Here is a 72,089-nt window from a genome sequence, read left to right as displayed (position 1 = left end):
ATTTAGGGAAGAGAAAAATAGAACTACTTTGTCTTTCTTCCAGATTACCACTCAGGTCTCAGTTGTCTATGAAATCAGTCCATTATTACTAAGGTCTTAGAACTCGATGGAAGCACTGGGAAAGTCTCTAAAGTTTATTAATGTGTTTATATTAATACTGAGGCAGCCTAAACATTCATTCTATGTGGTAGACTGTAAAATTTTACTTATTTATGATATGTACCCTGCCAGTTCTTTACAATAACATTGGATGAAGGAATCACCATGAATTGGAAATTTGACTCCTCAACCAAAGTATGTTTGAAAGACATAATGTTTCAGGTAAAAAATATACAACTTGTATTTGGATTACTATATTGCCTTGCTATTTGGGGATCAGTTTCTGAGATTAATGCCAAAATGAACAGATAAAGCCTCCAGGGTAAACCTACTAAGAGATTTCAACTCTGCCTCTTACAAATTTTGGGAGCATCATATGAAAGAGTATCTGTAAAGTATTTTTAAAAATTCTACCTCAAAGGGAAATATCCATAATTGGTGAAAAAGAAATAAACACCATGCTGGCATTCTTGAACCAGTTCATTAGGTGTATCTATTTTGGTATTGAGTCATTAATGTGGTGACTTGTGTTAGGCATTATAAATACTGCTGTTATCTTAAGTTTTCATTTATTTATCATTTATACCCTACAAAGAACAAAATATTACATGTGCACAATTTCATAGCAAATCCATGGGGTAGGTAGTATTATGACTGTTTACAGATAAGGAAATTGAGATTCCAAGAGCTGAATGAATTGCTCAAGATCACACTTATAAAAGGTGGACCTGAGATTTGAGCTCAGACTATCTGCTAAAGAAACTAGATGTCATGAATTCCACTAATAAAGTATATTGTTCTCACTTAAAAATAACCTAATCAAACTACTTGATTCATCAAGATGACCAAAAATATTAGATAATACCTGTTATATTTGCATTTTCAATCTATAGACTTAACAAAATAAAAAAGTAATACTTAGAATTTGAACTCTCAGATGCTGAGGACTTTAAACATGGTCTCAATATAAGGAAAGAAGACTCAGTGAAGCTAAAAGACACAGAAGGAACTCTTATCCAAACAATTTTAATTGAAAAGGAAAAAGGGCATTTGGGATAAAAAGTCTAAAATTATAAAATAAGATGTTCTTGGAGTAAAGTTGCTATTTTACCTCTAAATTAATATGAAGAGCCAAGGCCTGAGAGGCTCAGTGGATTGATAATCATCCCATGCACCAAGAGGTCACCAGTTTGATTCCCTGTCAGGGCACATGCCTGGGTTGCAGGCTCCATCTCCAATTGATATTTGTCTCTCCCTTTCTCTCTAAAATCAATTTTTAAAAGAACATACTTTAGCCCTAGTTGGTGTTCCTAAATGGCTAAAGCATTGGCCCTCAGACTGAAGGGTCTCAGGTTGGATTCCTAGTCAAGGGAACATACCTGGGTTGTGGGTTCACTCACATCTCTCCCCCCCCCCCCGCCCCCTCCAGTAAAGCACGTGCAGGAGTCAATAAGTAGATGTCCCTCTCTCATACTGGTGTTTCTCCTTTTCTCTTCTCCCTCCCTTCCTTCCATTCTCTGAAAAGCAATGGGGAAAAAAATATATCCTTAGGAGAGGATTAACAAAATAAATAAAATAAAATAAAATACTTAGCCTTATCCAGTTTGGCTCAGTGGATCGAACATCAGCCCATGGACTAAAGGGTCACAGATTCAATTGCAGTCAAGGATTCTCTCTGTGTGTCTCTCCCCCTCCCTTCCACTCTCTCTCTCTAAAAAAAAAAAAAAAAAAAAAAAAAAAAAAAAAAAAAAAAAAAAAATCAATGGAAAAATATCTTAGAGTGAGGATTAACAAAACAAAACAAAAAACATACTTAAAAAATAGTATGAAGAAAAGGACTGTTTTGAAATTCTTCTGATAAAAATAAAAATCGTTTCTTTAATAAAAAATTAGAAAACTTCATTTTTTCAAGACTTTTGATTCACTTTTTCAAGACTTTTGATTCTTTCTTCCAGCTCTTGCCATTGGAGCTACAAGGATCAGTTTTGGAGGTTAGTAAACTCTGGTTTGCTGCCTGTTTCTGTAACTAAAGTTATTGGAAGATAGCCACGGCCATCCCTTTAGGTATTGTCTATAGCTGCTTTTGCATTAAGAAAGCAATTGTGATAGAGACCATGTGACCCACAAAGCCCAAAATATTTACTATCTGAAAATTTACAGGGAGAAAAAATTGCCAACCCATAACCTGTGTAGTTTACAGAGAAATTCAGGAACTCTAGTTCTACTTCCATTTTTGTTTCTCCATTCTCCACTTCTTCTGACATTTCATTTCGGAGTGTGAATCAGCTTAACAGTAAGGGTGCAGACTTCAGGACCAGACTGCTGAGGTTCACATTCCATTTGCTCTAAAACCCTGGCACACCTGCTGAACTCCGATGTGCTTATATTGTGTCCTCTGTGGCCACTACTCCCATTGCCGCTCGATTATTGCTATTTTTTGGCCACTCTCCACCTTCATCTCTGTTGCACTAAAATGGGAATCTCAGGAACTAGCAGTTCAGGATGGAATTCCAGCTGTCCTGCCACACAAAACCAGAAGCTGTGACCTCACACTAAGCTTTCAAATTCTAGCCTCTTCTAGGGGAAGTGTTTCTTGGGAGCGAAAGTTACCAACACAGTTTCTGGGGGTCCCACATTGCACGCCCCGCTGGCTTCGCTCTCCCTGGAGACTTACTGTTGCCTAGGGGTCTGCTACTTGAATTGTCCATATACCATTTCCATTGTCCTCTCTAGCTGAGAGTACTGAGGCATCTGTGTGTGTCCATGGAAATGCCGTGCAATGGGATGGGGAGGTGCCTGGAGTTTAGTTCTGGCTCTACTCAAAATCGCTTCATGACTTTAAGCCATCTCTTTAACTTTTCTGTATCTTCCTCTCCTTGCCCCAAAATCAGGCACAATAAATAATTTCCAAGTACACTTATAGCTTTAGGAGTTATATGATGCTATATAAATTGAAATGACTATTGTAAGGCACACTTAAAACTTACTCAAATAGCCAAAACCGGTTTGACTCATTGGATAGTGCATTGGCCTGCTGACTGAAGAGTCCCGGGTTTGATTCCGGTCAAGGGCAAGTACCTTGGTTGCGGGCACATTCCAGTGGGGGGGCGGGGGGGGGGTGCAGGAGGCAGCTGATCAATGTTTCTCTCTCATCAATGTTTCTATCCCACTCCCTTTCTCTCTGTAAAAAAAAAAATCAATAAAATATATTAAAAGAAAACTTACCCAAATATAGTTGCTTTAGGCAGTTAAGACCCTCAGCTGACTGGGCTATTGACACAGTGATCATTGTCTTAGGGAAAGGGGTTACTGGACATCCCCTTTATGGCAAACAGGTTCAAAATGGTAGAGAAGAAAAAATAGTTTGCATAGTCATTTCAGACTCAGACCAACAGTTCCCTACAAAGAAAAAGAAATTACTTTTCTTAGCAATAATTTCTACACTCCAAGCCATATTTTAATATAAGCCTGTAGGCTCCTGGCAGAGAAAATATATTTGACAGTATATTGAAGGAGTTTAAATGTCAGATTTAGTCAATGCAATAACTTCAATAAAAGTGAAAAGAAAAGAAGACAGACTTCCAAAGACTAAATTTGGGGGCAAAGATTAAAGACTGTTCATTTGTATGAAGAAAGGAAAATATGACATGATTTAAAAAATGAAAATAATGTTTGAATTTTAATAATATAAAAATTATTTCTGATGCATTATGAGAAGTCTTTATTTAAGTCCATTTCAAGAGAACAGGATTAAAAGTATTAAATTTTGGTTTGGGAGAGACATTCCTCAAATTCCACTTTTGAATAAATAATGAATGTCTTAAGCACAAGTATTCAGCCCTAAATGTTATAAAGAATTCTTTAAGAACGTGTTTATGGACTATGCTGATGGGCTATATTGATTTGTGACATGTTAAAGACTATATTTCTCAGATGCTATTTCAAGAGTTTTATCACTCTTGTTTAATTCATTTATAATGAAGAAGAGAGAAATAAAATTTAAAACTTGTCTTTTGTTTTTGTAATTTATAAAATTCAGTAATTGAGTCTTTACAAGTGAATTTATAATGCCCCTTTCAAAAGAGGATATTGAGATTCTTTCATTTGGAATATGTTGGGGAGGGTGATTTTGCAAAGAATTGGTGATAAATACGGAAAAGTCTTCTTGTTCATATCTTTATCTGGGGAAAAGACCTCTGGTTAAGCAATGTACCTGCTATTCCAGAAGCCTCTAAATGGCATGGCAGTGCTCAAAATGAAGGGTGACCCACTCAATAGCCCAGGGGACATGCAGGTAAGCCTCATAGCCCAGCTTCTGCTGATCCCAGCTTATTGGTCTTTGTGGCACACTCTCAAAACTAGAATTTGTGAAAACTCATTAAAAAAAAAAATAGAAAAGCTTGAGACTTCATCAATAATGACAAAATGATTATAGTCCAACAATAACTCACATCATCTCTGAAAGAATCCACGAGTTACCCTATCACTCACATGGTGGGCCATTAGCACCACACTGAGTCAGTGCAAGTAGAACCGTTTCTTGCCTTGACCTCACTCTTACGTATTTAAGAGGCTGAGTTCTCTTCTCCGATGCTTCAATAAATTAGACCTCTAGATTTGGCCCTGGCTTATCCGAAAGCCAAACCTCTACTTGCAATCCCACCGCTGTGTACTCTCCTCTAGAGCTGAATACATAAACCTCTCAACCCCAGTCATCCCACAGCATCCCTGTGGCAGTGTGTATGCTCACTTGCAGCCAAAGTACATTTTTCACCTTGAACAAAATTAATTGTTGTACAGACGTCACAGTGAGCCAGAGTGCCTGGGAGCTCTGATAGGTGAGCACTGAGTGGTGAAAACAACCGAAACCCTGTTGATTCAATAGGCTTGAAGGTTGAATAGTTGAAGATTCTAGGCTGCCTGACTTTTATATCATGATTTTTAACTAAGGCACACAGAAATATGTTGGCTCATACTAACCCTTCCAGACTCATCAAGATTTGCCATATCTTCAAACATAGTCTTAAAATGTTTTACAATGCTTATGGTTCATGCCTATTTCTTTTAGCTGCTCTGTTGATGCAACAATCTTCATGATTATTTCCCTTGCAGAGTTTGCACGGTCATTTTATATTCAACTATTGAGATGTTGCATGGTGCTGTCTTTCAGCGTACTAAGTGGCTTGGACATCACAAAGGGAGACATTTGCCCTTTGTGGGTATGGGGGTCGTGGTGTCCCAGAGGCGGGGGATAGCATGGAAGGTTGCTCATGAATCGGATGGGTTGTCCGGTCTGGTGTTTTAGTGCTTGTTTGTATCCGCCCAGCAGAAGCTGGTATGTCACCAAAAGGAGCCTCTGTTAGTATGTCAACACCACGGCCCAATATCACAGTGATTGCAAGTTATTCCTAGAAGGGCATGTGCCTGCCAAGCACATAACAGGGCTTCACAGTTTTAACTTTCTTTCATGTCGTCCCTCCTGCAGCCAGAGCCTGGCACAGAAGGCAGTCCTTCCAGCTGGTGCTTTAGGTACCGTGGGCTACCCGAGGTAATGAACGCACTTGACATTTACGGTTTGGTCTAAACTCACCACTGTCGCAAATAACAGGAGTTGGATTAATGACTAGAATGCGCGACACACGCCATCTCAGTGGAGACCTCCCTGGAGTGCCGAGGCTTACAAAAAGGAATCAACACATTCGGAAGCCAAGAATGGTTTATGGATTATGTGTGCTAACCATGTGCAATCCTCAGCAGGAAAAACACAGCCAGGTATCTGAGGCGGAATTGGAGTGTGCCCATGCGTGTCAGGGGAAGGGATTTTATCTCTACGAGGCACGGCCAGCTTAATATGAAACTGGCATCTGCAGTTCGCCCCAGATCCAAAGACTTTCAGGACTATCTATGGAGCCAAATACTTCTTTATTTGACTAGCTGTGGAATAACCATGGCAGAATTGTGAGGAAAAGTATTTTCTGACTATGAAGGGAATCGAGCTTTCCTTATCAGCTTCAAAAAAAATAGAACAGAAAAATGTTTATTTTTTTATTATTATTATTATAAAAGAGACACAGTTATGTTAAAAAAATTTAAATGCATGCCTTGGTGGGGTGGCTCAGTTGGTTGTAGCAGCCTCCCACTCACCTAAGGTCACGGGTTCAATTCCCAATCAGGGCACATTGGAGGTTTGATCGCTGGTCAAGTTGCATATGGCAGCCAATTGATCGATGTTCCTCTCTCACATTGACCTCCCTTCTTCTTCTTCTTCTTCTTCTTCTTCTTCTTCTTCTTCTTCTTCTTCTCTCTCTCTCTCTCTCTCTCTCACCCTCTCTCTCTAAAAATCAATGAACATGTCCTCAGGAAAGGATTAAAGAAATTAAAAAGCAAAAATAAAAAAATGGGTATAAAAATCACTTGCCATCCTCCCCATCTCAGATAAACCCTGTCAAAGTTCAATTAATAAATATCCTGTGAGTCTCCTTTCAATGTATGTATATATGATTAATTTAAAATATACATAAGACAAAGTATCTATATAAAAAGATACAACCTGATTTTATTTTTCCTCACCCAAAACATTGTGATCATTTTCACATGATATTGCTTCTCTCTTGCTTCATTTGTAATGGCACATGATATTCTGGTATAATCCAATATAATTACAATCCTAAATTGTAATTTACTTGAACAGTCTCATTCTACTGGACATTTATGTTATGTCCACCTGCTTTGTTGCTACAAGCAATGCTGTAATGAACATTAAGAAGAGACATATATCTTGAAATTGATTTCACTTTTAATATTCCCAAGCAGCCTTCCTGCCATTTCCTCCAGAGTAAATTCACCAACCAGGCACCCACCTATTTGCCAAGCATCGTGTTTTTCTTTCTCTGCAGCTTTTACTGGAGGTGCTCTTTTATGGAAATGACAGAAAACATTCAAAGGGCTGTCACATGGAAGAGGATTTATAATGGTTCTATGTTTTCAAGGGCAGAGCCAATGGTGAGAAGTTACAGTTACGAGGGAGCAATATCCATTCAACAGGTGACTTTGAAGCAATGAAATAGGCTGACCTGTAGAGCGATGAGTTCAGGTCCCTGGGATCCAAGCAGGGGCTGGAAAGACATCTGTGAGTGATCTTTAGAAGGGTTCTTTCTCTGGTTAGGAAATAGATTAAATTAGACTTTTTCAAATGTTTTGTTTGTTTTAAAAGTGGAAACTTTTCTGCAAACTTAGGTGAATCCTATGTACTAGTAAATAAGAACAGCAATTTATTAGCCTAAATATCTGCACTTTTAACACTTACTTATTACGAAGTCACACAATGAGAAAATGTTAAAACTGATTGTCTCTAATATGTTTAAAACTTAGGTATCTGTAATAATAAAAGTGTAATATGCTAATTAGGCCGAACATCCTTCTGGACAACCTTCCGGATGAAGCTGGGGCAGCAAGGGAAGCCTGGGTCCCAGGTGCCAGAGGAAGCTGCTGCCAACAGCTGTGGGAAGGAAGGCCTACTCCTGCACAGATTTTGTGCATGGGTCCACTAGTATGACATATTTGGGGAGCTCTTTATCTTTAATAATTTACAAATACATAAAATATAGTTTGAAAATTTATTTTGAATCAATCAATTAGAGTACTTGAACAATCTCTGCAGTTATACGGTTTAGTGAAATGAAGACGGAAAGAGTACACAAGCTGCCCCTAAAGGACCTTGCTGGTTCTAAGATTTTACATTTTGGTGAAATTTTGGAAGAGTTATATCTGTATGAGCCAGTTTCTTTTCTCTTCTTCTTCTGGCATTAAGTCTTTTTTATTTAATTGTTTAAAGTATTACACATGTCTCTGTTTTTCCTGATTGACCCCCTTGCCACTTTTGTCCCCTCCCCACTAAGGGTGAGCCAATTTTTTGAATGATACTCAATCTTATGTAGTGATGCATCTATTGACAGAAATTGTAACAATTGCTGAGTGTGTGTGGAGTATTGTCAGTCAGATTGAGGCAGGTCGTGAACTTGGGATCAAGAGGAAGCTAGAGTGAGTTTGCATTCATTCTCAAATAAAGAGTTCAAATTAGCAAGTGTGGCATGGGGGCCTGAGCCAGGGAGCAGTAATCAAAAGCCAAAGATAATGACTTGAAATCCAGTTTGTGTGTATTGATGGCAGGGAAAGGTACCAACAAGAAAGAAAGTGGAGTGTTTTGACGCCAATTTTGTACAAAACAGAAAATCTTACTCTCCTTCCTGCCAAAGCTAGATCTTACTCCCAAAGGATGTGCTATGGAGCTCAAAATTATAGGTTAAAAGGTCCTGGTTTTGATGACATGAAGATGCAGAGACAGAGTAAAGCATCTCTGATACTAACACTTTGTGAATGGGCAGCTTTATAAGCAATTAAGTATGCATAGAAATTATTGTTGGTTGGTCTGGTTAAGTCTTTAAAATTTGCTTGGCTTATGAGCACATGGTGTCCTTTGGAGTAGGAGAGTCTAGTGTGCTGATATGAGGAGAAACTTGGAGATCAGCTTCTCTTCCATTATGAAGCTGGGAATGGGGGAAATCAAGCTCAAGCCACAGTGTTATTTCCAGGGCAGCACAGACACAGTCCTTGATGTTCTAACAAAAGCAAGACAATTAAGAAGGCACTTGCTTTTAGGATGTTGATGTTCCTAATCCATTGGCTTATTCATCTCCATCTATATAAATAATACCCTTAGAAGTCATTTAAAGACACAAAAGCTGCAATATATATATATATATATATATATATATATATATATATATATATATATATATATGTGTGTGTGTGTGTGTGTGTGTGTGTGTGTATGTATTTCATATATGACTACATAGTTAGATAACTATCTTTTTATTTTAAAGAGAATACATGTATTCATTAAGTAATCATTCATTAATTATCTATTAGTAGATCTCCACTGTGCTAAGTACTGCTTTACATGTAGTGAATGACTTCTGTATGTAAGGGAATTATAATGTTGCTGAGTAGCACACAATATATACTTTTATGCAGTAGCTTTATGCTATTTTTAAATTTTGTTTTTCAATTACTGTTTATATTCAACACTATTTTGTATGAGTTTCAAGTGTACAGCATAATGGCAAAATAATCGTCTACATATATAAAAGCCTAAATGACTGTCTGACCATTCGACCATCTGACCAGTAGCTATGACGCACACTGACCACCAGGGAGCAGGTGCTCAACACAGGAGCTGCAGAGTTGCAGTGACTTGGCAATTGACAGCTCAAGTCCTCGGGTGACACACCCAGAACCAGAGGAGGGTACCTGGTTCTGGGATGTGTCATCCAAAAACCACCCTCTCTCAATCCAGAACACTTCAGGGGATATAGGAGAGCTGGTTTTACGGCCTGATCCCTGCAGGCCAGGCCAAGGCACCCCACCAGTGCACGAATCTGTGCATCAGGCTTCTAGTATACTATAGTAAGTGTTCCACTGATATTTCCACTATCCACCTGGCACCATGCATAGGTATTATTGACCATATTCTCTATGCTGTACTTTATGTCCCTGTGACTGTTTTGTAACTACTAATCTGTACTTCTTAATTCACTCACCTTTTTCATCCCCATACTCCTTCCATCTAGCAATCATCAGATAATTCTCTGTATCTTTGAGTCTGTTTCTGTTTTGTTTGCTCACTTATATTGTTCTTAGATTCCATATATTTGTGAAATTGTATGGTATTTGTCTTTCTCTGGCTGATTTATATTCCTTACTGTAATACCCTTTAGGCATGCTGTTGCAAATGGTATGTTTTCATTCTTTTTTTTTTTTTTTTTTTTTTTGAGAGAGAGAGAGAGAGAGAGAGAGAGAGAGAGAGAGAGAGAGAGAGAGAGAGAGAGAGAGAGAAATAGAAACATCATTGATTGGCTGCCTCCTGTACACACCCCCATTGGGGATCAAGCCCACACAGCCTGGGCATGTGCCCTGAATGGGAATCAAACTAGCAACCTCCTGGTTCCTGGGTCGATGCTCAACTGCTGAATCACATAAGCCAGGCAGATTTCATTCTTTCTTATAGTCAAGTAATATTCCATTGCAGGAATGTACCACAATTTTTTTTTATTCCACTCATCTATTGATAAGCATTTGGGTTGTATATGTTATCTCAGTTGTTTCACAGTATTTCAGAAATTTCCAGCTGAAAGAGATTCAGAGATCACCTCCTTCACCAGAGACACTGTGACTTGCTTAGGTAATTAATATCAGAACCAAAAGGTTATGACTCAAGATCAATGAGTAGATCACATTAATTCTGCCCATGCAAATAGACTTGCCATGCCTCTCTTTCTTTGTAATACATATTTAATTTCGAGTTTGTCCAGTTCAGTTCTAACTTTGTCAAATAGCTTGAACTACTTTTCAAATATCTGAGGTTTGCTTTGATATAAATCATAGTTATGAAAAACATTTTATTTTAATTTGCAATGTTGTTATATATATTTTAAGGGAGAATTAAAACATATGTTTCTGATTCATTTACAATTAATTCAACCTTTTTATATTACAATAGTCATTTGATGCTTAGATACTTTATTGTGCCTTCAATATAGTTTCTCTTAAAAGTAGAAATCATAGTTCATTAAGATTAAATTAATTCACCCCTAAAACATTATGTATGCCTCAAAACTAGTTTTCATGATATTTTATTAGATTCCAAACTTAACAGAAATTGCTCACTTTTATTAAAGCAAACTTAGGCTCCATTTAAAATTTTTCCAACTCCTTATGTGCTATTTAGATAAAGTGATTTTATTTTATATTTTTCAGAATCCTTTAGAATACGTATATCAGAGCTATTAAAAGTGGCTTTTGTTGTCAAAATGGAAAAAAAAAAAGAAGGGGAAAAATCACTGGTTTTTTGTGTGTGTTTTTTTTAAAAAGGTACTAATAGGACTTTTAAATGAATACCTCTTTTCACCATTCAGACATGAATGTACTTGGCATTAAACCCATTCTTAATTTAGTCCATCTGTTCAGTGCCCACTGCTTTATTTTTAGTGCCACCATGTAAAACCGCCTGAAATATTTAATAGTGAAAATTATCAAAGAACACAAATTCCCAACATAATAAACATGTGTATGTTCACCAATGAACCATATTTTCTGGTGTGATAATATTTATCTCATGTCTCTCTAATGCCAACTATACCTTATGAAAAAGATTCTAGCATTTTTATGTCAGGGAAGTTTAACCACTAATTATGTGGTCTATTCAGTGTGGTGTTTGAGTGTAAATCACTAATTTACTGTAGTGTCAAGTATATATTCTGCACTTTGAAAATTTCTGGTAACAAAATAGAAGATGGAGCATACGTTGACAACGTATAAAATTGAAAGAGGCAACGAAAGCAAACAAACTCAGTATATTTACTAAAATTCTGCAGACAGGGTTGTCTGTAGCAGCCAGTGCTTTGTTGAAACTCAGGCTTTGCCATTGTTTTCAGACCCACTCGCATCCTACTAACTACTGGAGCGAGAAGCCACACAGCCACCACAGAGCAAATGGGGGGAACTGCGGTCAGCCTGGGACAGCAACCAGCCAGCCCAGCTGGTTCCAGCCCAAGCTTCTCCTTCGGATCCTCCTCTTTCCAAAACAGCCCTGGGAGTTTCTCAAAAAGACCTGATTGTACTGCTTGGGAATACAGTTTCAGTCTCTGTAATACTTCAGAACCAGAGTCTCCTATTTCAGCAAGAATTCTTGGTATTTATTCTCAAAGCCAAAAAATCAGAAGTTTCCCATACCCTAAAACTTTTTATTTTGCACAAGCTGCACATCAAAGGCACATGACTTGGTAGTTTTCATTTTATAAGAGCCTGCAGTTTTAGCTTCTGAGATAATATGTTTTGTGCACATTTTTAAAACAGTCTTTTCATTTCTAATAAGAATTTGAAAGTCTTGGTGGGGGTGGAGAGAGTAAAAATGTGTGAGGTAAGTGCATATTATATTGCATATAGTGAAATGACAGGAGTTAGTTTTAAGCATAGTTTTAAAACAAATCATTGCAATTATAAGAGGCAGTGTAGTCCAGTAGAGAGATGACATAAAGTCTTCCAGGCTGCAAGTGGCCTCAGTCAGCATGAAGATATATCCCTTCATGCACAGGGGCAGCCCTGCAAGGTTGGACAATTTCCCTAAGCACCAGCAAATGGGGACAACTGGGCCCCAGGTTCTGAATCTATACCTGTTGACCTTTCCATTCCACTACCTGGATAGGGAGGCAGAAAGTGTGATTAGTATTCCAACAACAGCATGACCTTTCTAGGGTTTAGTGGTTTCTAGCATTGTGCTATAGTGTGCTTTCTGCTCTTTAGCACTGATTTCCCCTCATTATCAAACACCTTTCTACACTCTATAAAATGAGGGGAGTTAGACAGGATGACTTTTTAAAAAAAATAATATTATATACTAGAGGCCTGGTGCATGAATTCATGCATGGATGGGATCCCTTAGCCTGGCTGGCCATCGGGCTAATAAAGTCTGTCTTACCTAGTCCCCATAGGGGCCAGGAGATTGGCTGGCCAGTTGGGGGAGGGACCATGTGGAGGTTGCCTGTGGGAATGCACTGATCACCAGAGGGCGGCTCCTGCATTGAGCATTTGCCCCCTGATGGTCAGTGCATGGTATAGGGACCAGCCTACTGGTCATTCGGTCAACTGGTTGTAACAGTTTCTTAGGCATACACACACACACACACACACACACACACACACACACATGAGGGGCCTGGTGTACAAACTTCATGCATGGTGGGGTGTCCCTCAGCCCACCCTGCACCCTCTCTAATCTGGGACCCCTCGAGGGATGTCCAATCCCACCGGGATTGGGCCTATACAGGCAGTCAGACATCCCTCTCACAATTCAGGACTGCTAGCTCCCAACTGCTCACCTGCTTGCCTTCCTGATTGCCCCTAACTGCTTCTGCCTGCCAGCCTGATCACACCCTAAACACTCCCCTGCCAGCCTAATTGATGTCTAACTGCTCCCCTGCCAGCCTGTTAGCCCTTAACTGCCCTCCACTGAAGGCCTGGTCACCCCTAACTGCCTTCCCCTGAAGGCCTGCCCCCCACCCCCAAATGTCCTCCACTGCAGGCCAGTGTCCCTCCCAACTGCCCTCACTGCAGGCCCTGGTTGCCCCAAACTTCTCTGCAGGCCTAGTCACAGCTAACTGCTCTCTCCTGCAGGCTTGATCACCCACAACTGCTCCCCTTGCAGGCCTTATCTCTCCCAACTGTCCTCCCCTGCTGGCCATCTGTGGCGGCCATCTGGTGTCCACATGGGGGCAGCCATCTTGCGTGTTGGAGTGATGGTCAATCTGCATATTACTCTTTTATTAGATAGGATAGAGGCCTGGTGCATGGGAGGAGGCCAGCTGGTTTACCCTAAAGGGTGTTCTGGATCAGGGTGGGGATTCCCTTAGGGTGGGGGGAGTCCTGGGTGAGGGGCCTGTGGTGGTTTGCAGGCCGGCCACACCCCCTGGTAAACCAAGCAAAGGCCCTGGTATCTGGGGTTTATTTATCTTCTACAATTGAAACTTTGTAGCCTTAAGCGGAGGCCTGGACCAGCCAAGGTGTGTGGAAAGCTTGGCTTCCTCCATTGCCAGAGGCAACCTTAGGCTCCTTCTCTTTCCAGCTCTGTGGCTGCTGCCATTTCTGTTTGGATTTATGTATCTTCTATCATGAAACTTTGTAGCCTTCAGTGAAGACCTAGGCCAGCAAAGGCAGGCAGAATGCTTGGCTTCCTCCATTGCTAGGGAAACCCAATCCTCCCTCCTATTCTCTGTGGCTGTAGCCATTTGCATATTTTCTCCTGATTGGGTGGAGGGTGTGGCTTGTGGGTGTGGCTTGTGGGTGTAACAGAGTGATAGTTAATTTGCATATTACTCTTTTATTAGATAGGATGTGTATATACATGATAGATATATAGATTTTTATTTATTTCAGAGAGGACTGGAGAGAGAAATAGAAGCATCAATGATGAGAGAAAATAATTGATCGCCTGTCTCCTGCATGCACCCCACTGGGAATAAGGCCTGCAACATGGGCATGTGCCCAGGAATCAAATTGTGAACTCAGTGCTCAGCCACAGAGCCACACCAGCCAGGCTTAGAATGGATGACTTTAAAGTCTTTTCTAGTAGTGAAAGTCTTTGTGTTCTAGGCAGAAAGTTGCATATTTTTGATTTATAGAAGACATTTTTGTTTTTAAAAGTGCAACATGCTATGTTTTGTCTTCTAATCCTTTTGTGATGATTGATGTAATTATTAAATGAGAATGTGTATGAAAACCTAAAAATGCCTTATGCTCAGTTCATCGTAGCTCCTTAATACCCTCATTTACTCCAGGGAAGCAGGAATATTTTTATCCTTTGCCAAAATGTCTCCCAGGCTAGTTCCCTCAGGACTTGGACTCACCTTGCAGCCTAGTTGGGCCCTAGCATTTTCCTCTCTCTGAACTGGAAGTGCAAAGCAGAGGCAGGAGAGGCTTGAATAAGGGAAGCTGGGGAGCTCTGAAGGCATGGGGCGGGGAGATTCTAAGGTGTCCCTAACGAGAGAAATCTCGTGATAAAAAAAAATAAGAAAATAAAGAGAAATATTTTAATATTTCGCTACTCAAATTAATTAAAGAGGTCAAATGAGTTTCTGGGGATTTCCTGAAAGCTTCTAGTCACCTAAGGGACAGAAAATGTGAAGTATTCAGTTAGCTGTGCCCGAGGACACCAAGAGAAGTGCCTGCTACAACTCCCTGGGTTCAATTCTCTATGCTTAATGAGACCATGCTCCCAGGCCTAAAGCAGCGAGCATCAGCTGCTATCCCAGGTTGCCTATCACACGTCTACAATAAATGCATCCTGCTGGAAGTCGTCATTTGGGACTGCCTTTTTAACTCCTGGTTGTTTTCCAGACACCTGGAGGCTGTAGCTGTACGTGTGATAGATACTAATTTACCCAACTAGTCTCTCTGAGCTTTCCAGTACATTGAGCCTCGCGTGAGCCTTTCTTCCAAAGCCCACTCTGAAATAAACACTGCCACAGCATGCAGCAACAGGTGACATAAAAGGGAAGAATGGCAGCTTCTAATTTCTACTATTCAGCAGTCCCTCCTGGGTTAGAGAAATGATCCCTGGGGCAAGATCCTGTCAAAGGCCAAGTTCCAAACCACAAGGTACCATTTAGAACTCAGAAACAGAACCTGATAAATTGTACGCTGGTATCCTCAAGAAATGAAGGCACACCTGCAAAAAAAAAATAAAAAAAAAAAATGTTTATTGACACTTGGGGAACAGGTTACTCATGCATGGGAGCCAGCCCCAAGGTTAACATATTGTCTGGAGGATCTGTAAAATTGTTTCTGTGCTCGAGGTTTGGAAAAGGAGAAACCAGGGAACAATATGGGCTACAATATATGCTTTCCCTTATGGTAGTGCAGAGCTTTTTCTCTTTCAGGAATCCAGGAATAGTTTTCATCTTGAGGTAATTTGGACTAATGGACTGTGAAATGGCCCCCTGGGAGTTGATCCTGAGTTTGCTGTGGACTGGCAGACCAATCTGCAGCCAGCTACCCTTTTGCATTTTTAATTTCCTTACCCGGGAAATGGGGATAACTATATTTGTTTCTCCACCTCACAATGGTCTTTCTAATTAAGTAATTAATGTGTGTAAAGTTCATTGCAACCAGAAAGAACCATATAAATGCTGAGAAGTATTATTGTAACAAATCCTAATGGTTTGTCTGGTTAATTTCCTGCCAGGCCAGACAAAAGGAAAAATTGAACCGGGTTTGTAGGATGGATGTGAAACTGTTTTGAGTTGGGCACACCATGTTTACTTTATATTATTTACAGCAACTTTGAAGTGTGACTCCCCACCTCAAGACAGGAGGGTTTAAATTAAATGGCATTCTTTCCTCCCGTGATTATGGGGAAGATCTGTTACTATTTCCTATTCCTAAATTTTATTTAGCACCATCCTCCATTTTATAGTCAGTGAGAATTTATTCAGTACCCACATACTGAATATGTGTAATGAGAAAGACCAAAAAGCCTTCACTTTTTATTTTTTTATTTTATAATATTTTTTTCTCTTTCTTATGATTTTTTCTTTTTTTCTTCTTCATTGATTAAGATATTACATATGTGTCTTATTGTCCCATTGCCCGCCCCCCCCCCCTTACTCATGCCCTCACCCCCCTGGTGTCTGAGTCAATTGGTTGGGCTTATACGCATGCATATAAGTCCTTTGGTTGATCTCTCCCCTTTACCCACAACCACCCCTACCTTCCTTCTGAGGTTTGATGCTTCTCTATCTCTGTATCTGTTTTTGTTCATCAAATTATGTTGTTCATTATATTCCATAAATGAGTGAAATCATGTGATATTTATCTTTCTCTGTCTGGCTTATTTCACTTAGCATAATGCTGTCCAGTTCCATCCATGCTGTTGCAAATGGTAAGAGTTCCTTTTTTTTTCTTCTTTTTTTTTTTTTTTTTTTTTTTTTTTTTTTTTTTACCATAGCATAGTATTCCATTGTATAGATGTACCACAGGTTTTTAATCCACTCATCTGCTGATGGGCACTTAGGCTGTTTCCAAATCTTTGCTATGGTAAATTGTGATTCTATGAACATAGGGATGCATATATCCTTTCTGATTGGTGTTTCTAGTTTCTTAGGATATATTTCTAGAAGTGGGATCACTGGGTCAAATGGGAGTTCCATTTTCAGTTTTTTGAAGAAACTCCATACTGTTCTCCACAGTGGCTACACCAGTCTGCATTTCCACCAGCAGTACACGAGGGATCCTTTTTCTCCGCATCCTCGCCAGCACTTGTCATTTGTTGATGATAACAATTCTGACAGGTGTGACATGGTACCTTATTGTTGTTTTGATTTGCAACCCTTGGATGATTGGTGATTTTGAGCATGTTTTCATATGTCTCTCGGCCTTTCTTATGTCTTCTTTAGAAAAGTATCTATTTATGTCCATTGCCCATTTTTTTATTGGGTTGTTTATCTTCCTTTTGTAAGTTGTATGAGTTCTCTGCAAATGTTGGAAATTAAATCCTTAACAGTGGAAATATTGGCAAAAGCCATGCAATGGGCTTTCTTGTTGTTTTGTTGATGGTTTATTATGCAGTACAGAAGCTTTTTATTTTGATGTGAGACCCCAAATAGCTGTAGCAATCCTGAGAAAGAAGAACAAAATAGGTGGAATCTCAATACCAGATTTCAAGCTGTATTACAAAGCCACTGTTCTCAAAACAGCCTGGTACTGGCACAAAAACAGACATAGAGACCAATGGAATAGAATAGAGAACCCAAAATTGACCCAAACCACTATGCTCAATTAATATTTGACAAAGGAGGCAAGAGCATACAATGGAGTCAAGACAGTCTCTTCAATAAATGGTGTTGGGAAAATTGGACAGATACCTAAAAAAAAAAAAAAAAAGAAAGAAAGAAAGAAAGAAACTAGACCACCAACTTCCACCATACACAAAAATAAACTCAGTAGATAAAAAAAAAACTTAAACATAAGATGGGAAACCATAAAAAATATTAGAGGAATCCATAGGCAGCAAAATCTCAGACATATGTCGAAGCCATATGTCGAAGCCATATCTTCACCTAGTCTACTCTTAGGGCAATGGAAACTAAAGAGAAAATAAACAAATGGGACTACATCAAAATGAAAAACCTTCATTTTCAAACAGGCGTGTTTGTTCAATTTGTTACTGGTATGTGCCATGCCCTAGAGAGCGAAGTCTGGTTAAGGAGGCTTAACTGACATCATGTAGGAATTGATTTTAAAAATCGACATAGTTATGTAGCAGGTACAAATCTCTCTCCACAAACTTTGGAGAATATGAAATATATTTTTTCTTTACTCCAGGTATGATCTGAGAACCACTAACAGCACCAGCATCAGCCAGAAGCTTGTTAAAATGCAGCCACCCATGCATGTTCCTGGAACCACTAAATCCGAATCTGCTTTATCAAGGTCCCCATCAGTATGCATGTTACAGTTTTTGCAGCATTGCTCTGGTAGAATATTTTCCAAAGGAGTTCACAGATTTCCTGCATTGGATCACCTGGGGGCACTAGTTAAGACACAGATGCAGCCAAGACCTATGAAATCATAATTTCTGAACATTCAACCTGGAAATTGCAGTTATATACTAGTAAAGCCCCAGGTGGGACATAAACTATATGACATTTGAAAACCTTTTTCACAACCCCTAGAAATAAGGTAAGTTTAAGTAATTATGGAATTGCTAATCTATAATAATAATAAATGCATAATATGCAAAACAACCAAAAGGCTAAACAGCAGAATAACTGTCCTGACAACCTTCTGGATGACCACACTATGACACGCACTAGTGCCAGGCCAGCCTGGGGGGGATGCAATGCAATTGGTTGGGGGAGGGGGGGCGGAGGCATTGCCCCACTATCACCCTGGAGAGGGAGGCCCAGCCACCAACCAGTGACGCTGTGGCAGGTGTGCGGGGCTGGCCAGCGATCACCCTGCAGAGGGATGCTCAGGCCAGCCAAGCAATTGCACTTTATGCCTTTAGTCTAGCTCATAGAGGGAGGCGACTGGTGGCAGGGGGAGTGGGGGGAGGGAAGGGGAAGGGGAGCGGTGGGGGCGGGGGGGTAGTGCCTCACAGATGGCAAGTAGAGGCAGTGACGGGAATGGGGCCAGCTGCTGACAGCCAGGGAAAGGAAAGCCCCGCTAGGCCCTGATCACTGGCCAGGCCTAGGGATCTGAGGGGTCCCGGATTGCAATAGGGCGAAGGCAGGGCTGAGGGACATCTGCCCCCTGTGCACAGATTTCATGCACCAGGTCTTTATTTTAAAATAAATAACATACAAATATGTATAAACATTAAATGATGTATTTATAAATTTTGATGGAGGAGGGAAGAATAATCTAATATGTGTTGGATTGATCACAAAGGTACAAAATGCTTAAATTTTACAAATATTTTAGAATTCAATGTTTATGTAACACCTGTTCTGGGTAAAGTTTTATATTGTTGCTATAGTGATTAATTTACTGAGCGTACATTTAAAAAAATTTTATTATGTATCAGAAGCTGTGTGGGGAAAATAGCAATACAATCTGATGTGGACTCATTCAACAAGGAAAACTGGTGAAGAAATGTTTTACAGTTTTCTTAGAGATGTGCTTATAACTATCTCATCTCAAAAAAGGAAAGATGAGCAGAAAGTGTTTTCTCATGGGAATCTCCTGAAGTTGATGATTCATGACTTTCTTACCTTATTAGAAGAAGTAAATATCACATTGAATATATTTTTATGTTTCAAATGGATTGCTATGAGTGTATGATTTAAATGTAATTCTACACTAATCATGCGGACTAGAACATAAATTCTTCAGCTTTTATTATTTCTAATTTTTGCTGCATAATTGCATCAAGCAGAATAGGCTGAGTTAACCGTAGTAACAAACAACCTGAAAACCTCAGTGGTTTAAAAACAACGAAGTCTATTTTTGCTCATAGGCGCTTCATCTTTGACAAAGGATACTTCCTGATAATCACTCAGGAATTGAGGCTGATGAAGGCTTCATCTTGACATAGGATTCCACAACTGGAAATCAGGGAAAAAAGAATAAAATGGACGAACATGCTGGCTCATAAAGGTCTACCTGGAAGTGACACAGGTCACGCTGCTCAAAGGTCATTGGCCAAAACAGGTCACATGGCTGCTCAAACTCCACAGAAAGGCGATGTATTATATAATCCTTTTGCCTGGAAGGGCACCAGATATGTATAAAGTCTATCACAGCAACCAGATCAAGCAATTGATTAAATAATAATTAAGACAATAAGACTTAAGTTCCAGGTCCTAGTGTAATAGTGAGGGTTATAGCTTAGTGAGAAACGGGGTTGGGGAGGAAATAAATAACAGTGCGAATCTCCAGACAAGGAGTGAAACTGCAGTGGTATGCATTTGGCTGGATGACCAGAGGTAAGAGATACCTGCTTGTTAGGAGGTTTATTTTCTTCTCCTTTCCTCACATTTATCCTCTTCTCTTTACTCAAGTGCCTGGTATTAAGAATGCTTTATTCCACTGCTTTATGCAGGTTAAGGAGGAGTGGGATAATCCATTTCCCACAGCTCTAATTCCTTCACCAAGTAAAAGGAGGTTTTCTAAATATTATAAACAAAAGTAATCACGCATTTGTTAAGGACTGCTGTTAGAGATACAAAAGAAATGCTCAAAAATGGGTAAAGCATACTTCTTTCTTTCAAGTATCTCAGTCTCATATTATACGAGGATTTGCAAAGGTAAAAATTATATATCATTTTTCAGAGCATAGTGTCTAAATACTAAAGTTAAAGCCAAGGTCAGGGGGGAAGGAGGGAGAATAAAACAAGCCCACCCAGCATGGCTCAGTGGTTAAACCAGAAGATCACAGTTTGATTCCTGGTCAGGGCACAAGTTCGAATTGCGGGCTCAATCACCAGTATGGAGTGTGCAGGAGACAGCCAATCAATGATTCTCTCTCATCATTGATGTTTCTCTCTCCCCCTTTCCCTTCCTCTCTGGAGCGACTATGTGAGGGTCCTGTGATGTCAGACAGTGAATGTGTATGGAGTTGGGAGGTTTGGAGATGAAGATACCTACTTGAGGGTGACGTTTGTTTCCCCTTAACCACCTCCATTCAGGGACAGTGGAAAGAGCTTAAAAAGAGGGTAGAGGGGTTAGTTTATGGAAAGTGTATATGCTGTTTTAAAGAAGGTGAAAGCTGATGTCTTATTATTCCTCCTGAATGCTGATTTAAGTGGTATTTTATCATTTTACAGCCCTACCAGAGGTCCCCACTCTCCTTAGGTATACAGGTCCCCTGAGACGAAAAGGACTGAGAGGTAGACACAGCCATCGTAAAACTACTTTAGAAAACCCAAGACAGGGATAATAATTGCTAAAACATTTTTTTTTTTCATCTTCAGTTCTGGAATCTGTTTATCTTTCAAGGGAAAAGTAATCCTACAACTTATGATGCATTTATGACTCACTTGCACTTACTTTATCAAACCCACATTTTTCAGATAATTCTCAGATAGCAGGCAAACTACAGGCCTCTTTGTTAACCCACTTTAAAAGGTAATTCTTTGAGTGCGAAGAAACCAGGCTTTACCCAAACTGACTAGAATTTGTTCTAGAGTTTGATTCAACTCAAAGCTTGTAGGATTTCAAACATGAAACAACCTGCTCTCCAATCTAATGATCAAACTAAGCTTTAGCTGATGAGTTGTATTTCATTTATCAGACACTCATGTCATCAAAGGTTTTAACCAACTCTATATTGGGCAAGACCTGGCCACCTTCCAATTTATAATGTGCCATCTGATCACTCCAGAGCCACAGGGCCAGCAATTGCACAAGTCATCTACACTCTCACAATAAAAGCAGATTAGCCTTCTAAAACAAATGGATTTACAATTAGGTCATTAAGAAGATGGCCACCCAGCCCAACCCTTTTCTCTGTCTTTGTCAAAAAGGGGACCAAGTCAGTCTGCTCAATTCCCATTGTTTCTCCCCTGACCCCTGGGGTGTTCGGTGAGTGAAAAACCTATAAACTTTTTCCAGTGCTTTTTATCTCCTGTCAGCCTCCACCATCTTGCCTCAGGTCATTTAAATAAGTTTTGCTGCTTAAATACATTTGTCCTGGTGGCAGTGATTAATGTATCTGTTTGGTTTAATTTTAAATGCATTTTATATCACCCTTCGTGCATTTTCAGATTTATTAAATAAATGCTCCATCTTTTCACACACAGTCAGTAAGCGTTTTATTTATATAATGTGTATACGTCTGAATATCTTATTTTACAATATAAACTATTTTCTTTGAAAATATAAATACCTATGGTTATGTTTCTTTTTTAATGCTTATATTACAATGCAGAATGAAGACAAGGCTTTGAGTTTAATGATTGGCTTTATTGATTTAAAGCAAACAGCTTCAGATTTTAACTCTTATTGACAATGCTTTAGGTTTCCTAATAACTCACCCCGAAGCAAATATTTACAGTTTTCTTTAAAAAAAAAATGGGGTAGGAAGCAGGATTTTTAACTGATTTCTATAAATTGTTTTGTTAATAAGGAAAGCCCCTTTTGATTTTAAGCAAGATTATTCTATTCTTTTAACTTGCAAAGATTATTTAGTGCCAAGATTAATAGTTCAAATCCTGGGCCACCCAATCAAAATTTTTAATAGAATCCTTTTATTTTTGATTCATGTCAAATAATAAATCTGCAGAGAAGATGTAGCATCTCAATGCCACCTGCTATTTCCAACACCATCACCAGGATGCAAGGACTGTTCCTAGACCTAGTGGATTAAATTACTAATCTCAAGACTTTTTAGATGATGTGTAGTGGAATTGTGCACCTAAAACCTGTGTAATTTTGTTAAACAGTGTTACCCCAATAAATTCAATTAAAAAAAATTGCAAAAACCATAAAATTAACATAATTATAAGGATTACATTTAAAAAAAAAAAAGACTTATTTTCTGACTTAAATACTCTAAAAGAAATATTTGCTCTTTAATAATTGCCCCTACAATTTGAATATGGGGCCACTAAGAAGAGCTATGAGTCAAAGGTCAAAGAATGTTATCCAGGAATAATTATGATCACACACACACACACACACACACACACACACACACACACACACACACTACTAAAAGGCTTAAGTTAAACAAAGGCACCTGTTTGAAAGACTATGCTTTTCTGTGAAGGGCCAGTTGGTTTTGCAGGTCATATGGACTCTGAGGTAACTACTCAATTCTGCCGAAGTAGCAGTAAGCAACTATAGACAATATATGAACAAATGGGTATTTATTGTGTTCCAATAAAACTTTATTTAGAAAAAAATCTGTGGGTCAGGTTTGACCTGTGTGTTGTGGTTTGTGAGGACCTGAATTGGCTCATAGGATTTCCAAATCTAGAAGAGTTTTGTGTAACAAAATCATGCAATTTGAAAGATCAAATACTTTTTAGTTAAAAGCTTTTGGCTGACTTTCAAAAGAAAATACTTAACTGTAGGGATAGATAATTCAAATAAGAAATATCAAACTCTGAGTCAAACCAAGTAGCAAAAAATATACTAGTAAACCCTTATATACTTTAAATATGGCTTGGCATCAAACTGTAAATCCTCAAAGTACTAAAGAGGTAATGATCATACTGTAAATCCCCAAAGTACTAAAGAGGTAATGATGTTTAGAGAGAGTGGAAGGGAGGGGGAGAGACAGAAACAGCGACTCTCACATCAATTCGTTGCCTCTCCTATGTGTCTGCCTGGAGCTGGGGATCCAGCATGCAACTGAGGTATGTGCACTTGATTGAAATCAAGCCCAGGGCCAATGCTCTATCCACTGAGCCAAACTGGCTAAGGTGAAAAAAATTTAGATTTTGAAATGTGAACATCAAGATATATTTTAAAAGATTTAGGAAGAAAGCATGTAGTAGTATAGATCAATATAAGCTAGTTTTTATTTTTTAATCATGTGCACTCAATAAAACTGTTATTTAATCCATGGTGCCATTGTACTAGAAATGGCAGCTAAGAATTAAGAAAATACAAGTTTCCTTTCAACAGAAAGTTTGCTCCAACAGCAATTTTTGTAAAAGTAGAGTTAAAGCTTAGGAATGTACTCATGTTTATTCAGTACTATTTAAAGGAGGGAAACCGATTCTGGCAGACATGAGTATTTTAGTGCCTAATATTATAAACATCGTAATGGAAGAATACTTTTGCAAACTGGAGTAAAATATTCCACAAGAACAGTACTCTCTTTTATCAAATGTGGTGTTCATCAAACTAGCAATTGACTATTCCTTTGATGTTTGATATACTAGGATGACAGAAAAGATTCTGTTCCCATGATTTCCATTAGTACTTACTACTGATTGAAGGTTGATTTTGACTCCAGCCCCATTAAAACCACTTTATGTGAATTAGATCAGGACAATTTGATGAAATGGGACTAATATCTTTATTTTACAAGTAGAAACGCCAAGGCTTAGTAAATTGTGTAAGGTTACACAGCTACAACGTGGTGGGTATTCATTTAAATATAAGACTGATAGACCCTAACACTCATACTATCAACCACTGTTTGTTCCTGCCACACAAGAGGCATAACCCCCACTGGAACCTGTTCTGTGTGATGAGCTCATCTCTCTTGAGCTTGGCTGATGTGAATCAGTTGCTAAGCCTATAAAGTTAGGAATACATCTTTAAAGACCAGGTGTCCCAGTACTGGGAATGCCAAAAAACTGACCCAACCAAACTTTCCACTAGGCCTGTACATCTACCACTTTAACTACATCATTAGAGTTGTTACTACTGAGAATTTTCCTAAAAGCATAAATAAATACGAGGTAACAGTGAGCATAAGTCCTAGAACTAAGTTGCCTGGAGTTATATCCCATCGTTTCATTGACCAGCTATGTGGCTTGGACAGGTTAATTAAGCTGGTTTTATTCATCTATAAAATGAAGATTCCATTTGGACCTGCCTCATAAAGTTACAGAGGGTATTAAATGAGATAATCTATGAAAAGCATTTGGTATAGTTCTCAGAGCACAGTTAATTAACAACAATTAATATCTTTAAGAAAAAAAAGCCATGACTCAGATAGTTGATTGGCAGTGTTTGAAAACAATACTCTTAATGTCTCTCTCTACTTTACAAAGGCAAAATGATTGCTTTGCTTTCAGTGACAGACCCGCATCTATGATAAAGGACATAAAATGGTAAAAGTTCCAATTTTTAAAATGTCCCTCATTTTCCCCTTGACATGCCTAGTAAATTTTAGACAATATAATAAAATGCAAAGTGTCCTTTCTAAATGGCATTTCAATGTAAAATCAAAAATTAGGAATTTGATAAGTCATCCCATATTCTGCCTACCCACTGGTATAGTCAACTTCATCCTAAGGGTCATTCCAAATTTTTATTAGTAGTAGAATTATTAAGTATATTGGAAGCTGTCCTTCAGGACTACTTGCTTCAGTCATAGAAACCAGAAGATGAAATGCCCAGCTGAAGCCAGACAACTAGTGCTTTGCAAACTTAGGCATGACTTTCAAAGACTGACGCGGGAGGATGCAACTCTCTAAGAATGCTATTTACGCCATAGCAACTCCACACAGCTCAGCTTGTTCCCAAACCAGCCACGCTCACATAGCAACTATATCATATATGCAGCTGAACATCAGTGAAAACATTTTTATAAAATAGCCGTTAACTAAATCTGACAGCATTGAGATCTGGGAGCCAGTCACCAGATAAATATAAAATTAACTGAACACAGGTGATGACTATTCAAATTGGAGCATATATATATATATATATATATATATATATATATATATATATATATATATATATTTTTTTTTTTTTTTTTAAAGAGAGACAAAGGAGAGAGAAAGACAGAAAAGGAATAGACTATAAAAGAGAGAGAAGGGGGGAGGGAAAGAGGTAGAGAAAAATAGAGAGAGGAAGAGAGAAAATAGAAAGAAAGGAACAGTAAAGCAGGAAGGGTTACAAGAGGTCTAAATGGAACACTGATATAGGTCCACATGAAATTAGAAGAATCTAGAAAATACCAGATGTTTCATCTGATACCTATTTTAATTTTCCCTAGCTACCTTGCTTGCCACTTAGGGAAACTTTACCATGAACCTATTAGCCCCAGCATCCAGGGAGGCCAAGGTACTTCCTTAGATGGACAGGGGTAAGTTCAAATCACTACACTTCATTCACATTCTCCCCACCATTCTCCCTTTGGATTCATCTATGGCACCTTAATGTCTGTAAATAACAAGCCATTCTGTCAGAGTCAATTAGCACAATCCTGTCATGTGTTGTGCTTGACTCTTGCTTGTCATTTTTCTTTTCATGCTTTCTGAGCTCAAACTTGGGCTCTGTCATTAGTGTGAGATGAGGAATTATGTTTCTGTAAGAAAGAGGCAGGTGGGTATTTGTTTAATTTCTCATTGGAGGAGAGAACTGTAGGATAATTTGCGTACTCTGATGCTCCAGGATAACTTAAAAGTTTTCTTTGCCTTCATTGATATTAATGAAACAAGACTATATCCCCAGGCGGTGGCTCAAGGTCATACTTTAGAATTTTCTTCATCTTTGATTTCCCATCATCAGTCCCTGCACATTTATATTGGTAAAATGAGCTCACTTTGAACTGACTGATCCATCTTAATGAACACTGATGTTGCATAACTTCTCATAGGTATCACTCTGTCAGACGTTTGCAAGATGGTCTCTAGCGGATAGAGCAGGTTAGAATATAATGGTCTCTGAATTCCTTTTTGCCTGGAGCTAAATATATATTTCCACCAGCTTCACTGAGATTTAAAAACAAATTCTACATTCTGATGAAGTGCCCCAAACCTCTTCTTTCTGTTATATTCTCAAAGCACATATTTTTCTCATACATGTCAAAATAGTATATTTACATGTAAAGCTCTCAATTGATTTAAGGATCTGTTGTTATAAACATCAAAGAAAACAGCCAAATAAAACTTGAAGGTAATTTTATTTGTAAAACTCATAAGAAAAGTTATTAACTTTAATTTTTTTTTTTCCAAAGGCTACTTGCATGCACATTTTTTAAAAAGTGAAATCGAGCCGAGACCGCTTTGGCGACTGAAAGGTCCCGGGTTCGATTCCGGTCAAGGGCATGTACATTGGTTGCGGGCACATCCCCAGTAGGGGGTGTGCAGGAGGCAGCTGATCGATGATTCTCTCTCATCGATGTTTCTAACTCTCTATCCCTCTCTCTTCCTCTCTGTAAAAAATCAATAAAATATATATATTAAAAAAAAAAAGTGAAATCGAAATCCACTCTCATTCCCTACCAGGAAAAACTACTAGGGTTTCCTGTGTGTTTAACAAGACCTCATACCAGTAATACACGCATACAAATATATGGATATGTGCATCTATAGGTTTTCTATTTCTAAAATAATATTGTATCATACTACACATATTCTGCAATATATCATCAATAACTTTCCATACCACTGCATTAGGCTTGCTTTATTCCTTTAAAATTTTTTCACAGTAGTACATAAGATGGAAATACTGTAACTGTTTTACCTATTTTCCTTAATGAATATTTACATTATCTCTAAATAATGTTCTGAAGACCCCCCCATGACCTTTTATTTTACCCTTACACATACAATTATAGATTCCTAAAATTGAATTGCTAGATTAAAAAGTAAGCACATTATAAATGTTGAGCAATATCACTAAGTTGTCCTCCAATGAACTGTATCAAAGACCACTTCCTCTAAGAGTATAAGAGTTCCATTTGAGATAAGGTATGTCCCAAAACAGCTGCAAACCGTAAAAGCCACATGAACTGTCAATAAGATAGTAAAACCATACCCTTACTGGATTTATGGTTCAAAACTAGCCGAGACAGCTCAATCCAACATGGCAACTCATTTCACCTAAAGGTAACCCGAAGCCCCCTTATAAGCTGGAGATACACACCCCATGCCACAGCGATCAGAAATGGAAAGCCCATATTAGGACACAACATGGCCACTGGAGCGCCCTCTGAGAAATCTCCACCCCTTTCCCCCCCGAGAAGATGCTCACTATTTCTCCCCTTCATTGAATGAGTGTTTAAATGAACCTCTGCAAAGGAAGCAAATTTATCCAAGGAAGGCTGCTCTGTCCATGGAGTAGCCCAGTGTTTCCCAAACTTTTGACATATGTGTACCCCTTCTATAATTTTCGTAACGCTGAGTATTCCTCTTACTCATGAGAACGTAGAATTAGGCACAGCTAAACACGGTGCAGTGCATATCCCCACCAAACTCTTCCCGTACCACTGGGGGTACGCGTACCACACTTTGGAAAACACTGGAGCAGCCAATTCTTGTCTCACTGCTTCACTAATAAAATCAGTTTAAACTTTATGCTGGCTGATTTTTCTTGTGTGAAGCCAAGAACCCACAGTGTGTCATGGACCCTTCACCCTTAACCATTGCAAAATTATATTAATTTTAAAATTATGATTATCACATGTATTATGTCTGTGTATTACCTGTTGTTACTTTTTGCAGACTTAAAATTTTCGGTCATTTGTGGTTTCTCAGACTTATTTATAATGTGTTAAAAATATTATTTGGAGGAGTAGAAATTATATATATTTTATCCCAATCTCTTCTTGATGTTTTGCATATAATATCTTTTCCTATAAAGAAGTTTTGAGCTTTCCTTTTTTTTTTTTTCTTTTATAGCTTTTAGGCTTGAGATTTCCCTGTTTAATCTATCCTCACTCCTAAAGTTTAAAGAAGTTTCTATATGTTTTCAGTGAAAATTATAGATTTTTAATATTTCTGTGTAAGATATATTTTTTTACCCTCCTACCTCTCCCCAATTTGGGAAAACCCCATTTACTGAAGTAACCATTTACTGAATAATCTATTGTTTTTCTATCAACCTGAAATATCACTTCTGTCAGACAGAAGAACCTGTTCTGCAACCCATTCTGATACCACTACCACACTATTTTAATAATGTACCCTGGTGCTATTATTTAATATTTTTAAGACATATCTCCCTTTATTGGTCTTTTAAAAATTATATTTTCTATATTCCTTCAATACCTACACCTCATATTTCTCTTTTGCATTGTCTTAGCCAATTTGATAGAACTTTCAAAATAACTAGTGGCTTGGTGCACAAAGTTTGTGCACAGAGAGGGGATTCCCTCAGCCCAGTCTGCACCTTCTCCAATTGGGGTATGTCTGACTGTCATAAAACCCTCTCACAATCTGAGGCAACTGGCTCCTAACTGCTCAACTGCCTGCCTGCCTGATTGCTCCTAACTGCCTTGGCCTGCCTGCATAATCACACCTAACAGCTCTCTCCTGCCAACTTGATCTCACCCCCAACTGCCCTTCCCTGCCAGCCAATTTGGTTCTGATTGGTTGGTTTCTATGCCAGTCAGAATCAAAAGCTCTGCTTCCCAGGCAACCATTGGTTCCTCACACTTCAGCCAAATTTGGTTCTGATTGGTTGGTTTCTATGCCAGTCAGCATTTCCAGGCCTATCAACAGGGCCTGATAAGAAAGGCAGGGCTGATCAGCAGCCTGATGGAAGCCTGGAGAGAAATGGAGGCATGGCTGCTGGCCAGACTGGGAGAGAAAGAGAGAGGCAAGTGCTGATCAAAAGCTGCCACAGAGGCAATGGATCAATCCCTGCTTCTCTCTTCAGGCCTCTCTCTGGCTCTGACTCACAGTCCCCTTAGCAGTCAGTGCTGGGTTGCAGGTGGTGCCCCAGCACTGACTGCAGGACTGACTTCTGGTTGGTGGAGCCTAGTAGTTAGGACCCAGGGTTTTTATGTATTAAGATGTTGAATAGTAGCACTGCCAGAGAACATCTGTGCCTTTTTCTCAAATCTTATCACACAGCCCCTAATGGATCACTGTTAAGGATAAAGTTTGTTGTTTGAAATAGCCATGTCTTTGCCCAGGAGCTCTTCTCTCCCTTCCAACCTATGTAACAGGCCTGGCCCCTAACTATGTTTCCAGAAAAGTGGTCCTCTTTGAGTCCATCATAGAATCCCCCACCTCCCCTGCCCAACACAGTGATTCTTTTAAGGATGAACACAGGATTCAAGGCCAGCCAATAAAAAGACTTTCTCAGAATTTTTCAACTGGTGTTTGCAAGGAAATTCTCAATAAAGACTGACAAGTAATAAACACAAAGGTGTAAATCTAAAGCTACTGGCAGCCATGTTTAACCTAAAATTCCCTTGTTATCACCAACACAAAGATCCCCTTCTTTCTTGGCATCATTTCAGCAAATCAAGCAGTTATGCGTCTAGAGCCAAGAGTAAGTTCAGATATTTATCTCACTTGCATATCCTTTTGTTAGATTCAATCTTCCCTGACTCTTAGATTTTACTTGAATCACAAAATCAATCATCCAATGCACTTGCTACAATTCTACAGGTTTGTGATATTAACACTTTAATACAGTGTTAGTAAAAATATTGTTCAGGACAGGAATGAGAGAATTGGAGAGCCTTTTGGGGTGGGGGAGTGAGAAGACAGGAAATACGTATGTATCACTGGTTCCATTTGCAGCTTCTCTACTTGTTAACTGCATGATTTGGGGGAAGTTAATCAAGTTCCCTGTGTCCCAGTAACCTCATTTATAAAACAGGAATAACATACCATGGGAATAAAATAATAATAATACTGGTTCCTATGGTTTTTATGAAAATTAAATAAGTGCTTTATGTAGAGCAAGATGTGACAGCTGATTGGTGATTAAAGCTAAGAAGTGCTTGTTGGGGGCATGGCACTTAGATTCAGGTTTTGCTACCACTCACCATTTCTGAGTCAGCTGAGTGTAAGCAAACCATCTATCAATTCTGAACCCAAATTTCCTCACTATAATCAGACCAACTTCACAAGGTTATTATGAGAGTCACTCAAGAGGATGCATGTAAAGCACCACACAATAGATACACAGACACCACTAAATTAGGTATAGCATTGTTGTTGTTATTCATAACAATTTTCAGTACTTTTTATTCCTGATGCATCGTTCTTGCCATTATTTTATGTTATCCAGATCTCTCTTCAAAACCAACTACTTGGCCATCAGTGCTTAAATAAATCTGTGGTTTTTTTAAGAAAAGAAAAAAATTTAATGTGTATTCCCCCAACCCAATTTTTATACTTTTCCCTACATTAGACTGTTGAATAATACTGTTTAAGTATACCACTCTAAAGACTTTGTAAGTCTTTGAAGCCTGCCATTTATTTTCCTAATTGTGTTTCAGATTTCTTTTATTATATGTAGAAAATCATGTTATGACTTTAAAACAGTGCTGCTGTTAATTCTTCAGGCTTCAGTTGCCTTTGAAATAAGGCTCTTTTTACATTGTTATTGTTACATTGTTATCAGTGTATTTAAGGGCCCTTACCACCACCTCTTCCCAATACTCTGAGTACTTATGAATTATCACACACACACACACACACACACACACACACACACACGCACACACACAAAAAAAAAACTCAACTAAGATGCCATATACAAATGAAAGTTTCTATCTGGGGTAATAATGATTGATGTACTCAATGCATGCTGGGAGTTCTTCCCTGGGGCTTGCCTAGCAGATGAGGATGAGAAGAATGGTGTGCCTATGCTCCTGGCAGCCATACATCACACCTCTTCTTGCTCATCAGGACACTTGCTCATGTTTCTGGAGAAGCTCCTGTCTACAGCTTCTCTTTGGCTCTGATTCTTTTCAGATTTCCTTGGCTTCTCACTCAAGCTTGACCCCCATCTTTCTGCTACAGGGATTTTTAGATTCTCTTAATCTCAGAACTCCCTCTTTCTTTTGACCTTTTCTTGCAGATTGACCCATGTGAGCCTATTAACTTGTCCTATCTCTCTCTTTACTTCCTTCTTCCCAAGCCTGGATCCCAGAAGAACTGACCTCAGACCATAGAATTCTATGAACTATTTGATTGGCTATTATCTTGGGAATTTGGCATAAATATCCTATGTAATAAAAAGGTATTATGCAAACTGACCATCACTCCACCACATAAGATGGCCACTCTCATGTGGACACATGATGGCTGCCACAAGATGGCCAGTAGGGGAGAGCAGTTGGGAGGGACCAGGCCTACTGGGAGGACAGTTAGGAGCAACCAGGCTGGCAGAGGAGGGCAGTTGGGGGGAACCAGGCCAACAGGAAAGGGCAGTTGGGGGAGACCAGGTCAGCAGGGAAGGGCAGTTAGGAGTGACCCAGCTGGCAAGGGAGGGCAGTTTGGGGTGACTGGGCCATCAGGTGAGGGCAGTTGGGGGTGATCAGGCCAGAAGAGGAATACAATTAAGGGCTACCAGGCTGACAGGGGAGGGCTGTTAGGGGTGACCAGACCAGTAGGGGAGGGCTGTTAGGGGCAATTGGGCTGGCAGGGGCACAGTTAGGCATTGATCAGGATGGCAGGTGAGTGGTTAGGGGGTGATCAGGCTGGCAAGCAGAAAGGGTTAGGGGCAATCAGGCAGGCAGGCAGGCAAGTGGTTGGGAGCCAGTAGTTCTCTATTGTGAGAGGGATGTCCCAGATTGGAGAGGGTGCAGGCTGGGCTGAGGGACTCATGCACTAAGCCCTCATAAAGTCTTGGGTGGGGTATAGAAGTCTATATGACCAAAAAGTTTCCCAGTTAATCCTGATGTACTTCTAAGTTTGGGGGCTATGTTTTATATATCATTGCCACATCAGTTTCCTAAATCAAGGTTCCAATCATGACAAGTTCCTACTCAAAATATTTTTAATGTTTCTCCAATGCCTGCAAATTAAATTCAAAATCCTCAACCTAATATCTAAGAACACCAAAATTGGTCCCCCCAAACCATTAACTTTTCTTTTCATTGTTCCCATGAATGTGTCATTTACTCCACAGTTTTTCCAGCCTCTATGATTTGACAAATGCCTTGCCCACCATTTGGAATATCATCTTCCTATCATCAACTGTTGAAATCCTTCCTATCTTTTAAGAGTCAAATCAATCTCTACATCAGAGTCTTGCCTAATCTTCATCTTCCACCTTCACCCCAGATGGAATCTTATTCATTTAGTCAACAAGTATTTACTGAGAAGCAATCAAGTGTCTGGTGGTGAGGAAGGCACTGGTGATACAGTGCCTCAAAAAATAAAGCCAGTCTAGCAGACTTATGCCTTTGAACCCTTCTAGCACTTGGTTCATACTTTTCTTATGACATTGACCTTGTATAAGTTATTTGCATGCATGTCCCATGTCCTCCTTTAAACTGTAAATTCATCTATTGTGCCCTGCAGCATCTGCCATAGGGTTATACACATTGCTGGTGCTCATCAAAGTGTCATTGGACTGAATTAAATTCTTCCACAGGAATGAGCACAGAGTAGATGCTCAATATTGATTGACATCAGGCACTTCAACTACTGAGGACTGTTCTCTGCAATAGATAAAATATGCTTATGGATACAAAAGCAGAGCAAAACAACTAAATTAATATTAAACTTGTATGGATAAATGCTTTTCTCAAAATGTCCTTACTATTAGACTCTGAAGGTATAATGCTTTGAATTACCCTTCAGAGGAAGGCACTGAAATAATTATAAGCCCATGTATGATTTATCAGCCACCTTGCTGAACCAAGATAAGAGAATATGCACAAGGTGCTCATGTCAGCTTAATTCTCAGAAATAACGCTGAGGAGTTTCCTTCCTTGAAGACCTCAAGCGAGGTAGGTTCAAAAAGAAGTAATAGTAATAAAAAAGCCTTGGGGGTATGTGACTAGCCTCTAAATTCTACAATAAATGTGCTTTGTTCAACATTAGTGTCAGCATGTCACAACATCAGCTCATTTGATGTAACATAACTCTTGTAAGTCTTCTTAAAATGTCAAAATACAGACTACATAGCTCTTTTTTTTTATCCTGTGAAGAAAATAGAAGATAGTAATAAATTTCTCTCCTTTATGCAGGCTGCTGGACAGATCTGTTTTCCGGCTCCCAGGCGAGTTGTCAAGTGGTCATACCCCTGAGGAACATGAAATGTTGTTCTGTGGGTACCCAGTGATTGGTCTCCTGTGTTTACTAAAAGATTAAAAGACAGAGTTCCCATTGAAAGGCAGAGAGCCAATGAAGGGAAAACCTGGGAAACCTCTCTACTCAGAAAAAGGTTCTGCCTACACACTGTGCTTCTGTGCCCATCATTATGTTGGGCAAATGACAAACACTCAATGCTTGCTGACAGGTGGATGCTGAATGAATCCTAGCCTCTTATTCTGGAACGTACAGAAGCTAGTTCAGATGCTGGGAAGACACCTTATAAACCTATGAAACTCTTTCATGGGGGAATTCAAGTGATAAGGCTTTAGAAGAAGTCCAGAGAAACACAGCTCAACATAATTATCAACATCTCTTCTCCAATATTTTTAGAAATACATTATTATATTAGCAATGATAAGATTCTTCAGGAAAGATGTCCAGGGAAGGGCAAAAGTTGTACATATGGAAAATAATTAATTACCGTATTTTTCGGACCATAAGATGCTCCGGACCATAAGACGCACCAGTTTTTAGAGAAGGGAAATGAAGAAAAAAAGATTCTGAAACAAATAGTGTCCTAAAATATTTTATGTGCATTAAAACCCAACATCACAGTCATAAACACATGTAATCAACCCTGTAAAGTAAACAGCAGCATTTAGAACCATTTTAGAGCCGGACAAGCACACAGAGACCACACAGAGCCGGGCAAGTAAAAAAACTTTTTTTTAAAAGTATATGTGTAGGCTATATTTGGACCATAAGATGCAGGGACTTTTCCCCCCCACTTCTGGGGGGGAAAAAGTGCGTCTTATGGTCTGAAAAATACGGTAATAATACATAATAATATAAGAGCAAACTCTGTGTTTCACATACTACCGGCTATAAACCTACTTTTGCTCCGGTCTGTGTAGCTCATACATGTTGTGTTTCCTCCATAACTCCTACATGCTTCTGAGCACACTTGATTCATGCTTATTAACTAATCAAGAATAGGAAGAAAATAGTCAAGAAGATCCCTTGATGTCAATGCACATAGCAAACTCACAAGTACCAAGAAAAAATATGGCTTGGGCTTCCTGTTGGGCCTTGAGGCATATCTGTTTCTGCTGTTTCTATTACCTTCTCTCTGTCCAGCTGCCTCTTATTGATTCATACCTCCACTTTGACATTGCCGGGGTAATGGAACAGTGCCTGATGGGAAATAGAAACTAAACATACATGAGTATCCTTTCCCAGTCTTTTCCTCCTCTGGCCGAGCCCTTCTGGAATGATAAGCCTATTGGCTGGCTCTGTAAAAGTTGCTTGAAAATATAGTAGGCCACTTTCTGCCCCTTTATTAATATCTTATATGCTTTGGAATAATTAACAGGGAAAGGTTGTGTTTTGTTTTTGGATTTTTACTTTTTTTGTCTCCCCCACCCCTCAAAGAGAAGTCTCAATCTGAAGCGATGCCCTCAGAGTTGGCATGCTTAAAGATGTTCAAAGGCACATCAACCTTTCTGAGGACATGGGTCTCTTTCAGAGTAGCCCAAAGTACATTTGATTGGCATTGTCAGCAAGAATGAAAAGCCTTCACCAAGCCTGAAGGACACTCCACTTGAAACTGGTGTCCCTACCCAAATCTTCAAAGTGGGCTATGTTTTTTCAACCCATGCTCAGTGCCTCAACTTCTACACTAGCATCATACACCAAGACAGTAAAGGAGCTCACCAGACGTGTCAGGACTTATAAGGTCAGTGTGGCTTTGTTAAAAGACTCTTGGATTAAAGGAAAGAGCAGACCTTGTTTACAAACCTGAAAAGTGACTTGTTAACTGTGTGACCAAGTGCAAGTCATTTCACCTGCTTCTATCCCTCCGTCTTCAGAGAGAACATGTCCTACAAACTCTCAGACTTTTCATTATGTGTTAATGAAACTGCCTTGAAACACTACCTATATATGAGGCAGGGGTTCTCCTGTGATATTCATAGAGATGAAACAGCAGTCCTGTCACTACAGAACTGTCTTCCTTCTTTTTTTAAAAATATATATATATTTTATTGATTTTGTATAGAGAGGAAAGGAGAGGGATAAAGAGTTAAAAACATCTATGGAAGAGAAACATCCATCACCTGCCTCTTGCACACCTCCTATTGGGGATGTGCCCACAACCAAGGTACATGCCCTTGACTGGAATTGAACCTGGGACCCTTGAGTCTGCAGGCCGATGCTCTATCCACTGAGACAAATGGGTCAGGACCTGTCTTCCTTCTTTCACTCATTCAATTAACCAACAAATATGTTTTAAGAAACGAACTGCCCAACTAGTGTTCTAGGCATTGGGGATATAGAAGTAAATAAAACAAAGCCCTTGCCCTCATGGAACTTAAATGTGGAGAGAGACAAACAATAAGATAAGTGCTAAGAAATAAACTGAGGCAGTGTTGGGAACAGAACCTGGTTTGGGTGGAAGAGTATGATATTACATTTGGTGGAGCAGGGATGGCACTTTGCCAAGTGCTGGAAGAAGTGGAAGATGTGTTTGCTAATTGACACTAAGCAGTGAAGTATGAAGGTGCTTGCTAATTGACGAGCAACGGTACTGCATGGGGGCGCTTGCTGCTTGAGCGGCAATGTGGTACAAGGAAAAATGCTACCTACATTGTACAAGCGGTGAAAAAGGACACGGACTTCTCCGTTTATGAGTTTGGAACAGCTACCATACAAAGCATTGATAGACTGAGTGGTTAACCCAGCAGACACTTATTATCTCAGTTCTGGAGGCTGGAGGTCCAAAATGTTCCTTCTGAGGGCTGTGGAGAAGAACATGGCCCCTGCCTCTCTCATTTTCTGGTGGCTTTCTGGCAACCTTAGGCTTTCCTTGGCTTGTAAAAGCATCACCCCAATCTCTGCTTTCATCTGCACGTGGCAGTCTCCCTGTGTGTATCTATGTCCACATTTCCCATTTTTATAAGGACACAGTCATCCTGGATCAGGGGCCCACTCTCTTCCAGTATGATCTCATCTTGAGTAATCACATCTGCAACAGCCCCGTTTCCAAATAAGGTCACATTCTGAGACTCGAGGAGTGAGGACTCCAGCACAGCCTAACAGGATTGTGCTGCTTGCCACTGGCATGCTTTCTGCATCCAAGACCCTGGCTTTCTCCCGCTCTCCTCTTCCTTACATCGCAATGTTTTACCTAGAGTTTAATAATCCACACCCACGCCACAGCTATGGAGCCATGGCAGCTCTCAGTATTCTTAGCACAGCTGGCTCGCCACCTTGCATTTCAGGCCTTGTGCTCTGCAAAGGAAGCAAGTTCTCTATCTTGGAAATATTCCAGATAATAAAAAATTAAAAAAAAAACAACCATCAGAACAACTTGTTTGAAGGATCCTTTGATGACACACTCATCATTCCTACACCCATGCTGTCTTGGTTTATGTCTCCTTACTTGCCAATCTTTCCTCTTGGCAAAGGCCTTTAGACAAAGAGATTTCCTGCTCCCTAAGCTCAGCCCACCCTGGCGGAGGATCCTGCATGCAGGCCGTGCGTAGAAGTGATCCGTGTAGCAAGGTTAATGAAGAGCACTTTTACTTCTATGGCATCTCCACACCCCTCCTCTCCATTTATATTTTCAACATATGGTCGGCTTTTGAATGTTGCTTTAATGTTTTCTCTTGTATTTAATTATTTAGAGATTTAATAACAAACTGCTGAGAATCAATCGCACACCGGAGACACATTTCTTTGAATTCTTGCTCTTTTTTTCTGCTTCTACGTAAGACTTCATGTAAGCCAGTGGAAGCTAAAAGCACAAAACAAAAGGGGAAGAGAACAACCTGAATGCATTCAGAAAAGGGTATCTGAAGGTGAAATCAAACTCTCAACAATACCTGATAGGTATATCTTATCAGCAATAGGTGGCAGTGAGGACCAAGGAACACAAAACAAATAACTTTAATTTCATTTTGTATCTTATAACACAAAGCCAGTAGCTTACATGTCAAAGATTTTCTTCCTAAAATAAATTGTTTCTGAGATTGCTTCTGAGTGTTGGGGGCAAGGAGAAGGAAGAATAAGTATTACTTTGGGGATTTAGTCCTATTGACAGAAAAAGCAATTTTTTAAAAATATCACTTTTAGAATTTTAAATAGTTTGCTGCTTAATATTTTATGATCCCTTTTCCCCGTTTCTATTTGTTATTTGTATAAGCTGATCCAGTTCGGAAGACATTAGCATATCCTACTGACAGAACAACCAAACCTGCTGGACAGTGCTCCCAGTACTGAGGATCCACCCAGAAGCAACACCAACTCTATCCCTGCCTTCATAGCCAGCTGCGTGCACTCTTGGGGAACAGAGTTAACAAATGCATGTGCTCTGATTTGGGACGTATAGGGTACTATGGAAGCCCAGAGGAAAAGCATTTACCTCAAAGTTGGAGAAAATGGAAAACATTTTCTTGAAGAAAAGACAACTATCACAAGACCTAAAAACCAACAGGAGCACAAACAATGGCATGTGGGAAAGATAAATAATGTACTTTATGGAGAAGGAACAACTACTTAGTCATTCTCTACCTGTGGATTCTAAATAGGAAGTCTCGATGACTTTCTCTAGAAGGCCTTCTCTAATTCCCACCAAGTGATTGGGTGTGATGCTCTGTTGGCTTGCTCCCTCTAACACTGTTAAGACGAGAAACCCAAGTCTGCATCTCTGACCAGAGGGTTCCATGACCAGAGCCATTTAAACTCTTGGAGTTCCAACCTTGGGACCTGCCAAAAGGCAGTCCTGAAAACCCCCACGAGTGGAATCAGGAGGCTTCTCCAACCTTGAACTGAAGGTTCCCATCCCTTGAAATTCTCCCTGTGCCAGATTCCTTAGGTCCTTACATTCCATTTCACACCTATTTGCTAAACAAATTTCAATGCAATTAAAAGTATATATACCAAAAAATGTTATATGCCATTATGATTTCCCCCCCAGAATATGTAAAGTTCCTTTCAGTTAACATCCTTGTTTCAGGAAGCACATATTTATGAAATATATAGTTAGAATATTTTTTAAAAGACAGTGAGTAAATATAACTTTATTTTTTTAATTTTTAAAGTTGTTTCTCCAGGACTTCATTAATGAAAAAACTAGTCATTATTTGTCATTCTGAACAGTGTGACAAATCTTACCACCCTAACTTATGATGCACCCATTTTTTCTGCCAAAAAGAAACCAAAGAAACAACACTTGTTGGTTTTTACAAAACGGAACATAGGCTTTTCATAAACAATAACATTTATTCCAAAAGGATTTGCTGAGCACCTACTACTTGCCAGGAACTGTCTTAAAAAAATAAGCAAAAAAGACTTAAGACAATAAAACAACCAAGTTTGTAGTATTTTACTTGGGAGGAGAAAATGAATAAATAAATAAATAAAACAAATTATACAGAATATCAGGAAGTGATAAGAACTGTCAGGAAAAATAAAGCAGATTAAAGAGTAGAGAATGCAAACATGGTGTTGCTATTTTAAACTGGATTATGAGAAGATGGTCCTTAAGCAAATATTTGGAGGAAAACAGAGAAAAAGCTATGTGTTTATCTGCAGAAGTGTTCCAGGCAGAGGAAACACTTAGTAGAAAGGCCTTGAGCTGTCCTGGCACATTCAAGGAGTTCCAAGGAGGTCCGTGGCTAGAGTGAAGGCAATTAGGGCCAGATTGTGTGGGACTCTACACACCATGGAAGACCATCCAGCTCTTATTCTAAGACAGAAGACCTTGAATGGTTTTGAGCAGGGTATACTCTGCTCTCCCTGTGGCTGCTGTATTGAGGACACTTGGTAGGGTGGTAAGAGTGGACACAGAAACTGGTTAGGAGGTCAGGCAAGAGATGTTGGAGGTCTGATGGTGGTGGTTGAAGTAGTATTCAGAGGTCAGATTTAAGATTAATTTTTTAAAATTATTGTCAGCATTAATTTTAGAGGAAGATCCAGCAGACTTTGCCCTAGGGTTAAAGGTGAGGTATAAGAGGAAAAATATCAGGTGATTCCTAAAGTTTTGTCCTGAGCACCTGAAAGGATTGAGCTGCACTTCACTGAGATGGTTAGACATCTGATAGGGCAAGTTTGGGTTTATTTTTCTTGGAAGAACACACAAAAAATTATACTGCAACACTTTCTCCTATCTCCTTAAAACTATGGTATAGATTTTCAAATTCTCAAATGTGACTTTGTCCTGGTGTAAATTGTCATAGATTCAGTGTACCTTATCTGGAGAGCAATTACTAACAAATTTACCTGAATGGGAAAATGAAAAACCAAACGAAACACCTCCCTTGACAATAAGGATTATTTATTCTTTCTTTATTTGTAAGTGCTAATCTTTTACCACTTGCCATTGACATTTCTGGCTGAGTTGAAATGCAGACATTTCCCTAAACTCATTGATTTTCCTCATCACTTCCTTTGCCATGGGTGTTTTCAAAGTTTGCTGAGGCACAGTCTGGCCCAGCCTTGACTGGGACCTGAAGAAAAAAAAAAAAAGCAAAAAAAAAAAAAAGCAGTGGTATCATCTCGCTGGCCCCATCTTGCTATTTGACTTTAATTTTATTGTTCTCAGTTTTCACTAATCATATGCTCTTTGAAAAATAGATCATTGAAAAATAAATCTAAGTGACTCAAAGCCATTTACAATCTCTTTCTCCAATTCCTTTCCTTGAGTATTCATTTTATGTTTATTACTCTTTTTGTATGAAATAGTCTTGCCTGAACTATCCATTTACTTTCATTTCTCAAAATGTTAAAGCATCTCTTTTTTTTGTAGATGTCTATTATATTCATTTCATCACACTCTGTTATAAATCTGAATATCAATATGATTTTTATCATCTTCAAATAGTGCATGTTAACAATGAGTGGATATGGTCTGTGATTTAGTGCAGGGCAGCCTCGAGAACAAACTACAAACTACAACACAGAATAACCAAGAGAATCTTAGAAATTCCATCAAAGATTGAGTTGCCTGGGGAAGCAATATGTTTCCCTATTCTTAAAGACTGATGCAGTAAGAGGGGTTCCAGAGAATGGTTATTTGGTTGAATAGGGGACTAAATTACAAATATCACTACTTTAATTTTATAAATAATATACTTGAGTTTTATTTTTCTAAAAAAAAATCACTATAAAGATTATTTATATTATAGACCAGAACCTGGAAAACAAAATATATTTAATAATTAGTAGCTGTGCTAGAAATAGAAGTAGCAACAACAGTAATGAGTTGTAAGGGGGGTGGGGAGAGAGGAAGAAAGAAAAGAAAATATGAAAAGTAAAAGAAAAATTTAAATGCCCTATAATACTTCCACACAGAGAAAAATACTCATATTTTTTATATATTCTTTGAGATGGATGAATGGATGAATGAATGGGAGACAAAGAGAGATGGCGAAAGAAGAAAGGAAGAAGAAAAGCTTGAAGGAAGGAAAAATGAAAGGAAGGAGACGTGAGTAACACATTTGAAGGCTTTCTTTTTGCCTTAGTACTTGAATGATAAGTTGGTAAATGTAGGGTTCTCAGTTCAAAACACTTTTGCTTCAGAACTTTGTAGACATTATATAATTATATGTTAGCATTCGTGTGGCAACAGTATTCTGATGTTAACCTGCTTCTTGCTTTTTGTAAGCAAGTTTCTCTGTCCCTTAACTTATAAAATTTTCTCTTTACTTTTACTAAGAAGTCTCACAAATATGTTCTTAGAGTTTACATAATAAATAATTGCTTAAATTAGGTAGGGTGGCTATAAACAGATATATCATTACATTAAATGTACATGAGTAAGTCATAGAAAATAGTCATCTCTTGAGCTTGCCACAGAAAGATAGGGAAGGAAATCTTTATCATGTCCATTGCACTTCCATTATGCTGTGCAAAGAGGGGAACTTTATAAAGAAAGCAGATTTTATGAGAGCTCCAACAAGGGTGCTGAGGGTGGTCAGGGAGGAGGCGAGATGAGAAGCAGAGGGAGAATTAATTCTCAACTGCTCTCCTCAACCTTTCCTTACAGGAAATTCCATGTCTGTCTTGCACCTTCTACACTGTATTGGTCATCTCTTCTCTGCTGTGAACTTCTTGCTTGATTTCATTTAGGCGGCTACAGTCTGGTTTCTTACCTCAACTTCCCTGACTTGGGTTTCCTTAGTTGACTCCACCTCTAGCTAAATGCAATCCCGAGTCTGTTCCTTGATGCTGCCTTTCCAAGCTGTGCAGCAATCCTTGCCCCAGCTCAATACATAAGAATTGGACACATTTGTATATATTTTTGCCTAGGTTTTCTCAATACATATTTAACCCTAATAATATTCGTATAATAATTATCCTCAGCCTTGGGATAGGGGTAAGCTTAATGCATCACCATTTTATTTTCAGTCTTCAAAAAGCATAAATAGTGCCTAATATGCAAGAGCCATGGTGACTCTAAGCAAAACAGAGTCAAAACACTGCCCCATCACCTTCCCACACAAATTAAAATAAGTGATAAATATTTATGTACATTAATAAGTCAAAATAATTAAGCCTGATTTTTTTTAGATTACATGTAACAAGTAAAGAGAGCAGCAAAAATTACTGTAGCACTGTCAGGCAAAGAGCTTATGATTGAATAAAATTGCACACTTTATTGTTAGTCATTCCAGCAGCTAGTGTAACCAACCATTTCCTTATGAAGAAGAGGTGTTGCTCTGGGTCATTTTGAGGCATTGAGATTAATGAGATGGGAAATATGTTCTGTGGATTTCTACACATAGCAAGAAACTCTGAAGTGAAGTACTGCATTTGTAATTCAAGATTGAATCTGATTTATTGCTTATATTTGTGAAAAGGGGCCAGTTTGTGGGGATAAATAGGATGGATGATATTAACAGTAGCAAGTTAAAATAAGTGAGTGAAAATAATCACTGGAGATAAATTCACTCAATCAAATTATATGCAGTTTTTTCTGGCTTTATGGTGATCTAAATGTGGATATGTTTCAGACCTTAGAAAAAGGAATTCTGGGGAAGCAAACTGTGGCAGAAACTGGGCAGGCTTACACAAAACTCATTTCTTCTTCTTTGAGAACCACACCAAGGCTACACTTCCCAGGCACTTCTGCAAGGAGCCAGAGCCTTATATTAGAATGCACACATCACCACTTTCATTACATGCTCACAAAATTCTCCCATGTGTGATCCTTCCCTTACTTCCCCCCATCATCTGAGGGACTAGAGGAGAATGGAGACAGAAGATGAAAGGAGTCTGGATTTCAAAAGGCCATGAACTAACAAGGAAGACTCACATTGAACTGTTGCATTAGTAAGATTACATTTCTCTAATGTCCAGCCACTGAGATTTGAGGATTTGCTTGTCATAGCAGCTAGCATTAGCCTTACTTGTTATACTTACTTACAAGTTACTGACTAGCCTTTCAAAGTTAGAATTGGTTACTATGGCAAAGGAATTCTGAATAAAGTTAATGATCATAGAAGTATGTATATAGCCTAATAGATGGTGAAAGGTAAACCATATACTTGGAATGGCAAACATCTATAACTCATCTCAGTTAAGCTTAACTCTTCTGAGTCTTCCCATCATATAAGACAGAAAAACACAATGATACCTCCTCAGAGACCGTCCTTCATTGCATTAACCCCAACCAGCATCCTCACTACATGGTTTTCTCCATAGTACTAATCACTCATCCTTGTAAATTATCCTGGACTATTATTTATTTATTTTCTACAACCCTCCCTCTTGAATGTCAGCTCTGTGAAAGAAGAAGCTTTGCTGGCCCTGTTACTTCTTGATATCCAGTAACTTAAACACTTGATCTATTTTAGACACTCCATGGATAATTTCTGTTGAATAACTAGATGGCCTTTGATGTCTACGACTAAAGAGATCTTTTTATTACCATTAGAATCTTCCTCCAGTCAACAAATGTTAATATTACTAAAAATAAGTATAAGATATTAGTCAGTGTCCTCAAGAGCCTATTATCCAGATGAAGAAACATAAAACATGATAGAGTTGAAGCACTAAAAATGGTGAATGATAATTGCTAAATTTAAATAAGGTGGTAGAATTTTCAAGTGTTTATAAAACTTTAGAGCAAAATAAAATAAGTTATTAGATAATTTTCATAGGAAAAGTATCTTGGGTTAAAGTGTCTGTAGAAATTGATAGCTTAGAGATATGCTCACATGTGGTTCCAAGGTGATGGGGATGAGGTGGGAATGGAGGCTCACATCTCCCAGAGTGGAGGGTGCAATTATTAAAACTTTTATTTGTATTCACTTTTTAAGTGTTTTAAAAATTAGTCTTTACTAATATTTACCACATTAATTAATAATGTATGTACATATAATTTATTAAAACAAACAATATGCACATATTATGGGAACATGTTCACAATCAGAAAGTTTAAAGATTATTTCTGTAAAGAAAGCATTTTAATGAGGATGTAGGAACAAGGCATGAGTGCAGAAATGCAAAAAGGGACATTCTTGTTTTCCACCTTGGACCGCACAAAGGTGAATATAGGAATAAAGTGTAAGTTAAGGTTAGGTCAGACAGTTGTAGTCAAATTATGAGAAGCATTAAATACCAGTAGAAGCATTTGTACTTGATTGTTGACCATTCCTCAACCATATGTCCCTGTGTCATTGTTTTTATCTCCATGATTGCCTTCCCATGAGTTAGCTTCTTGATGACTAAAATGCTTCCTAACTCATCTCCCTGATTCCATGCTGACTTCATGGCTGTCTACTCCCCACACAGTAGCCAATGTGATATTTTAAAAACAGAAATGAAATACCTCTACTTCCATGCTCAAAAGCTTCCAATGATACACCTTTGCACTTAGAATAAAATTCAATTTTTTACTAGTTTCTTTACAATCTTTCCCCTGCCTGCTTTTCCAGACTCATCCTATAGCAAAATATATATATATATATATATATATATATATATATATATATATATATATATATATATATATATAAAAAAAGTGATTAAGAAAAATCCTGCCCTTGATCCCTACATTCAAGCCAATCTTTTTATTTCTCCTTATACAGGAAAACTCTTTCCTTCCTTAGCATTATTGCACTAGCTATGCCCTCTGTTTGAAAGTTCCTCCCCATGGATGCATGCCTTATCCCTTCTCATCAGCCAGGCCTACTCTGTGCTAGGCACTTTCTTATACACAAAGGAGTAATGCTAACACATTAGGAGTAATGCTAACACAGTGAGGTAGGTAAAGTGAGCCAGAGTCAATTTAAAGTGTATATATGTATATATGTATTTACATATATGTGCATTGATTAGTTTACAAACATTAGTCTATTTGATCCTCACCCCAATTCTGTCAGGTAGAAACATATTTATAGAGGAGGAAAAATGGGGTTACAAAGATGTGGTTCCATCAAAGTCACATGCAGGTTGTAAGTGCTAGATCAAGGATTCAAGAATGTAATTTGACTTCAAAATCTAGTGCCATTTATATTTTATATCCCATGAAGTAAATATAGTTTCAAGAAAGTGAGGAGTTCAGCCAATGTTGCATGAATGGTTGAGCATGGACTTATAAACCAGGGGGTCATGATTTTATTCCCGGTTAGGGCATATGACTGGGTTGCAGGCTTGATCCCCAGAAAGGGGTCTATAGGAGGCAGTTGATCAATGATTCTCTCTCATCCTTGATGTCTCTTTCCCTCTCCCTTCCTTTCTGAAATCAATAAAAACATATTAAAATAAAAAAGAATGTGTGAAAAAGTAATAGCATCTTAGAGAGTCAACATGTATCTATACTAATAAAAGGGTAATATGCTAATTAGACCAGGAGGATGGACATCTTCCTAATGGCCAACTTCCTTCCAGTCAAAGACACAGTGGTGGGGGCCGAGGCAGAGGTGGTTAGGGACAATCAGGCCATTCAGGGGAGGGCAGTTGGAGTTCATGAGGCCAGCAGGAAGGACAATTGGGGGCTGTGAGGCTGGCAGGGGAGGGCAGTTGGGGGCCATCAGGCTGGCAGGGGAGTGGTTAGACAGTGATCAAGCCAGTAAGCAGGCAACTGGATAGGAATCAGCAGTCCTGGATTGCGAGAGGATGCAGGCCTGGCTGAGGACACTCCCTCCCGCCCCTCTTTTTACGTATTTTGTGCACCAGGCCTCTAGTCTAAAATAAAAGGATAATATGCTAATTAGACCAGACATCATTCCAGACGTCCTTCCTGACGAAGCTGGGACCAGAGGGAAGCCAGCCAGGTCCCAAGTGCCTGCAGGTGGCCAGAGGGAAGCCCGGGTCCCAGATGCCAGAAGCTGGTACAGGCAACTGGGGGAATGAAGGCCTACTCTTGCACAAATTTTTGTGCATCGGGCCTCTAGTATGGAGAAATAATTATAGATGATAGGTGATATATGATAGATAGAGATAGAGATAGAGATAGACATAGACATAGACATAGACATAGACATAGACATAGACATAGACATATAGAGATATATTAAGTGGTTAGGAGTAGACTCTGATAATATAATAATCAACCTGCATATTTGTTAAATTAAAAGATTCATTAAACTGCTAATATGTGTAAAGCACTAACTTAAGCTAAAAGCAGCATGAAGAATGATTCTTTTCTAAGATGAAATTTTCAAAGAATAATGATGGCAACAGAAGTCAAATTAATTGAAGATAATACATAATGCTCTGAAGAAAGAAAAAGAGCACACCCAGATCAATTCTCTGAGAATTGGTGGTGAAAGGAGGAGACATTGGTTGATAACAGGAGTGGGTCAAATGAAGGTTATATTCAAGACTCAAAGCAACAAGCAATTAAGTAGATTTAAGGTTTTCTATCATGACATTATTTTGCAATTAGGTTAAAACTTTTTAGTCTATATTAACAAATTTACATTTGTACCTCAGGCCTCCAGTTACCAGCATTTTAGTGGTGTCATCCAAATGACTTTTCCTAAGGGCTCTTCTGGGAGCACATGTCAATACTGAAAGCTCAGTATACAGGAAGAAGTGATGTTGACTCATAGAAAATGTCCTTCCCTTCCAATGATGACTGATGTTTTTGCTGCCTCAAGTTGGCAGAATGACACATTGACCCAGAGCCTTCTAGGATTTGGCTGATCCTTGGGAATAAGGTAAGAGCTTTGGAATAACTCTGATAGGAGTAAAGGGCTTTGATAGCTACATGTCTGCTTTAGTGTACCCATTGGTACTCTAGAGACCTAAAAATAGTAAAGCAACTTTCAAAAGACTGTTTACTTACTCCAGAAGAGGAAAAAGGCTCTTGAATTTAACTCAAGATACCTCACAATTAGATCTGAATTCAGTTTACAGTGGGTCCATCATTGACATTGTCTTAAATTAATTATATCACCCATGACTGTTAGATTGTTCATGTTCTGCCTCTGAGGAGCATTGCCCAAAAAGCTCAGCATATGCAGAAGTGGAGCATGGTCCCAAGAAATAAGGTAAATTCAAAATTTTTCTATGAATTTTCTATGAGAATAGATAAAAACATGACAAAAAAAAAAAGAAGCTTAGCCTAAAATCTAGAAATGCTGAAAGACAAGTGCTATCAATGTGGGTCTTTCTGTGGAGGCTTGGTGATGGGTGCTACTTCCTGATGCTGGCCCAAAGCCCTCTTGAGTCCAGCTTGTCTGACATTCTTATCAACATCTATTTCAGATGCCTCCTCTACACTTCTATAAGGTTGCTTCCTGAGTATTTCACAGTTATGCTCAGGAAGCTCTAAAAGATTATCTGTCTTGAAAGAAGGTAGGTGATAACTGTTATGATATATCCCAATGGAGTTTTTACAACTCTTTTTCTAAATATTACTGCACCTCCATAACGGCCTTTCAAAATACCCAACTGCCTCCCTGACCTTGTTATTTCCCCACACACACCTTTTTTCTTCCTCATATTTTCCCTGGAACTCCAAGAGAAGAAAAAGTAAAATCCAGTAGCCATGGGAATAACAATCAACTGACAGTGAACCTGACATTTCTCCTGGTCTGTGTGATCAGCATAAACCAATCATACTTTGGAAGACACTGCTATCACCCATAGATGTTAACCTGAAGAGTTGTCTTTTCTCACATCAGAATAAATTATCAAGTTAAATATGTTATTTTAATGGATCCAGAAATGTCTACATGTAGCTAATGTACTGAGAAGGGGCAGGAAATAATTCAGTGGCTCTCACCCCTGGACCCACATCAGAATCACTTGATTTTTAGAAACTGTTGCTATCCAGGCACCACTCCAGACCAATTAAATAATAACATGTGAATGTAGTCTACTCTTAGTTTGTCTAAGCCCCTAGGCTGTATTCTTGTGCAGGTCGAGGACCATTGATATCATGCACAGAGAAGTGTAAGTCCAAGGATTGGATGCTACTCCCTGCTCTAGCACTGACTTGTGCTGTGACCTTGAACAAGGTAGCTAGCCTCTGGGTTTCACTTTCTTCCTCCATACAATATCTCCGGTCCTCTTTTCTCTCTTTTTCCCTCTTCCACTTGCACTAAATGCTCTACAATATCACTCAGTCTTAAATGTTTATGATTTTCAATGCCTACAAATGACTCAAGTGATACAGTATTTTGGTCTCTCAGATCATAGAAAGATCTCATGCCAAAAGGCACTGAACTCCTGAGTGTAATAGAGAGATTGTCTGGGGAGAAAGACAGAAAGCAGCTGTTAGGTAACCAGGGAGCAAAACAGGAGCAATCAGAGCTGGAAGAAAGATCCAAGCTTCCCAACTGTCAGCCTTCCATGGACTTAGGAGGAAAATAAAAAGGAAGGAATTGCCCAGTTTACTGACAAAGTAGTATAGCCACAAAGGAGTAATGATGGGACAATATTAGAATATTGGTGGTTCTGTTTTTAAATTTTCAATTCTAGACTTTGCAGGAAATCAAACAAAATAAACTTGGGAACCTAGTCATATTTTATGTCAATGCTATATCAGACACACATATACATATGTATCAAACACACATGTTCACATCTGTTATCATCAATATAAGAATATGATTATGTTCAATGCAGTTTTTCATTCAACAAATATTCATTGAGCACCTATTAGATGATTCCTGAAATCACAGCGAAGTCTTCTTTCCGTGGAGAGCTTACATTCTAGTGGAGAAGACAGACTATAAACAAGATAAGTAAACATATGCTAATAAAGGTTAAATAGAAAAATATTGCAGGAAGAAGATATCGGAAGTATTGGGAAGGGGTTGAGGTTTTAGATAGGGAACCAAAGAAAAGATAATCCCATACATCTTATTTGGATTTAGATTTGATTAATTAATTTTCCATTTATAAATAAGGATTGTTTGCCTTCTTCTCCAAGTTTGTTGGGGAATTTAAGTGACATTTTGTAGAGTCCTTGGAAGGTACCAGGCAGCTACTACAGGGCTGCATTAGTAGAGAAAGAAAAAGGAACATTGGAAACTGAAGAACTAACTGAGTCAGTAGCAGATCAATAGCAGATGGACAACACAGGGGGTGCCTGATCCGTGACTTCTGACCCATCCAGTATTGTGTTTGAAGAGTGGTCCCAAGTATTTGAAGTAATAATGGCAGCCTTACCATTACTAGTAAATAGGGGAGGAAATGTTTGAGGTCTACAAAGGAAGAGACACACTGCTTGGTCCCACTGTCACCCAGAAAGGTAGTAACTACTCAGGTAATATTTGTATAATATTAATTCTCCTTGCTACTCATAAATTTCAAAATGTAGCCCATAAAGTTCAACAAATATTAGCCATGGAAATGCTGTACCTCTGGTTTTGCATGCAGAATGAGACATGTTTTGTTTACTAATTCCATTTAACTTTAGATTTTATGAGAGCAAGTGGATTTCCAGGTTTGAAATAAGAATAGAAAAGGTATCATTTTTGAACAAATGTTTACTTTCTCAAATCTTTGTCTATCACCCTGGAGTTTCAATGCCCAATATTTTGAGTTCCAAACCTATTTTCTCCGTAAGTAAAGAAAATAGAGTTATATTTTAATCACTACACATAATGCTTCTACTTCTAAACTCCCCACCCACTCTTCAGCCTCTTTGCCCATAATGGACACCACTATTATGAAGATTATTAAGGCTACTTTAGAACCTCACTTCTGTCTATCTTCCTTGGTATTCCCACAGCCCTTGGGCCTTGAACATCATCCATCCTCCTTGAAACTGTCCCCTCCCTTGGATTTCACAAGTTTGGGCCTTCGGTGCTTTATGTTCAACTGTCATTCACAACTTTTCTACTCCTGCTCCCCTGTCTTTCGGCAGGAATTGCCTTCCTCTCTCTCTGTTCTCTACAAGTTGCCATTCCCAGAATACAGTCCCCATTCATCTCCCCTTCCCTTATGGTGATCATGTCATTATTTTAGTCATGACAATTAGCATCTTAATGAAGGATGTCTCTAATTCTGTCTCTAGATCATGTCTCCAGGATGGTTTCAAGATCTATATTTATAGTACTTAAGGCCTGGTGCACGAAATTCATGCACAGGCCATCAAGGCTGATTAGGGCCTTCCTGCTGCCTGCTGGGGCCTTCCTCCAGCTGCTGACCAGCACCTTCCTTCCCTGGATGCCGGCTGCAGGCCTGGCTGCCTTTTGTAACCTCGGATCCTCTTAGGGAGAGCATCCCCAGTACTGCCCATCTTAATAATGACTTCTTTGAGAAAAGGCAAGATATTTGTTAATGTGTCATGTTTACATCTCCCATTGATTTTGCTAATCAATTCTCTTTTCCCATCAAACCCAAAGGTCTAACCATCTTCCTGTTTCTCAGGCTAAAATTTTTAGAGCAGGGTCATACTGCAAAGCCAGGGACACCTCTCTTAGGAACCCCTTCATTATGCAATTAGAATTGTGTGCAGCAGCCCTGCCTGACTGCTCAGCTTCAGGGCTGAGAATTTAAACAATTCCCTTGCCAGCAAACATTATGTGTTTACTTAGCAGCAAAGAGAGAATTTTTTGAATAATTAATTGCAAGTCCAGGATCTTCCTGCACTGTGTAGTCAGTTCCCAGAATCCACCCTGAAGGACCTTATGTGGTACCTATTTACAACTGTCATTGTAGCTATAGATCTGCCACATACACTTTTGACTTTTCTTTTAATTTTTATCTAAAGAAAAAAATAACAATTCTTAGCATGTAATTTTTAAGGTTTATTTTGATTAGTCAAAAATGGAGAATATGAAAAAGCTCTTCTCTAGGATACTAATCCTCCAAATGCTTCCATTTGAATGTGTTCTTGGCATGCCGTGTCTCACATTCCTGCTCACACAGTCTCAAGTCCTTTGCCTGAGCATGCTTTCCTTCCTTGCTTTTGTTTGGGGGCTTAGAATATTAGACAACAACGGGTGTGAGTTTTGAACAAAGCAGACCTCAGCTCAGGAGAGACTGATGGATCATATCAAAGCATACCTATGCAAATAGTAGGGAAATATTTTCCCACCACCTTCTCGATTCATTTGGGCCAAATAAAACGTACAGGCCTAAGTCAGATAATAACTCAAAATTAGCTTCATGATAAATAAATACTCTAAATCTACCCCGAATTATGTGCTTCTTTTCAGTATTGTATTATGACAACAACATGTGTTGTTGGGACCTGCAAGGATTGCTGTAACCAAAACAAAGGCTCACCATTGATAGGAAAGACAAAGGATATCATGGATGCCCAATTGCCCCAAAATGGAAGCCATACAGTGTTAGATCTGTGAGAAACCATCAAAGCCAAGCCTTGTAGGAAACGGAGGCTCTGATAGGTGAAGGAGCTTGCCCCACCAAGGTCTCACCATTATTTTATTAGTGCTAAAATTAGATGAAAGGTCCATGGCTCCTTGAAGTCATGTCATTAAACCAAACCACATCTAATGTTATACATAGGAGATAGCCTGTTGAGATTTGCCCAGAGTTTATCAGAGAAACCAGCTTTTAAGAAAACAAAAATACACCATCAACTATTGAATACAATCTCTTGCTTGGAGTGAGGATGGGATAAGAAAGGAGTTGGCCTTCTATATCCACAGGTTCCATATCTGTGAATTCACCCAATTATTTATTATTGTAAATATTTGGGGAAAAAGTTATATTGTTGCTGATTTTTGTAACTGTACTGAACATTAAGAGATTCTTTTCTTGTCACTATTCCCTAAATGATACAGTATGACAACTATTTACATAGCATTTACATTATAGTAGGAATTATAAGTAATCTAGAGATCATTTAAAGTATATGTACAGGAGGATATGTGTAGATTATATGCAAATACTATGCCACTTTGTATGAGGAACTGAGCATCCACAGATTTTGGTATCCATGGGGGATCCTGGAACCAATCTCCCTTGGATATGGAGGGATGACTGACATTTTAAGCTCAACGGCTTAGTAAATTACATATTAAACAAGAAATAAATCTGCTACCAAATGGTCTTGCTTTGCTCTCCACCCTTTTACCTTCATCACCTCTCTTTCCGTTCCTCTTCCCTCTTCAAGGAACGTACCCAACCAAAATCAGCCAGTAGCTCTTAAATCAAGTAACCCAGTAGGGAGAAGTCTCTGCAGTTTATCTTTCATTAACCGAACGGCAAATGTAAAGAGTTGCTCCGAACGAGCTTCTGGGGATCTCTGCGAGGAGTGTGCCATGGGGTTCAAGAGCTGTCAGTGCAGCTCGCAGCCTTTTTCTCTTCATTAGGAGACTCAACCTGGTTGCATACGTATTTTCAGTGGATGCTTAAAGGGACTTAGTTAAGTGGTAGCCCTCAGGACTGAGGGGTCAGAGCCCACTGTACAAGACCAAAGCATCAAATCCTGACAAAACTTTTTACCTCCCTGGAGATTTAGAAACTGAAGGAAAGCTCATCACCCAATTCATCCTCTTCACTATCCTTCCTGCCACCAACCCTGCATGGACTTTTCTCACCACTCAGCTTTGTCCAGTCAATGTCTTGCACACTCTTCTAAGGCAAAAAGTTCCCCGTTAAATGATACCAGACCTGGTGTTTTCTATGTACTGTACAACTTTCAAAAGGTCTTGTTCCACACTGAGACACCCAAAAGTGGCACCCGCTCTGGTGTTCCCTTGGTAGGACCCTAATACTGGTTTACGTTCATTTCTATTTTACTTCTCTTATCTGCCCCAGTGGTCGGCAAACTCATTAGTCAACAGAGCCAAATATCAACAGTACAACAATTGACATTTCTTTTGAGAGCCAATTTTTTTAAACTTAAACTTCTTCTAACACCACTTCTTCAAGATAGACTTGCCCAGAGTGTGGCATTTTGTGGAAGAGCCACACTCAAGGAGCCAGAGAGCCGCATGTGGCTCTCGAGCCGCAGTTTGCCTACCACTGACTCACCCCAATCTGGGATTTTCTCTAATATTTCAATGCAAAAGTTCTGAGGGCTGTGTCTTATTTGTCTTGTTACCTTTATCTTAGTGCAGTGCCTGGTAAATAGTAAGATTCTGACAGGTTTGCTGAGTGAGGAGTAAATAAGGATTCACATTTCTGCTTCCTCCTTGAAGCAGTGTCTTTGGTCTTTGGGTTTCTCTAGCTGAATTTTTCCCTCCACTCAGGACATTTTCCCTTACTTCTGAACCTTTTCTGCAGATGTCGCACATAGTTTTACAAGCATCTTTTGGCTGAAGATTCTATCTCCTTTCATGACAAGGCAAGGCACTGAGGGTTTTTTCTAGCTGGGTTTTTTTTTTTTTTAAGGCAGCTGGAGACATTTCTAGCAAGTACATGATTAAAGTGATTTTTCTGCGGCTAACCCAACTGTCGCTGGCATTGAACACTGCCCAAAAGTAAAGCTCTTTGACACTACTCAGTGTCCAGGCCTCCTTTATTTGTTTATACAAAATATTTCAATGCTTTGTTGTGCACATAAAACAGCTCCTGGGAAGTACAGCAAGAAGCAAGTCGATAGGGGGATTAATGGGGCTTTGTTTGTAGAATACAGAATTTTATAATAATTCCGAAAGCAGATTTCTGAAGCATGAGATGTTTTCAAATTCATTATTGTCTTAGAACAACATGATTTTCTATGTGAGCAGCAGCTTGGGACTGTTAGGAATGGAATTAGTGAGAAGTGTAGCTTTATTTTATTATTCTTTGCAGGTGGCAGAACATTTTCCTTTTTGTTCTTAGGAGCTCTCTTATCCTGGTGGGATGTGATCGGCAGATTCAACAGTTGGGATATTTGGTTTCCAACTTTAAGAGTAAAGTGAAAAGAATTAATACTGAAAACTCCCAACAATAGTTAGTTCATCAGAAGGTAGAACTTCTTTAGATAATATTTTTCATCCCGCTTGTATCCAGATTGTTATTATAGGGCAATTGATTGTTTACTTTTTATCAGGCTGGGAGCCCGGACACACTTTGATGTACTGACTAAAGACTTAGCATTTTGGTGCCAAATACCTGCTTGCAATTTAGGCACCTTGTAGGAATAAATGTGTTGCCATCTCAAGATAACCTGATAAGTATGCTAGTGTAATTTAGTTATGTGTTGATTCTCATTTTAAAAAATGTTTGATAGGAAAAGGGATCAGGGTGGAAGACAGAGTCTCTCACAGAATTTCTCCACCAAGAGACAACAGCTTTTTCACCTGTTACAAAAAGTGTTCCACACACTCTCTGAATGGGTTCCTGGACCAAGGTCATGCCAGCTGTCGAGCTCTATTATAAAGTCTGTGAAATGTGACTAGGTGGGAGGAAAGCTCACTGCTCCCTTTCCTTAGAGGCCCTAAGGAAAGGTAGGGAAGGATGCATCCCTATGCCATCAGATTGAAAGCTCCCGAGCGAACAAATTAGGAGAGTGAGATAGCAAAATGGAGACAGACTCATAGATAGAGAAGGCAAACAGCTCAGAAGATGGGGGGGGGGGGGGGGGGGAGGCAGTTAGGAATTGAACAATATAGAAGAAAAAAAGGGAGAATTCATGAATGTGGACAGCAGTGTGGTGATTACAGGGTTGGAGAGGGAGGGATGGAGTTGGAGGAGGTCATAGAGGGAATAGAAAGTGATGGAGTCTACGGTCATACCACCCTGAACGCTCCTGATCTCGTCTGATCTCAGAAGCTAAGCATGGTCGGGCTTGGTTAGTACTTGGATGGGAGAAAGTGATGGAAAAAAATAAAATAATCAAATAAAATTTAAAATAATAAAATAAAGAAGAGTGAGATAGTTCAAGATGTGCACAAACTTCCTTAAAAAATCAGAAGTCAAATATTTATTAAACATCATTGGTTTTTAAGAAACTATGGGTTGACCTATGGAGGGAGGTTATAACCTCAAGGTGTTATCTGTGGCCGGGACACCAGGGAAGAAATAATTAAACTAAATCCCTCACTTGCCATTTGAGTACATGAAGCTGAGAGAACTTAGTGACTTAGCCATGATAAGTTGAAGCAGAGAGAGAACTATAACCTAGGCTCTGTGACTAACATTCAATCCTGTGGGTATGACTGTAATTTCCCTAGTAACTGGTTGGTCATGCTGAAGTTGATGCCTGGAGTGCCATAAGTCTCATTTTGAGAATTCCAGTAAATGAGGCAAAATGGGGGCTAGAGTACACATTTTAAAATAAAAATTTAGCTTTTTATTCTTACCATATTTGATAAGAAAAGGGGAATAAAGAAATCAATGTTTATATAATTACATTATTAAATTCAAAGATTCCTACAGTAAATTTTTTTTTTCTATATAGTTGGTCGGTTCACACCAGCTGTTTTAAATTTAGTTCTCCAAGCTTAGGGAAGAAAAAAACGTCTAAAGTGCCTACTGTGCATGCAGGTACACAAGGCAGAGAGAGATCAGTTTTGTCTCTTTAGGCACTTGTTGAAGTGGCAAATGTTCTCTCTGGAGCTCCCATGAACATCCTAGGGAGATAGTGTATTCATTTTTTATTGCTATGTAGCAAGTTACTACAAACTTAGCAGCTTCAAACAGTGCCCATTTATCAGCTCAGAATTCTATAGGTAAGAAGTCTTACAGGGCATGGAGGGTCCCCCTGCTCAGGGTATCACAAAGCTGAAATAACAGTGCTGGTAGGGCTTAGCTCTCATATAGAGACTCCAAGGGAAAAAATCTGCTTTCAAGCTCATTCTTTCTTTTATTTTTATTTTTACAATATACTAGAGGCCCACTGCACAATTTGTGCATGGGGAGGGGGGTCTCCTCAGCCCAGCCTGCACCTTTCTAATCTGGGACCTCTCAGAAGATGTCTGACTACTGGTTTAGGCATAATCCCAGGGATTGGGCCTAAACCAGCAGTCGGACATTCTTCTCACAATCCAGGACTCCTGGCTCCTAACCACTCACTTGCCTGCCTGCCTGCCCACCCCTAACAGTGCCTCCCCCTCCCGCATCAATCTGATCACCCCTAACTGCTGATTGCCCCCAACTGCACCACCTGCTGGCCTGGTCACCCCCAACTGCCCCTCCTAATGGCTTGGTTGTCCCCAATTGCCTCCTCACTGCCTGGTCACCCCTAACTGCCCCCTCACCAACCTGGTCACCCCACACAGCCTGCTAGTCAATCATTTGGTCATCCCTCACTAAACACCCTGCTGGCCTGGTCACGCCAAGCAACTGTTGTGTGGTTGTTACTGTTATAGTTTGGTCGTCCCGTCTGGTCATCTGGTTATGAGGGCCCTGGTGTTTTATATATATTATCATTTCTATTGATTTCAGAAAGAAAGAAAGAAAGAGAGAGAGAGAGAGAGAGAGAGAGAGAGAGAGAGAGAGAGAGAGAGAGAGAGAGAAACATCAGTGATGAGAGATAATAATTGATTGGCTGCCTCCTGCACATTTCCTACTGGAGATCAAGCACACAACCTGGACATGTACTCCTACCAGGAATTGGACTATGACCTCCTGGTTCATTAGTCAATGCTCAATCACTGAGCCAGTCCTGGTTCATAGGTCAACGCTCAATCACTGAGCCATGCCAGATAGGCAAATTCTCATCTTTGTGTTGTTGTTGTTGTTTTTTCATTTATTTTATTTTATTTTGTTTTGTTTTATTTTAGGGAGAAAAGAAAGGGAAAGACAGAGAGAAATATCAATGTAAGAAAAACACATGCCCCAACCAGGGCCCAACCTGCACATGCCCCAACCAGGGCCCAAGCTGGGGAGGAGCCTATTACCAAGGTACATGCCCTTGACCAGAATCAAACCTGGGACCCTATGGTCCACAGGCCAACACTCTTTCCACTGAGCCAGACCAGTCAGGGCTCCAAGCTCATTCCTGTTGGTATAATTCATCTTGTAGCTGTAGGCCTGAGGTTCCTGTTTCCTTGCTGCCTATCAGCCAGAGGCTGTTTTTGGCCCCTAGAGACCACCCATATGGACTGCTATGTGGCCTCCTCTATTGCCAAAGTAGCAATGATGCCTCAAATCCTTCTCACACCTCAGTCTGACTGTCTCTTCTCAAAGATATTTAATGGGCTAATGTCCTTAAGTCAGGCTCACCCAGAGAATCTTCCTATCTTAATAGCCATTGTTTTGTGACCTTAATTATATCTGCAAATTCCCTTCTCAGCAGTCTTTACATTCATGTTTGGTTGAATAACTTGGAAAAAGTGTATGCATATCAGGTGTCAGGAATGTTGGTGGACCGTTGGAATTCTTCCTACCCCAGATGTCATGGTGCTACCTGTCCAAAGTCAAGAATGATGCTTCCTTTCTTTCTGAGGAAATACTGCCACCGCCCTGGCTGGTATTGCTAAATGGGTTGGGCATTGTCCTATGCACCTGGGGATCGTTGGTTTGATTCCCAGTCTGGACACATCCCCAGGTTGCAGGCTCAATCCTGGGTGGGGAGCATTCTGTGCTGGAGGCAGTGGATCAATGTTTCCCTCTCATGTCAATGTTGTTGTTTTCTCTCTCTCCTTCTTCTCTCTAAAAATCAATTAAATATTTTTAAAAGAAATGCTGCCACCCAACACTGAAGATTCAAAGACCCAGTTAGATTATGATTTAATGTGAGCCCAACTCCTAACTCAGATGGCTATATTTTAGTCCCTGTAGCCTAAACCACCTGGACTCAGATGTGAATGTGGTATGACCCATACATAGATATTATCTGGGAAGGGTGTTCATAAATTTCATCAGATTATAAAAGGGTTTGGGACCATCCATCTACTCATGATCCTCTTACCAGAATATTAGTCTTGTTGGAAGCTGCTTGTCACTCTCCCAGACAGGGAACATGAGCAGTTAGGAAACCACAAGATTTCTTCTCTCTTCCTGAGTATTAGAAACAACCACTTGCTAGCACTCTTGGTAAGTCCAGCTCAGGTCTTGCTGTGGAATCACTACTACTTGTCACTAGTGTCCTTCAACCCTTTGTACTCCTGTAGACAGGCTTCTCTTCTGGTTTGTGCCTACTAACCCCTTGGAAATTGCGAAGCTAAAAAGCAGCCGATCTTTACAGCTCCAAATGCTTCATGAATAGAATTATCATTAGCTGGTGTGACACGGTCCTTCAAGCAGGAGGAGACACATGTATGACAGTTAAGAGAGCAAACTGCAGATCAGCCAGGCGGGATTTGAATCCTGCCTCCAACATGCTCACAGAGGAACTGTGGCAAGTTCCATAATTTCCCTGGGCTCTGATCTCACCTTCAGAAGGCAATCTGTACCAATACCCATTTACAAGATAATGTGTGGATGAAATAAGATAATGTACATCAACTACTTACAAGTCACTTAATAAATGCTAGAGTAGTTCTATTATTTTTACTGTTGTTATAATTTTCCAGCTCTTAGCACCATCCCTCTTGTCTGAAGCAAAGTATGTGTCTGCTGGTACTCAGGTGCCTTGGGTTTATTCCTCTAATTCTCCAAGGTGCCCCCTTTAATTGTCTACAATGCACCATCAGTCTATTTCAAGGCAATATGAGGAGGAGAGGGTGTCAATGCAAATGCAGAAGTGATAGTAAGCCCACAAAATTTCCCATAAAGGCCTCTTTGTGCAAATAGAATCTCCAACACATGCCATGGATACCAGAGGAAAAAAACTGGGAAAATTAGTCCCAACCCAAGATCATAGTACAATAAGACAAATAAGCATAAAATATTAGAAAAGCTAAGATAGGCAGAAAAGCTCATTATTTTATGATTTGGCACATTTGAATTGCAGCCAGAAGTAATGATTGTTGGGAATATCAAAGCTCTCTGATATGATGGAAGGGAGAGAAATGTAATTTTGAGTACCAAGCAGCTGGAATAGCCTCTAGTGTATGTAGCTGATGCCTTCTGTCATTTGGTGTAAAACAAAGAATAGCCTCCCAGGAACACCACCATGGGAAGGGAGAGTGAGCAACTATGACCTGAAGCTCTGATCCAAAAGGGAATTAAAGGAATTAGAATAGTAGAGCTCTCAGTCCTTCTGAAAATACTTGAAGAAATAGCTCTAAAAATGAAATATCCAATATTGCTAGGAGACCTAATGAAGCAATATAAATAACAGTCTAATTTAATATAGCTAAATATTACATTACTTTATCATTAATTAAATTTTTTTGAAATGTTGACCTAAATAGCATCTCAGTAAAATAATGCAAATTTGCTCTTTTCACAAAGCAATGATGATGATAACAATGATGATAGTGGTTAAGGGGTGATGATAATACAGGAAATGTAATGTTCAACTCTACTATAGTTTGGAGAATAAACAATGTCATCTATGATAACAACCCCAGAGTACATCTCTATCCAAAATGGCAGAGAATTCTGAGCTTTCCCAGTGCTCTCAATCACCTGTAATAACCCACAATAACAAGAGGTACTGATTCATATGGAAAGGCTTGATTTCGGTGACTTCCCCATTATTAATGAAGCTCAAATCTGGTGCACCTTCTTGAAATCTGAGGCTTTCACAACTATTGAGCCAAATTTTACTTGTCCCAAAATTTGCTACTACTGCTACGATCCAAGACAGAAGTCTGCTTTCCCTGTCTGCTGCCATTGCCTGTCCAAAGAGACATGCCTTGACCAGGTCTTTTCTCCTGTTGCCTCAGGATGATGCATTTCATCCAGAGCCCTATCTCTATTTCTGTTTCCTGATGAGTAGCTGAAGGATTCATAAGTCACATCCTTAACCTCTTCAAAGAGCCTTTTGTGTGACTGAATATTCCAACCTTCTTTCTGGACCTTCTAAAACACTAACAAAAGCATGTCCAGGCACATCCTTAGTCTTCTCTCCAAAGCCTGCTTTACTGACATTGAATCTCCCAATTAGGCATCATTTGCAATACAAATAGGCTGAGAATTTCCAAAAATCATTTAACCCTTGTTCCTTTCTGTAGCAGGATTGGCAGAAACAAATCGACCAAAGCAACTATTTGGTTGAATCTTTTGGTACTTTTGGTCCATTGTAGGGAAGTCTGGTAAATTTTTATGTTAAGAAATTTCCCAATTTCCTCATGTGTTTTAGGCTTTTAAAAATTTCTCATTTATTTTGCATCTCTTTTTAATCATTTGTAATAAAAAATAAATTTTGGAAGCAAACTCAATGTTCAACACCAGTAGAGTCACTGTAGTCCAGTTAATACCATTTACTCAGTGCAAATAAATTATAAAATATAAACTGCTGATGAAAAAATAATAATTTTCCATCAATTTCTACACTAATAATTAAACAAAACAGGTAAAATTGCTTGAAAAATAGAAATTTAAAAAATCAAGTTGAAAAATTTATACTTTTCTTTCAATGTTTTAAATATTTTTACTTTGTTATTAAAATCATAGAAAAAGTCAGAAATTCAGACATAAAAATCTATTTCTTTATTTACATAATAGAAAAATTAGAGACACAGATAAGCAGAAAAAAATATATATTTATCATTCCTTTCTCATAGATGACCAGTTTATTAACTCCCTAGTAAATCTCTTACAGATACTTTTTCTATCTTATATGATATATATGATGTGGGGAAGCAAGGGGCTTGGTTGGAAAGTTTGTAAGAAGGAAATTCTGAGAAAAGGAAAGTATACTGAAGGCCACTCACTTAATGTTTATCAGAATTCTGACTTAGGGGAGTGCTAAAAGTGGCGACCCTAATTATTTCCTGGCCTTTCCAAACAAGTCTGTGCATGTGCAGACCCCCAGGTGTTTACTAGAATCCTCATGCTTAATCTTTATGTGTCCTTGCTTAAAGGACACTACAAACATGTGTCCTCCCAAGATTACTTACCCTGCTGATTATATTTTAAAGATAAACTTTATCTCAAACTGCTCTTGCAGTAAAAGCCTAACAAGGCAGGTGATCAAGGATGTCTGGTTCCTTTAGCCAGGCAGCCCCTTAGTCCTCTCTTTCACAGCAAACTTTGTGTTGGAGTAATCCATTTATCTGTGGCTCAGGATCTGCTGGTCAGCCCTGGCAATATATTATACTTGTATTATATGTTATTCTCAATAGAATCATGCCATAGGAAGTACTTTGTAACCTGCTTTTTAAGCCTAACAACACATCATAAATACTTTGTCAAGATACACATTTCTTTTTTCTTTTTAATTTTTAAAATATATTTTTTATTGATTTCAGAGAGGAAGAGATAGAAACATCAATGATGAGAGAGAATCATTGATTGGCTGTCTCCTGCACACACCACACTGGGAATTAAGCCTGCAATCTGGGCATGTGCCCTAACAGGTTATCAAATTGTAACTTCCTGGTTCATAGGCTGATGCTCAAGCACTGAGCCATGCCAGCTGGGACAGATATACATTTCTGAAACATACTTTCACATGGCTGAATACTATTCCATTAGATAGATATGCCATGGTTCAATCAATTTCCTATTGTTGTTCATTTAGGATGTTTTAAGCTCTTATGAAATAATGCAGAGTAGGCATAATTTCTGGGAAGAGTTAGCAAAATTTGAAAACAATTTTAAAATCCAAAAATGTTAAAAAAAAAAAAAAAGTTAAATAAGACCTCAATTATAATAAATAAATACTTAGGGGGGAATCAATATAGAACTTTGAGCATTTACTTTTTGACCTATTCTTTTTGCCAATTATTATCCAAATTATTTTTCTCAAATTAAGTTGTTTAACTCAATAATTTAAACCAAACTTGGTTCAATGAGAAAGCTCTTGGTTATATGTCAGCTCTTTCATTCTGTCACAAGGCTTTTTTGTTTTTAAATCAACTTAAAATTAGTACTGAGAAATGTGCCTCTGATGAGAAGGGGGAAAAAAAACTCAAGGCAGAAATTAAAGAGCTGAATGTGATGGCATTGGGAGGCAGTAAAGAGAATAAAAGTGATCAGTTAACTGGGAGAATTAAATAGCATTCTTTCTCTGAAACTGCCAAGATCATATTAATCTGATATATGGAAACAGTACTGGCAGTCACAGCTTGGGTTTACATCACATCTTCAAGTGAGACATTTCCACCCAAAGGTATCCACCTCAGCTTCAAGTGCTGGCAGAGATAATATTGCCCTGATCCAAGTTATGAATTGATCTCCATGAGTCATTTGTCCTGAAATTTTAAGCAGACACAGTACCTTCCCTGTTAAAAAATTCTGTGCTGTGAAGTTACAGAATCCATGCACCAAGCATTAAATGTTACTGTGGATGGTAATGATTTCTAAATTGTTAACTAGCTGCCTTTCTTGTGTTCAACAAGCTAATACCCCCTTTGAGCCTTATTAGAAACATCAATACTTTACCAAGATCTGACATTACATTTTCAAAAACTTTTTGAAAAGTAAATCATTTTTTCTAAACATAAAGTTATTTCAAAATGACAGTTTCTCTCTGTATTCTAAATAGCAATGTGATTTAATCCAATTATTTTGTCTAATAGAATTTAACTTGACCTGGCCAACATTTCATTGGTTAATTCAAAAGAATAACTGACTTTTTCATTCTTGTGTATAAGCCATATTATATTATTCAACATTTATGGGAAGTTATCACATGCTAAGTACTAGGGATGTGAAGATCAGGAGAAGGGGAACTTTGCATTAAACACAATACCTATAGGTCTCAGAACAGTGCCTGGCACATAGTAGGTTCTTCACAAATACTGAATAAAAAATAAAAGATAAGGAGAAAAGAAAGAAAGCAGGGGAGAGAAGGAAGGAAAGACAAGGTTCCTTCCCTTAGTAGCTTACACATTTTGGGGTGGAGTTACAGAAAAGTCCCAGGCTGGGAGGCAGGGCACCTTGTTCCCGTCATCGACTACCAACCACCCAGAATCCTGCAAAGTTATTTCTTTTCCCCCAAGACTTAATTTTCTGAACTGCAAGATTTGTGCTCCATTTCAGAGTTCTAGAATGCTGTAAATAGCACTTGATCCACAAAAGTGGTCATTTATTCTTCCTGCTTGCCTTTTGTGTATACACAGTGTGGGGCACAGCTCACCTTTCTCTCTTAGGCTCTTCACTAAACAGCAACAGACCTAAGGATAAGCAGATCCTTACAGCCTAACCTTGTATCCTAAGAAAAACTATTGCTTTCTTCTTTCAGTCAATTCTACCCTTTGTCTTTTCTCTATGAAAAGTAGCCAGTTGGATTTCCCCGATAAATAGCACAGTGCGTGCGGCTTTATGTCAAAGAGACTGACCAGGGACTAGGGCTTTTCTTATAAACATGAGTGAGTATTCCAAGCAGCTCAGCTGGGTTGGACCTGGGTCACTTCTTAGAGGGGCCAACCCCCAAATCTGAAGTGAGTTTAGGAAAATGAACTTGGATCTTAGCCTAGGACACAGGAGAAGAAAATAAAAAGCATTGAGGTCGCTGGTGCTGTCTTCTTGTGTTGGTTTGACTGCTGCCTGCTGGGCTCCCATTAAAAACCTCTTGTATGACAATTACTACTTTTTTTATTTTTTAAAATGTCATGGAGACTATTTAACCAATGGATCACATTGCACAAGGCTCCAACTTCTCTTTTTTAATATTGCATTAATCTTTTCAATGTCGAACCTTATGAGTTATTGGCTTGGCAACAAAATAGTTTTTCCTCTTGGCTCTGTTTATCCTTCCCTTGTTATTACAGAAGAGCCAAACCAATACTTCACAATGGACACTTATGCGGGTCCTCGGGGTATAACTAACAGTCCTCGGTTTTCACCTGTCATGCAATGTACACCCTATGCTGCATAGGCACTGTAGAGGTCTGCCTCTCGTCATGCCCATCTAGGACGTGGCTCACCTCACTGTGCTCATCAGCTGAGATTCTAAGGGTACTTCACCACTGAAGGAGCAGCTAGAGGAGCCCAGGATGATGCTTCCAAGACCTAGATCTGGTCTAGCTCTGTCACAGGCCAGCCGTGCAACCTGGGAACAGTCAATTAACTTCTCTGAATTCTTCTCTAATATGAGGGAGTTTTAAAGATTGTCTCTAAGCTCTGAAATGCTTAGATCATTAAACTCTTTACTGTCCAAAGTATTTTAGAGTGAGAGTAGCGTGGCTATAGCAAGAACCTCACATTGTAAACTCTGATCAACAAAGGGCATAACGATTCCCAGGAGACCAGTGACTAGGATTAGGACATATGGTGATGCAATAAATGCCCAATTCTTTGGAGCAGAAGGCCTTTTTTCATATCCTGGATTATGAGGTCCTTAGGTGAAGTCCTTAGGTGTACATATATGTGTCCTGTCTGTGATGTTGGGAATGGGGTGCTGTGCCAATTTTGAGAAACATGTGCCCTGTCATTGTGTCTGACTGGCCGTGTCATGGTCCTGTGGTTACATGAGACTGAGCCTGCATTGTGATGACTGAGAGTTTTTGTATCACGGGGATGTCTGTGGCACCCTTCATGTCCTTATTTCCTTGGTGCATGTGACTGGTTTTATCACAGTTGTGTGGCTGAGGGCCCCTAGGCTTGTATGTGACTTTCACCCTATCTGCCATACAAAGAGGCTGTGAGGATAAAACAAAATGATGAGCAGGAGCAATTTGCCCCATTTATACAATATCACTTTTAAAGGGCTTGCTCACATGACATCTGTTTGGGGCATTCTAATAGCTGAAAGGTATATTTTATTATTTTATATTATTACTTATAGCACTGTGCATGAATTCATGTGCCAGTAGCTCACCAGTAGCTTCTTGCCACCTTCCAGTTACTCTTTGCCCACTACCAGGCCCTCCTATAGCTCCCTCCACCTCCCTCCCACCCCACCCCCCTTCATAGCTTGCTGCCCTGCCCCCTCCTGTAGCTCTCTGACCCACCCTCCTGATGATCCATGATCTGGTCATTACACAGTCAGCCATTACACCTCACAGTGTAATGACCATTTGCATATTACTTCTTTATTATATAGGTTTGTATAGACCAAGATATTTAGAGCTTAACTGATAAATTTGAAGTAACTCAGCTAGTCAAGAGGAGAGTCTGCACCTGATCTACTCTATGATCAATACTATTTCCAAAAGATAATGCAAAAGCCTCAAGTTTTCTATACTAAGATACCAAAACTGAGTCATCAGCAGAATAGGGCATGAGTCCTGAACTGTTTCTATAGAGTCAAGGGTGAATTGTCACTGAGCCAATTTCCTCTTTCTTATCACTCTGGTGGTCAATTGCTCAGGGTAGGAACTGTTCCTGTAGCCCAAGCACTCAGAGTTTAACAAAAGCAGCCTTGTGGAATTAGCATGCATATTTATAAAATAACACAATAAATAGTAGCTATTGAGTATAGACATTATTATAAGGAAATTATATCCAACATCTTTGTCTTTAAGCACAGAGCTATGTAGCCTGCCATCAACTGAGCCAGGTAGCTAGCCATAGTCATTACCATTTTATATTCTGACAATCATTTCTTAAACAGTTAAACTGGGTATGGGAGGTATAGGGATTAATTAAATCAACATTTTTCATTAATATAATAACTATCCTTAAATCAAATCTTTGAAATTTTTATCTAAGTTTTATGCATTTGTTTACTGCTCTCTTTAGAATAATGAATAAATTAATTTCTATTATTTCTTGTCCAAGGATGTTCTTATACATACCCTTTATGTATGAGAGGCTAGGTTTCAGTTCTGTGATAAAGACAATTAAATTCACAGGGTTCTATACAACCTGAGGCAAGAAGCTAATGTGTTGTTTTTATTGTTGAAAGTAAATTCCATTTATTTAACACATAGCATATGCCAGGTTCTGAACTAAATGTTTTATATGCACCATTAATTAATTTATTTATTGAGCACCTACCATGTGCCAGGGGCGGTAGTCAAATAAATCATTGAGAAGCCAGGCTCTGATCTCTGCATAATAACAGACCACGCTTTTTGGTTGTTTAAAACAATAAAAACAACACCATGATTTTCTGGCCCTTATGCTCCTCATCTGTCTACTGGGGATAATAAAAACTATTTTTTTCTTCCCACAACTGTTATAAAGATCTTAATATTATAGATAATAGACATTAAACCTTATGAATTATTAAAAGGGTTTCAAAATATAAATGTTAAGAAACCCACAAAAATGTTTGGTTTAGATTTTATTTTGTTTATTTGTTTTCCTAGATTCTGAACCTTTTATATCATTGAGGTTTTATTAGAATGCCTTCCAAAGGAAAGGCTGACTAAAATAGTCTAACCAACAACACTTATTTTTTCCAAATAACTAAAAACCTGTGGGTAGGCAGTTCAAGGCTCAATAATATTGTTAAGGACCCAGGTTAATTCTATCTTCCTGTCCCTTTGATTTTCTTCTTCATAATCATACAATCACTGCTTCACCTCCAGAATTGCATGCACACTCCAGGAAGATCCCCTATAGACTTTTGTCATATAATTCAGCTGGAAAGAACTTCTTTCCAGCTGAATTTAGAATTGAATATATAAATTATAGCTTCCTGCAGGTAAAAATGGTCAGTTTATTAATAACTAGATTTTAAAAAGGAATGAAATTCCTTATTATAAAAGAAATAGAACATTTTGGGGGGGATTGCTGTGAAGAAAAAATCCACTCTGTGTAATTATTGCAGACCCACAGGTTAAAAAGGAAATTAAGTGGGCCTGTGCCTGGAAACTGTCTCTCAGAATCAGACTTGTAAAGAGAAAGAGGGAGAACTGGGGTGGTTGGGAAAATACCCACCATTCAAACTATCAGAACAGAAGCAGAGGAAGAATGAAAACAAAATACATAAGGACAAGTATGTTAAACTGGAACGAGAGCGCCATTCTCTAAGGAGCATATATTAGTTCTCCAGAGGAACTGGGCCAATAGGAAGCCGGGAAGAGCTGCAGCTCCAGCCCAGAGGCTCTCAGTTGGCAGAATCCCCTCTTCTTCCAGGAAGGTCGGGCTTTTTCTTAAGTCTTTTAACGGATTGGATAAGGCCCACCCACATAATGGAGGATAATCTACTCAGAAGTCTGCTGATTTAATGCTCATCTCATAAAAAAAAACCACCTCCACATCAACATCTAGATAGGTTTGAACAAATACTAGGATATCATAGCCTAGCCAAGTTAATACTTAAGACTAACCGTCACAGGGACTATTGAGATCTTAGAAAATAAGCTAGGCACATACGAAGTACAGACTATAGTGATTTTTACAGAATGTCAGGACCTAGGAAATTATTGGAAAACACCCTTCCAAAACTCAGAGATTCCATATGAAAAACAAACAATCCCTTGCATTTTGGGTTAGCTGTACTTAATAATTTCGGAAACTTTGGACAGAGATAGGAGGGTGCGATCAAAGAAATACTGAAAGATTATTGTAGTACCTTGTTAAAGTAATGGCCTCAGGTCAATCATGCCTCCTTTTGTTCATTCCCACTTGCCATATCATTCTGTTGTGCCTCTTATCCAGAGATTGAGCCCATTTCCTCACCCCTTAAATGTGGGGTTGTCTAGTGACTCTTTGACCAGTAGAATGTGATAGATGTGAAACTTTCATGACTTGCATCTCCTTCTTTGACCCTCTTAACACTACCAAACCCACTATTCAGTGAAGAAATCCAGGCACATAGAGGAAGGTCCAGCTGTCTCAATGATGGCAGTTGAGTCCAGTCCAACACATGACCTGCCAGCTATGGGTAGCCTCACAAGAAAACTCAGACAAAATTAGCAGATGGTCAGCCAAACCAAAGATTTATTTTAAAATGGGTAATTCTGGCTTTAAGCCATTAAGTTTTGAGGTAGTATGTTGTACAACTATTTTAAAAAAATACACTATAGTCATTCTGACAGGTGTGAGGTGATATCTCACTGTGGTTTTAATTTGCATTTTTCTAATGATTAGTGACATTGATATATTTTCATGTCTATTGTTCATTTGTATGTTCTCTTTGGAGAAGCGTGAATTAAGTTATTTGCCAATTTCCAATGAGACTGTGTGTTATTTTTTTTAGTGTTATGTTTTATAAGTTCTTTATAAATTTGGGATATTAACTCCTTATCAGATGTATCACTGCTGAATATGTTCTCATATTCAGTGAGTTGTCTTCATTTTGTTGATGGTTTCATCTGCTGTACAAAAACTTTTTAGTTTGATTTATTCAGTAAATCAAACAAGTGTTGTCGAGGATGTGGAGAAAAGGGAACCCGTATGCATCGTTGGTGGGAATGCAGTTTGGTACAGTCACTGTGGAAAGCAGTATAATGTTACCTGAAAATTTAAAAAATGGAACTGCTTTATGACCCAGCAATTCAATTTCTGGTAATATATCCAAAGAAACCAAAAATGTGAATCAGATAGAATATATGCACCCCTCTGTTTATTGCAGCATTATTTAAAATAGCCCACATTTGGAAGCAACCCAAGTGCCCATAGCAGATGAGTGGATAAAACAACTGTGGTACATTTACACAATGAAATACTATGCAGCTGATAAAAAAGAAGGAACTCTTACCATTTTCAACAGCATGGATGAACCTGGATAGTATTATGCTAAGTGAAATAAGCCAGAAAGAGAAAGATACCGTATTTTTCGGACCATAAGACGCACCGGACCATAAGACGCACCAGTTTTTAGAGAAGGGAAATGAAGAGAAAAAGATTCTGAAACAAATAGTGTCCTAAAATATTTTATGTGCATTAAAACCCAACATCACAGTCATAAACACATGTAATCAACCCTGTAAAGTAAACAGCAGCATTTAGAACCATTTTAGAGCCGGGCAAGCACACAGAGACCACACAGAGCCGGGCAAGTAAAAAAACTTTTTTTTTAAAGTATATGTGTAGGCTATATTTGGACCATAAGACGCAGGGACTTTTTCCCCCCACTTCTGGGGGGAAAAAAGTGCGTCTTATGGTCCGAAAAATACGGTATATTACTTCACTTAAATGTGGAATCTAATGAACAAAATAAACTTACAAACAAAATAGGAACAGACTTATAAATATAGAAAACAGACTGACAGCTCTCACAGGGAAGGAAGATTAAGGTGCTGAGTGAAAAAAGAAAAGGAATTAAGCAAAGAAAACAACGTTATAGACACAGATGATAGTATAGTAATTTCCAGAGGGAAAGGGGGAGGCAAGTAGAAGAGCGTAATAGGGAAATAAATGGTGATGGAAAGAGCCTTGACTTGGGGTTATGAACACAAAATACAATATAGAGATGATATATCATAGATTGTACATCTCAAACCTATATAGCTTTATTAACCAATGTCATCCCAATAAATTCAATAAAAATTTTAAAGAAAAAGAAACTAAAATGTAATTGCAATTTATTTGTTGTCATGGCTGCCTAAACTCACAATTTTCAACAATCCATTCATTTCTTCTTAAATATTTAAATTGTTCCCAGTTTATTGCTTTCAAAACATCATTTATGAACATTTTTATGTACATTTATGTGAACAATTATAAAAATCCAAAAATTTATTTGAAGTCTACACCTAAGAATAGAGTTACTGTGTAGAGATGAGCATTTTAAATGTAACTGTCAAAGTAATTATCAAGCTAAAATCCAAGCTATAAACCATGCAGAGATTAAATAGATAAGCCATAAAATAAAAGGTTAGTAAATATAGTAATTAAAATCAAGAACTTTTTCATCAAAGATAACATAAAGAAAGGAAAATACAAACAATAAATTGGGAAAAGTATGTGCCTACATATAACTAACAAAGAATTAGATTACTTAACACATAAAAAATTATGAAGCAATGAGAAAAATACAAACAACTTATTGGGAAAAAATATGAACAAAGTTCTCACAGAAAAAAATATGATGGTCCATAAACATGCAAAATAGACCATAGTACTACTAAATAGGAAAATGAATTTCTTAGTGAATTCAAGATGTTTCTTTGCCATTTTTAAGGGTTAGGTGATATCGGTAAAACAAAATTTAGGTTATGGTTCATAGTTATCTAACTAACAAATTTATCTCTTAAATATTCAAAAATAACAAATGTGAAATTAAAATTGTGGCAATAAAATATATAATGTGGATGAAGGTGCAGGAAAAAGTATCGGCTGGTAAGAATGTAAATTAATACCACAATTCTAGGGATTGATTGCCAATATATCAAAACCTTTTAAAATGAGTACACTTTTTTAGTCAGGAAATTTACTTCTGGGGGTTATCAGTCAACTGGCAGGATGTTTGCACTAGAAATGCTAATTATAGCGAGCCTTGACCAAATGCCCTTCTGTAGTCCTTCTGGAAAATCAACACCAACTTTTTATACCAAATAAACTTGACCTCATTATGCCAGAGTTGAATGGACCAAGAACTGCGCCATTCCAAGAGTGAGTAATCAATAGACTCTGGACAGAAGTTTGATTTGTCAGGCATCAAATGATGAGAAAGAGACAGCAGGAAACTAAGAACCTAGAGTAAAAAAGATTAAGGGCTGCTGTGAAGCACTAATAAAGATATGACATAACAGAAGCATGAATTATGAGGAAATAGAGGAAGACTGTTCATAAAAAGAAGAGAATGAAATAGGTGCACAGAGAGAAGCAGCTATCCCAGGGCTGTTTAAGACTGCAATGGTTTTCTGCGTCCAGTCCCAGACCACATATATTACTACAATAAAATATTTTTTATTGAGGATCCTCAAGCAAAATTCTGTTTTTTGAAACCAAAAAGGTTCTTACTAAAATAACAGAATAAAATAAAGTGTAAGGATATAAAATTTTGATGCTGAAGCATATTAATTAAACTACGGGTTATGATGATAAGTTTTTTGTCTCCTCTATGTGATATGTGGTCTGAGCCCTAAGGGCAATTTAATTCTAGGGAAGAAAAATATGAGGAAGGCTTTTGACTATTACCCTGTTTCTCCAAAAATAAGACAGTGTCTTATATTAATTTTTTCTCCCAAAGTTGCGCTAGGTCTTATTTTCAGGGGATGTCTTATCTTTCCCTGTGCTAGGTCTTATTTTTGGAAGATGTCTTGTTTTCGGGGAAACATGGTAGATCAAGCAATGTTTCCTGATTTAATCTCACCAGTAGTATATAGCATTTTGAAGCCACAAAATGGCTTAATAACTTATTAAAATTAAAAGAAAAGGAAGCAAGCACATTACAGAACAGCATACCTAAACATTTGCATTCCATCCTTGATATTTGCATATGCAATATGTGATAGACAGATGTATAATAAATATTGACTGTGGCCACCTTGAATAGTAATATTACTTATATGTTTGTTTTTGCCTTACTGCATTCTTAATCTCTCTACAGTAAAATGGATCATTTTAGAAATTATTATTTTAATATTTTAATGTGAGACAGTGATTATTGGTGCCATTGGACATCACCCCCCTGTATTTCTTCCATGGGAAGGGCCAATTTCATTGGAACAATTTGAAGATGCTGATTATGGTCAAACGGTTTACAAGTACTCTCATAAATGAGTGGTACAGAATGAAACACTAGGTAAGAGTCAGCCCTAGGAGCTGGACATTGGGAAGATGTTGATAGTTGTACTGAACTATCAGAATCACCATGGTTAGATCTCCTGATTGTTCTGGTGACAAGTACACAGCTTTGCTCATGTGATTTAGAAGGAAATGCCATAGGTTACTGGCAAATTGAGTTATCTGATGTATCATTCAACATTGAAACATTTTTCAATGAGAAAAAAATAGTTAAGTTTACTTCTGTGATAATGGTTTTAATTAAAATTTCCTAATAAACTTATCTTTAGGGTTTTATAAGATGGTTGTTCAATGTTAGTTTATTAATACAAACTATTTATTTATCGATAGTAATGACTTTAAAATAGGTTCCATCTGTAATATGTGGCAAATAGGATTTTAATAAACAAGAAATGTTAATCTTAT

This window comes from Pipistrellus kuhlii, unplaced genomic scaffold, assembly GCF_014108245.1.
Source record: "Pipistrellus kuhlii isolate mPipKuh1 unplaced genomic scaffold, mPipKuh1.p scaffold_m20_p_3, whole genome shotgun sequence".
Classification (NCBI taxonomy): Eukaryota; Metazoa; Chordata; class Mammalia; order Chiroptera; family Vespertilionidae; genus Pipistrellus; species Pipistrellus kuhlii.
This window is presented reverse-complemented; position numbering follows the sequence as displayed.